The sequence below is a fragment of the Nicotiana tabacum genome, chromosome 18, assembly GCF_000715075.1.
Source record: "Nicotiana tabacum cultivar K326 chromosome 18, ASM71507v2, whole genome shotgun sequence".
Classification (NCBI taxonomy): Eukaryota; Viridiplantae; Streptophyta; class Magnoliopsida; order Solanales; family Solanaceae; genus Nicotiana; species Nicotiana tabacum.
In genome coordinates this window covers 20,501,993-20,574,081 of record NC_134097.1, presented here as the reverse complement: position 1 = coordinate 20,574,081, position 72,089 = coordinate 20,501,993, and the positions used below count along the sequence as shown (strand labels likewise).

Below are 72,089 nucleotides of genomic sequence, written 5' to 3'. Positions count from 1 at the left end.
GCAAGAAGGCGAGTCAACAGACGAGATGATCAATGGAAGTAATCTCAGTCCACAATTAAAAAAAAATAAGAAAAGAAAAAAAAAGGAAAAAAGGGAGTGAAGCCAAAATGCAGAAGCTAAAACAAGAGGCGGATTGCTCAAGACATGACTGAGGTCACAAGCACTGCATGTCCGATCTTGATCCAAAAAACTAAAGAAGAACGAGCTAGCACCTGCAGCTAACAAGTGCCGAGGTTCAAATCTAAAGTTTGCATGAAGAACCATTCAAGACTCCAGATCAAGCTTCAGAAGACTTATGGATAGGAATCTTGTAACTCATAGTTGATAGGCTTAGTTAGTCTTTTTCATTTTTTGATTTTGATGTAATAACAGGACCGCGGACCGGAACCTCGACGGAACGACACCTCGACCGGCTCTCCTCCTCGGCATACTCCATCATCTCACTCACTTCTGAACTACACGTGCCCTGATTCCTTTATATCCAAGGATATGTAGGCAACTCAGATACCAGAGCTCGGTCACATTTCTTTTTCCTCTTAGTTTTAGTCTCTCCAAATAAGGGTTGGGTCAAAAAAACTGTCTAGTCGTTCTTTGTTTGAAAATCCTTGGCGTTTCTAGTCAAACAGGGGCAGCTGTATGTCACACCTCCCTTTTTTACCTACATCCCGTAAAGGGCAATAGTATAAGGGAGTTTTTCTAATTAAAGGACAATCGAAACGGGATCATATTATTGTTAACAGATTCAGAGTCGCCACTTGGGAGATTTATGGTGTCCCAAGTCACCAATTGAAATTCCGAATCGAGGAAAAGGTTGACTCTGTTTTAACAGTCCGCAAACCAGAAATCTGAGTAAGGAATTCTGTTAACCCGGGAGAAGGTGTTAGGCATTCCCGAGTTCCGTGGTTCTAGCACGGTCATTCAACTATTATAATCGGCTTAATTATCTGATTTTAAACAATTATGAACCTATATGCAATTTTAGCCGTTAACCGCTTTTATACTATTTGAAGCAGATTGAACGTCGTTTAAAACATGTCTTTGGATTGTGCCACATGAAATGCGCCCGCAATACGGAACACATTTTATTCAACGTTTTAGGATTTGGATTTGGGTCACATGAAATGCGCACCCGAGTTTAAAAAGGTAAAATTATTAAAACAACGCGCCTAGAGCAACTACACATTTTTAGCTTTACGATGGCCATGGAAACTTGCTATATGGCGCGCCTCAAAATCACGTGCTTACAAATATTAACTAAGCGGGGGCAATGCATCTCAAGATTTTATCTAACACGGCCCCTCAATTACGATTTTGAAAGGGAATTCGAACTAAACTTCAGAGGACCATAAACTATATCCTGTTTCAATATGGCACGCCTCGCTTCCAAACGTATAAATTCTTTATTTGACACTATGTAGGTCTTAAACTATTAATGCTATTTAAGAAGGCACGCCTCGATTATAAAGGAGTTATTCTGAAATCACGTAAGTTTGGGCTGTTGCTTATGCGGACATCGTTCACATGGGCCTTCAGGCCCTTGGGCCATGCCTCAATTTTGTGCGCAAATGTCATCAGTGCCAAGTGCATGGAGATTTGATTCATTCTCCACCATCTGAATTACATACAATGTTTGCACCATGGTCTTTTGTTGCTTGGGGCATGGATGTCATTGGGCCAATCGAGCCAGCAGCGTCAAACGGACACAGGTTTATTCTGGTAGCCATTGATTACTTCACCAAGTGGGTTGAAGCGAAAACTTTCAAATCTGTGACCAAGAAAGCAGTGATTGATTTTGTGCATTCAAATATCATCTGTAGGTTTGGGATTCCAAAGGTAATCATCACGGACAATGGCGCTAATATCAACAGTCATCTGATGACAGAGACATGTCAGCAGTTTAAGATTATACATCACAATTCCACTCCATACCGCCCTAAGGCGAATGGAGCAGTCGAGGCAGCCAACAAGAATATAAAGAAGATACTTCGAAAAATGGTGGAAGGTTCTAGACAGTGGCATGAGAAGTTACCTTTCGCATTGTTGGGTTATCGCACTACTGTTCGCACTTCAGTAAGGGCAACTCCTTATTTGTTGGTGTATGGCACGGAGGCAGTAATACCCGCAGAAATTGAAATCCCATCCCTTTGGATTGTCGCTGAGGCAGAAATTGATGACGTTGAATGGGTCAAAACCCGCTTGGAGCAATTAAGTCTGATTGATGAAAAGAGATTGGCAGCAGTATGTCATGGTCAACTACACCAACAGAGAATGGCGAGAGCATATAACAAGAAGGTACGTCCACGGAAGTTCGAAGTGGGTTAGTTAGTGTTGAGACGTATCTTGCCTCATCAAGCTGAAGCAAAAGGAAAGTTTGCCCCAAACTGGCAGGGGCCATTTGTCGTAACTAGGGTGTTGTCCAATGGCGCGCTATATTTGACAAATGTAGAAGGGAAATGTATAGAAATGGCTATCAATTCTGATGCGGTCAAGAGATACTATGTATGATTTCTTTGTTTGATTGTACTTGGTTGTATTTGGCATATTTTGAAGATTGAAATGATGAAGGCGTTTTGTTCTGCTATCTAAACACTTGATCTCTCGTCACCCCTTTTGAGCCTTATTTATTTTCTTTCTTACCCTTCTTTCGGAATCAGAGTGAATATCAGAAACACAAGCATGAAAGATAAGAAAAGGAAGAAAGGAAAAGAGAAAGAAAAGGAAAGAAAAAGAGGAAAGTAAAAGAGAAAAAAAGAAAAAAAGAAAAAAAAAGAAGAAAAGAAGAAAAAAAAGATAAAGAAAAGAAGGAGAAAAGAGAAAATCACAAGAACAAAGTAATTCATATGTCATGAACTACGTTCGACCTGATTCCTTTTATGGATACGTAGGCAACCTCATAGTTCGGTCTCATCAAAACAAAAATCCAAAAGTCCCCCATGCAAGAAACTGGGGCAGAAGTTGTGTTTGTTGTGAGAAACCCGATTCCGAAAGTTGTAACTTTAACCCATTTGAATTATTTTGAGCCTTTTATCCCTTTCCTTCTAACCCTGTCCAAAAGCCCGCATTACGGTCCAAAGAAAGACCTTCTGATCAGTCTTTGAGAAATGCCAAGTCGAGTAGGTAAATGTAATTCATGTCAAGGGCAACACTCTGGTTCAAGCAGGAAAAATAAAAATGAGAGAGTCTTATTGGTGAAAACCTTCACAGGCACCATAAGGCGACGAGAGTTGAGAGAAATAAAAAATGATAGAGTCTTATTGGTGAAAACTTTCACAGGCACCATAAGGCGACGAGAGTTGAGAGAAAAATGAGAGAGACTTATTGGTGAAAACCCTCACGGGCACCGTAAGGCGAAAGTGAGTTGAGAGATGAACGAATGAAAGAGGTCTGCTGGTGAAAACCTTTCAAGGCGCCGCAGGATGAACAAGGTCAAGGGTTGGGTAAAGTAATCAGGTTATGGAAATCATGAGGCAACAAAGTACGGCAACTGAAAGTTGATTGGTTGGACAGATTGGGCCGATTAATCCGAAATGCATGTCATGATCATTATTACTAGTTGTTCCACTCATATAAGTTTCCTTTTCTTTTTCCTTTTGTAGCAGTCATCTGGTTTTGGATTCTTCTTATCCTTAACCCGCAAAGTCATTGCATTTCATTTTCTTTTGGGTATTTATCTAAAGATGTTTCAATGTCACTCTTGTTCAAATCAAAGGAAAGGATTTCAAAGCTCACTACCAACTTCAAAAATTGCAAAGCACGGAGTGGCCAAAGAATACTAAGGATAACATGATGTAAGAGAGGGGTACAAGGAATCACCGAAAGTTTCATCGGTGGAATGGATTGGTAATGTCATGGGAGATGCAAAGTCTCAGATAAAAAGGTCAGAGGTAAAACAACAGCGGGGATATAGAACACTCGGCTCGTCAAAGGTCATGGGGTTTGAAATTCAGTCAAAAGTCAAAGTGGTTCAGGGCCAGTTTGGGGAAGCCAATCAGAACAAAACAATGCAGCAGAAAGATCTTCAGCAAGAATGCCATCGGCTAACCACCATTTTAAACTGACAAAGTTTCTTTGATTGAAACAAGGGCAGAAAAGTTCGTTTGTTTTAGAGGAACTCTCCGTGGAGAAAGGCAGTCACCAAACAGGTTTGATTTTTTATTTTCAGGACCCTCCTGGAAAATGGGACCTAGTTTAAAGTTTAGAAATAACATAATCTAGCATAAATTTTTCCCAAAAGAATATAAGTCAACTTAGAAGTTTGCATGTTCGAGATCGGATTCAATTAGGAGTTTCCAGGACCCCCTGAATAATGGGACTTAGCTTTTAGATAACAACATTTAGCATAAACTCTGTTGTAGGGTAGTATAATTCAGACATGAAAGCTGTCACCCTTAAGATAAAATCTGACCTTTGATTTTCAGGACCCTCCTGGATAATGGGGAGTAGTTTAAAGGTCCTCTTAGATAGCAAGAGTTAGCAGAAGTCACACCGGTAGAAGATATAACTTAGGTTTTAAATTGTCGTTTAGTTAAGAGTTGTCAGAAACCCCCTGAATAATGGAACCTAGCTTTCAAATCCTTAGTAATACTTGGTAATATGATTTAGTTTTACAATCACATCTGTCCCCAGCTGCCAAATCGGTGCAGGAAAATTTTCTTTGTTTTTGTCTATTTTGTTGAAATCAGGTACCCGCTTGGAGAACAGGGAGAAGACATTCAAGTTCAGCAGTCAGGAGCCCACCTGGAGAACAAGGGAATACATTTCAAGTTGAAGTCAGGAGCCCGCCTGGAGAGCAGGGAATACATTTCAAGTTGAAGTTAGGAGCCCGCCTGAAGAGCAGGGAATACTTTCAAGCGCAGCAATCAGGAGCCCGCCTGGAGAAAAAGGGAGTACAATTTAAATTTAGCTTTCAAATTCTTTGTTTTGTCTATTTTAAAGTCAGAAACCCGCCTGGAGAACAAGGAATACATTTCAAGTTAAAGTCAGGAGCCCGCCTGGAGAGCAGGGAATACATTTCAAATTGAAGTCAGGAGCCCACCTGGAGAGCAGGGAATACATTTCAAGTTGAAGTCAGGAGCCCGCCTGGAGATCAGGGAATACATTTCAAGTTGAAGTCAGGAGCCCGCCTGAAGATCAGGGAATACTTTCAAGCGCAGCAGTCAGGAGCACGCCTGGAGAACAAGGGAGTACAATTTAAATTTAGCTTTCACATCCTTTGTTTTGTCTATTCTGAAGTCAGGAGCCCGCCTGGAGAACAAGGAATACATTTCAAGTTGAAGTCAGGAGCCCGCCTGGAGAGCAGGGAATACATTTCAAGTCAGCAGTCAGGAGCCCACCTAGAGAGCAGGGAATACATTCAAGTTCAGCAGTCAGGAGCCTGCCTGGAGAGCAGGGAACACATTTCCAGTCAGCAATCAGGAGCCCACCTGGAGAACAACGGAGTACAATTCAAGTTTTAGCTGTCAAGTTCTTGTTGATATTCGGTAACGTGATTCGTTTTACACTTACACATGGGCTCACATACCCAAACTGGGGCAGAAAATTTTCTTTATTTTTGTCTATTTTTGTTAAAGTCAGGATCCCGCCTGGATAGCATGGGAATACATTCACATGTTGAAGTCAAGAGCCCGCCTGGATAGCATGGGAATACGTATCAAGTTCAGCGGTCAGGCACCCACCTAAAGAAGGGGAAGACATCTCAGCTTACAATTCAAGGGGACGATAAATGGATATCACCGAGAGAATAGAGGACAACAAGGCAACAAGAAACACAAGAGCAAGTTTGAAGATCTAGATAGGATTTTGTAAAACATAAATCATAGTCTAGTCTAGCTTCTTGTTTTATCTTGACATGGTGTAATAAGAGGGTTTAGTAAGCAGTAGCAGCAACAACAACAGTGAAATCACAGCTTCATGGTAGTCCCAGCTACCAAACCTTCCCGAACTACACTGACCTGATTCCTTTTTAGCCAAGGATATGTAGGCAACCTCAGAAGCAGGGTGCGGTCAAATCTTTCAAAAATGCTTCACGCGGAGTATTCAAACGGGAAAAAATCGCTCGTATCCGCTCACTTATCTTTGCACGAAAACTCTTCATATTTCCGAGTAAAGAGGGGCAGCTGTGAGCACTTGATTTTTGCCCTATATGTATTACTCCAACAAATTCAAAATAAAATAATTTCTTTCAGTGTTTGCAATTTTGTTGGATTTTGTGGCATTTTCTGTTAATTATTTGCATTTGTCTGTGCACGCTTATTTTATTTAATTCATGAAAAATACAAAAAAATATGTTGCATCTGCATTTAGGATTTAATTTTATATTTTTAGATTAATTAGCAAATTAGTTTGTTTTATAAAAAATAAAAATCACAAAAATAATTCATTTTGTATTTTTACTTTTTGAATTGTGTAATTGTTCTTTAAATTTAAGATTTAATTAATTATTAAAAATACCATGGTGAGTGATTAATCTAATTGGGTAGGCTAATTTATTTTTAAAATAATTATTAATTAATTTAGGATTTATTTTAATTTTGGAAAAAGAAAAGAATTGTGAAATTGAAAAAGGAAAAGGAAAGAAATAAAGAAGGTTTAAATCTAGGCCAAAATCAATCCAAAGTTCCCAGCCCAAACGAAATTACCCAGTACCCGGCCAAACCCATGCCCTGACCCGGTCCGGTTTTCCCCCTCAACCAAACGACGTCGTTTTAGCTCCTTTCTTCTGGACCGTTGATATTGCCTAATCCAACGGATCAGAATTGGGGGGGGGTAATATATATATGTCCAAACGCTACCCTACCCCCTCATTTCATCATTCCAACACCCCCCATCCTCAGAAACCTGCCCTAGTAACCGCCTCAAAATCCCACCACCGTCCGGTGGCGGCGCCACCTCCAAACACCACCAAAACAACACCCCATGACCCCCTTACTCCCCTCTTTCTAAATCCCGGACCAATTTCTCTCGAACATGCCCCGAGCTAGTCGAATCTTAAGTTGAAAGTAAGACCTAGAAAATGTCAAACTCCAGAATCGGCAGATTTGGTGTTGATTAAGACCAAAATGGACCTTGGTCATGTGTTTTCATCTGAGAACATGTGATTGAGGCCCTTTTCGGTCGAAATCGAGGGTTCGAGGAAGAGCTGCAAGGCTTGGCCAGTCCGTTAGGTATCTTTACATTTCTGTTGGCTCTTCTCTTGCATTTTTCTGCCTTTTCAAGTCATCCTGCTTCATCTCGTTTCTGCGTTTGTGCTTCTGTTTCTTCATAGCATGTCTATGCATGCACGACCCGTTTGTTAGTCAACACAATTATCTGGTTGTTTGTTTAGAATGAGGTGAATCATTTTCTTTTTCTCTTTTGGGTTTTGGGCTTTGGTTTAAAAGTTCCCGTGTCTCTTTCTCCTGGTTAATTTTAGGTCAGATTTTTAATTAGATTGTTGAGTCTTTGACTGATTTCAATCGATACCTAAAAATTGAACCCAAAAGGAACTGAATTGGGTTTATTTGGACCCATTAACTTGGGTCAATTGGACCTAGGCTCTGTTTGGTTAGAAGGGTAACAACAGGGTCATAGGGGGGGTAATTTGGGTAGTCTGCTTAGGGGAATCTTTGTGTAACTGCTTGGGAAGCTTCTAGGAAGCTGGGGAGGGGACTACTTTGCAAAAACTAAATTAAAACTAGGGGTGTCTAAGCTAAAATGGAAATTCAAAAAGGGTCGAAGTGCAAATCTGTTGATTAGTTAGGTTGCCCTACTTTCTTGCTTATAAAGGCAACATTTCTTGCATTAAAAGGCAGAGGAAAGAGACCTAAGGGCTGAATAGAGAAAAATTTTGGAAAAAAAAACAAACAGCTGAAAATTACTGTTTCATTGAAATTCTGCTTAAAACTTTGAAGTTTTTCTATTGCTGAAGAATGACTGATTCTATTTGAGGTTCAAAATGGTTTGAACTTGGGTAATGAAAGCCCTGCCTTAAGCTGGGAATTGGTTCTTTTCTTTTGGACTGATTTCATTGTTGGACTTGATTTTTGTTGGGTTTTTGTTCTACTGAAATTGGGTCTTTTGGATTTTTGCACCTTATTCTTGGGTTTGAAAGTTTGGTTTGAGGTTGCTCGCTTGAAGTACTGTATAGCTGTGGTTTCAGCTTGAATTCTTTGGGGTTGAATTGGCTGATTTCAACACTGTTCCATTGATTCTCTGTTGTTGCTGGCTACTGATTTATTCACATCTTTTGTTTCTCTTTTATTCCTAGGTATGTATCAACTCTCGATTAACATATGAAGTGCAAACATAAAGCCATGTAACTAAACTAAAGGGAAATGGCAAAAGCTAGCTTTCTATGGTCGAATAACTGATCGAATGTGTTGTATTTTGTCCATGTGTCTTTTAGTTCAGCTTTATTCTGTACATTTCGTTCATGTATTAGTATAGTGTTTCGTTATAAGGCTTGGATCTGTGGTTTTCTTTTGAATGATGCTTGGATTCAAGAATTCTCTTAGGATCAGGATGATATATATGAGTTGATGACTAACTCTCCTTAGCAAATATGGTTTGTGTTTTGATTTCCATCCATCAGCTTTTTGAATAGCTTAGTCACTTCAATTTGTTGCCTTGCCCTGCTAAGCCCATGAGTGAACTCACAAAGGCTTTTCAAATAGATATAGGGTCTATTTTTTAACTTGAGAATTCTCAGATCAGTTTAGTTCTTTGCACCTTGTTGTTTTTTTTATGAAGAAGATTAAGGGCACATGATTTCTGACCAGCGTGCCTGATTTGGCATTGGGCTATGGCGTATGTTCTTTTACCCCTGTGCTTAACTTGGAGCCCGGATCTCTCCATCGGTACTGCTACTGAACATATAGCACGCTACAGCCTACCTGGGCCTGGACTCGAAGCCCACGTCTGAGTAAGTGTGTGCAGTTCATTCCTGGGACCAATTTGAGCCCAGTTCTCACTTGACTGCTGCTGCCAGTCTCGTTCGCGACAGGCATAGCCCAAGGGCCTGAAGGCCAGAACGTACCCACTCATATGCGGTCCACAAACCCCGGAGTGTACCTCAGTCATGATAACTGTGGCCTGTCTGGCATCTATGCATCTTATCAATCCAAGATCTGGAGTTCTTTTGTATAACACCCCTCCACTGAAGAAAAATCCGCTTGCTAATCGTCGAATTGTTCTTTTCTGATCACCAATGGCATGTACCATATATACCCCCATCCGGAGGTATTCTTTGATATCATGGAACCATGGTTCCCCATCAAGTTCTTCTTCTACCATATTACAGTAAGCGTGTTGATCACGGACCTAAATCTGCAAAGGGTCGACATAAGCCTTATTTGGATGATGTAACATTGACGCCAGAGTAGCCAAAGCATCGGCGACTTCATTATGTATCCTTGGGATATGCCTGAATTCTATCGACTAAAACCGTTGACAAAGATCATGCAAACATTGTCTGTATGGTATGAGTTTCAAATCTCGTGTTTCCCATTCTCCCTGAATCTGGTGCACCAAGAGGTCCGAGTCACCCAAGACCAAGACTTCCTGGACACCCATATCCACAGCTAACCTCAAACCTAGAATACATGCCTCGTACTCAACCATGTTGTTGGTACAGTAAAAACGAAGCTGAGCCGTAACAGGGTAGTGCTGCCCTGTTTCAAAAATAAGTATCGCTCTTATTCCCACACCCTTCATGTTTGCAGCCCCATCAAAGAAAAGTTTACATCCAAGCTTCTCGACTTGCCCCAACTCATCAATGTGCATCACCTCTTAATCAGGGAAATAAGTTTTCAAAGGTTCATAATCTTCATCAATCGGTTTCTCGGCCAAATGGTCTGCCAAGGCCTGTGCTTTCATTGTAGTTCGAGTCACGTAGACAATGTCAAACTCTGTGAGCAGGATCTGCCACTTTGCAAGCCTCCCTGTGGGCATAGGCTTCTGAAAGATATACTTCAATGGATCCAAGCGAGATATGAGATAGGTAGTGTAAGATGACAAATAATGTTTCAGCTTCTGCGCCACCCAGGTTAGGGCGCAACATGTCCTCTCAAGCTGAGTGTACTTGACCTCGTACGGTGTGAATTTCTTGCTGAGATAATATATGGCCTGCTCCTTCCTGCCAGTGATATCATGTTGACCCAATACATAGCCGAATGAATTGTCCAATACCGTCAAATATAGAATCAAAGGTCGCCCTGGTTCTGGCGGGACCAACACGGGTGGATTTGACAAATACCCCTTTATCTTATCAAACGCCTCCTGACATTCATCTGTCCACTTGACCGCAGCGTCTTTCTTTAATACCTTGAAGATAGGCTCACAAGTTGTCGTGAGCTGAGCGATGAACCTGCTGATATAATTCAATCTCCCCAACAAACTCATCACCTCGGTCTTGTTCTTCGGAGGTGGCAATTCCTGGATGGCCTTGATTTTCGATGGGTCCAATTCAATGCCCCGACAGCTGACTACGAACCCCAACAACTTTCCAGACGGCACCCCAAAAGCACACTTTGCAGGATTAAGCTTGTGATTGTACCTGCGAAGCCTTCGGAAGAACTTCTTTAGATCCCTAACATGGTCAGACTACTTTCTAGACTTCACAATCACATCATCCACGTACACCTCAATTTCCTGGTGTATCATATCATGGAATATTGTTGTCATTGCCCTCATGTAGGTTGCCCCAGCATTTTTCAAACCGAATGCCATGACCCGATAGCAGTACGTTCCCCACGGCGTGATGAATGCCGTTTTTTCTGCATCTTCCTCGTCCATCAAGATCTGATGGTAACCCGCGTAAAAATCCACAAAAGAACCAATATCATGTTTGGCGCAATTATCAATCAAGATATGGATGTTCGGTAATGGGAAATTGTCTTTTGGACTCGCCTTGTTGAGATCTCGATAATCAACACACACCCTGGTCTTGCCATCCTTCTTCGGCACATGCACAACATTGGATAACCAGGTGGGATACCGGGTGACCCGAATAACTTTGGCATCGAATTGCTTGGTGACCTCTTCTTTGATCTTTACACTCATATTCGTTTTGAACTTTCTCAGCTTCTATTTGACAGGAGGGAATGTCGGGTCAGTGGGCAACTTGTGAACCACTAAATCAGTGCTCAGGCCCGGCATGTCGTCATAGGACCATGCAAAAATGTCTTTGTATTCAAATAGTGCTTTAATTATCTCCTCCCTGAGTTGAGGTTCCAGATGGACACTTATTTTAGTTTCACGGACATTTTCTTGGTCCCCTAGATTAACTACTTCTATATCGTTCAAATTAGGTTTGGGCTTTTCCTCAAAATGACTTAGTTCCTTACTAATTTCTTCATAGGCCTCATCATCCTCAAATTCCAACTCGTCATCACACTCGATTTCTTGTATTATTATTTCAGAGTTAGATTGGCTTTTAAAACTGGGCCAAAGATTCCTCATGCATGTCATGTCATTGATATCACCATAAAAAGAACTGTACAAAAGAAGAAAACAAAAATAAAATTAGAAGAAATAAAGGAAAAGGAACAATTGCATTTCATTGAATATAAAGATAACAGGGTTTTAACACATCCAACTGGACGGAACATAATATCTGAATTACAGACCCTGGAATAATCCAGACAATTGAAAGAAAATCAAAACCCACTACCAAGACTCCCTCCGGGTAGGAAGAGGAGTAGCTTCCCAGTTGTTGATTTTTGCACGTGGTCCCACGAATTGCACATCTGCCTTGCTTGACCCTTACCCAGCCTGAACCATGTTGACCTTGGTGAATAACCTTTCGAACCCCTTCTCCAAGTCCCCATCGACACCAATCAGTGGTCTAGGGACCTTTGACAATAGTTGCTTTCTGGTACCCGGCCTAACGAATGACCTAGACATACGCGGGATTGGCTTTGGCAATGCCCATGCTTTCTTTTTCATTTTTCTAGCTCTTCTCACGTCTGCAACGGTAGGCTCGAACCCCAGACCAAAAGTATCTAGATTCCTTGGAAGAGAAACTGGTTGCACAATACCTTGCAGAGATGCACCCAAACCCTTGCCCGGTACGAAACCGTTTTTCAACATTTCAACAACTACCATGACTGATGCAGCAGCCATCTTTGGAGTTGGAGCGCACTTTTCTTCCGAAATTTTCTCTACCGATACTGTGTCGAAAACCTGATAAACCCATGGTCCCTTGCCATCGTCAACCTCTATGAACGGAATAATGGCACCATTGGGCACACATAAATTATCTTCGCCATGTACAACAATTTCCTGTTTATCCCATTCAAACTTGACCACTTGATGCAGAGTAGACGGGACTACTTTGGCCGCATGGATCCAGGGTCGTCCCAACAACAGATTGTACGAAACAGCCACATCGAGCACCTAGAATTCCATAGTAAATTCAACTGGCCCTATTGTGAGCTCAAGCACTATGTCCCCGACTGAATCTTTCCCTCTAACTTCGAATCCCCGAACGCAAATACTGTTCTTGTGAATTCTTTCATCCTCCACTTGCAGCTTGTTCAATGTGGAGAGAGGACAGATGTTCGCGCTAGACCCGTTGTCAACTAGTACCCCAGTAACTACGGAATCTTCGCATTTCACCGTCAGATAAAGGGCTCTATTGTGCTCGATACCTTCCACGGGAAACTCATCATCAGAAAAAGTGACTCTGTTTACCTCAAATATCTTGTTAGCTATCTTTTCCAAGTGGTTTACTAAGATTTTGTCAGGAACGTGAGCCTCGTTCAAGATCTTCATCAAAGCACGACGGTGTTCGTCCGAATGGATCAATAATGACAAGAGCGAGATCTGAGCTGGTGTCTTCCTTAACTGTTCCACAATGGAATAGTCTTGCGCTTTCATCTTTCTCAGAAATTCTTCTGCTTCTTCCTCAGACACTACTTTCTTCACCAACACTGGATTATCTTTTGAGGTCTTAGCTTTTCTCAACTCTTCGGGGGCAAAGCACCTCCACGATCGAGTTAAACCATGGGTCTTACACACTTCTTCTTTAACCTATTTCCCATGGTAAGTTACTGTAATTCCACGGGACCGCCTTGATGTTGATCATTGGAAGCTGAGTTACTGGTTTTATAATAACAGGCTCTGTGCGAGCACCCTTCACGACCACAACAGGTTTACTTGTAACCCCTGATACCACCACTTTAGCTTTCTCTGGTTTCACTACAACAGTGCTTGAAGACCCTTTCTTGGCTACCACAGCTGGCTTATTGTCTACCCCTTTCAACTGGACCACTGATTTCCCACTGGTTACCTTTTCCTTGGGACTGGTTTCACTGGAATGGATCATCATCACCGTCTGTGAGGGTTTCTTAGGCTCCCCTCCCTTGTGCATCAACTCAATCATATGGGTCTCATGGTGAGCTGACAGCGGATTCTGATTGATATTTGGTGCTTCTAGGGCCTGAACCTCGATCCGATGAGTATCAATAAGCTCTTGCACAGCTGTTTTCAGTTTCCAACACTTTTTGTGTCATGTCCCGGGGGCCCCGAACAATACTCACAACTCACCGAGCGGTCAAGATTTCTGGGAAGGGGATTAGGCATTTTGGCCTCAATCGGATTCAACATACCCAACTGTCTTAGTCTGTGGAATAGGCTGGTATATGATTCTCCCAATGGAGTGAAAGTCTTCTGCTTCTGCAACCTCTCATTCTTAAAATCTTGATTGGGCCGAAAACCTGTTCCAGGAGGATTTCTGTAGGCTTTTGGGGGTGGATGGGTATTTTGTGGAGCTTGGTAGGGACTCTGTGGAGCTGGCGCACGCCATTGTGCGTGAGCGGGAGGTTGGGTATAGGTTTGTGCGTGATAGACAGAAAAATGGGGAGGCGGTGGGTAGTAGTGTTGTGGCGGGCTATATGGAGTGTGGGGGTATGTTTGGGGATAGGGTCGAGGCTGGTTGTAGAACGGTGGAAGGTTCCTGGATCCACCCCAAGCTGCCGACTCGATCGTTGCAACATCCTCTTTCTTCTTCTTTCCGAGTACACCCCCAGTACTGTTTTGAATGGCTTGGGTGGTTGCTTTGATTGCTGAATAACTCATGATCTTATTGGACTTGAGTCCCACCTCAACCATGCCTCCCATTTTCACAACTTCATTAAAATATTTGCCCACTGCTGACACCAAATGACCAAAATAAGTGGGCTCCAAAGCCTCCAAGAAATAATCAACCATCTCGCTCTCTTTCATCGGGGGTCAACCCTCGTTGCTTGCTCTCTCCAATGGAATCCATATTCTCAGAAACTCTCTCCGAGATTCTTCTCGATCTTCGTCAATGACAGACGGTCTGGGATGATTTCAAGATTATACTGAAAATGACAGGCGAAGGCTTGGGCCAAATCGTCCCATGTGTACCACCTGCTATGATCTTGTCTGGTGTACCATTCTAGTGCCGACCCATTCAAACGTTAGCTGAAATATGCCATCAGCAATTCATCTCTTCCACCTGCTCCTCTCATTTTGCTACAAAATCCTCTTAAGTGTGCTACTAGGTCACCATGGGTCCATCGTACAAATCAAACTTGGGCATTTTGAACCCTACTGGCAACTGAACATCTGGGAACAGACATAAATCCTTATAGGCCACGCTCACTTGACCTCCCAGTCCCCTCATATCTCGGAACGACTGTTCTAAGCTTTTGACCTTTCTGATCATCTCTTCATGCTCGGGATTTTTGGGTGGTTTCTCGGTCTCTGCTGGGAGATCAAGATGAGGGCTGTAAGGATATGGTTCTGGAAATTTAAAGGTGGGTTCAGGGGGATAGTACTGGTTGTCGTGAGTTTGGAACAAGGGTTCACTGGAAGATGGGTGTAATGTAGCAGGTGGAGGTGCCACAAAAACAGGTGTAATTGGTGGAGGAGGGTATGGGACTTGTTTGGGTGGTGGAGCTTGAGAAGTATGGGAAGTGGCACCATGGCGTTGTTGGTAGAGGGGAAAAGTTGGAGATGAGTTCATAGTGGAAGGCTCCGGAGGTTGGTCTGATGGTGGGATATAAGCAGGGTTGGCGGGATAAACCGGTGGTGGATGCCCCTTCGCCCAAGCTTGGTACATTTAAGCCATCTGCTACTTCAGCTTATACATTTCCTCCCTCATCGCATTAACGTTCATTTCTTCCACCTCTTTTGATGGGTCGACAATACTTGTTTTTGGCTCCTGGTCGGCCATATTCAGCATGTCTTTCGATCGGGTGTTGTAGGAGTGAGTTGCCAGAACGCCGATCAACTAACCACTTGTCTGGACTTAATACATCAAACAACAACCTTGTTAGCGATTAGGCTTTAACAGATCGGTAACCGCACACTGAGAATGAATGCACCTAAACAATTAACCGTCTCTTTATGTATTTGATCGGTTGCATGCGTCATCCCTGCCTTTCTTACTTTCGATTGCAAACTTTCCCCCTTTTCTCTTCTTTTCTTTCTTTTCCTTTCATTTTTGCCTCTGTTTTCTCTTTGTTTTTTTACTCTCTCTTGATTTCTTATTTCCTCTCTTTTCTCTCTTGTTTTTCCGCTCTTTCCTTTTCTTTACTCTTTTGTTTTTCCTCTTATTTTCTTTCTCGCTTATTTTTTATTTTATTACTTGGTTACGGTCGAATCCTATAGAGATTGCCTACGTATCATGACCTCGCATGAATCAGACCAAGCGTAGTTCTTGTAGATAAGTGCAAAATAAAACATTTTTGGGATTTTCAGTTTTCATAAAATAAAACAACAAATGCTTCCATTACAAACTCAAAACTAACAAATTCCAAAAGACTAACAGATTTCGATGCAAAGATGAAATACAGACTCCAAAAATAGACATTATATTCCAACAGAAGAAAATACAGACTCGAAAACAATTTGACGGACTCTAGCAGAAAGAAAACTCAACATGACTGACAGACGCTTAACAAAAAGAAAATGCAGACTCAAGCGAAAAAAATCATGAATACATCAATGCTCCTGGTGCCCGCGGGACATCATTCGGTCTCGCCGCGGGCCTATATGCAAGCTCCCTTTGAAGTCGATCCAAGTCGTTCATTATCTGTTTAACAAATGTCATTACTGCTGCAAAGAAGGTAGTGCGAGTCATATCCTCACAAATCTGGCACTTCATAACGATGTAGTCGGCAATGCTTCTAATTCTCTCTCGTATGGCGCACTTTTCTTGTAACAAATGCCCAATATGCTGGGCCCTGGCTTCCAAAGTTTGCTCAGCCGCATGATTTTGCTCCTGAAGTTGTTGCAAATCTATTTCTAATTGCGCCAATGTGGTATAACAATGTTCCCTTTCAACTTTGAATTCTTTGGCCTATTTGATCATTTTGTTTTCCATGGCGATGACCCTTTTCTTTAACCATGCGACCTCATCGTCGTACCTTTCTCTCAATTGCTTAACCAAGCGTACTCGTTCATCTGCATTTTTAGCCAATTGCTTTCGAGCCTAGGCTAATTCACTTTCTGCTTTATTCAAATCCAAACTGTAGTCATTTACTTTCTGCCTCAGGTTAGCTATGAGTTTTTCATCTCTGTCACTTCGGACTAGATTTTCTGCCGCTACTTTTAATTTCTGAATTTGAGCTCGAAGGGCCTCATTTTCTTGGCTAGTTTTTTCTTTTATCCTTCATCTGCCGCCACTTGCAAGCTATTCTCGAATTGAAGTTCTCTGACTTGCTTTTCCAACATGCTTATGGTAGCCCTATACTCATTTTCTTTGGTCAGCCAATCTCATTGCACCTGAGCTCCGTCGGTGAATTGTTGGACATGGGGTCTCTTTGCGGGCCTGTCAGGCTCATGTTGAACTCGGGATCTTTTACCATACCAAGAAATATAACTGGGCTCCACCTCGCCTCTGGATAGGTCTCGTACTTGAGTGTTGGGCCCTAAGAATCTGCACTGATGCCAAACCCGACGCACTTTTTCTTCTGGGAAGGCCGCTTTTGGCATTAACTCAATGACTTGCTGACTCAAATCTTCATTGTGCGGGATGGTATGGTATCGGCCTAACTGACGTAAGACTCTGTGCGGAGCATAAGGCTGGATACTCCGAAGACCCATCAATAGCAAAAAACACACCTCAGCCGACATATAGATTACTTCGTCGACTGAAAGCCAACCAAATGTCCATTCGATCTTATTTGCGGTCAAAAATCTCAGATGAGCATGACATGCTTCCGTACCATCTAGAAACTCACAACCCTCTACTCGCTTTTCATGTTTTTCAATGCACTCTAGGCCAGTCATACCGCAATTCAAGTATCCGGGACGGTGGCAAAGATGTTCCTCTATCCATATTTGTAACAGCATATTGCACCCTTCAAAGAACTTTGCTCCTTCTCGACAACGAGTAAGAGCTCGGTAAATTTCTGCCAAGATCAACGACACTATAGTCCCATTTGCCTTTTTCATCATAAAGTTAGCTATCCCTACTAGCCCCATCTCTATGTTCCCGTCTTTTCTCAGGCAAACCAAAATACCCATTATCTCAGGCATGAGTAAGACCAGTATCTGGTGTTTCGAAGCCACGGGGATTCCCGTATCGTCGATACAGAAAGTAGAAGGTACAAAATCCTTTGGCCAAATTTCCATCTCGGATGTCCCGACTGATGCTTAACAAGTCCAAAGATTCCCTTCGAACCCGGCGTAGCCTGCTATCTCTTCCAGCGTAGGAGTTAACTCGAAATCCGCAAAGTGGAACACATTATGTGCTGGGTCCCAAAACGGTATCAAGGCCTCAACCACATCTTTTCTGGGCTTAACCTTCAAAAGCCCAATAAGACCGCCCAATGCTTTTGTCACAACTTTCCTGCAGTCGTCCCCCAAATCATGCCACCACATATGTAGCTCCAAAGGGATCTCTTCACGGACTGAGAAAGGTTCATTTTGATTTGTGCTCATCCTGCACATTTATTAGATAATTTTAATTAAAAGAAAACTATGACTCATTTTGACTTAAGAGAAAAGACCATTTTTTCAAAATTTTCCATAAAATATCCGGTCTTGCCAACACGGCCTTTCGGCACTTCGAAAACGAAGATTTTAAGGCTGTGTCGGCTATCCAGTCAAAACCTTTAAAAGTGACCAAAAGTGGCTGTTCTTGCAAAAACAGCCTTCTGGTGCCCTTTTTAGGGACATTCGGCTGTTTCTGACAAGAATGGCCTCACCCTGATTATTTTCAAATTAAAGTAAATTTTTTGGGCTTTTGGGCTATTTTTGCAAAAAGGAAGTTGGACCCGATGGGGGTTGCCTACGTATCTCACACCTTGTGAGAATCAAACTGGCGTAGTTCGGGCGAATGAAACAAACTATTTTTTGAAAACAAGACTTTTTTTTATATTATTTCATTGGCAAATAAAACTATTATTTTTTTTTGAAAACAAAAACTTTTTTTTTCTCAAAAATTCGGCAGAGTTTCGATACTATTTGGACATTGGTTTTTTTTTCCAGAATAGGCGATTAACTCTCATACTGTTATTTCTCTTACCCCAACTTTTCCCAATATTCATAAGCCGGTCAGCATGCAAGTCCGAAAATAAATGCACAAGTAGCAAGTAAGATGCATCAGGATGGTCTTTTTTATTTCGGGTGCACCTGTCCTAGACAGACCCAACCCATGTATTGAGTCTCCAAAATCAAAATGCACATGATGCAAACAAACGTTCCTACTAGGGATCCGGCATGAGGTCTTGTTATACTAGGTTTAAATCCTGGGTTTATTGTTCTAGACTGGGCTTACCGGAGCGGACAGCTCGAGCCGACGGGGGTAGCGTACCGGGAATACAGAAGCTTCGCCGGCTTTGCAACTTGTCCGAACCTCGTTCTAAATTTGGAATATGACTCTAACAGAAAAGAAGTCACATGAAGTGCACACTTCTTCTTGATTTAGAAGACTCAGAGAGAAGAGGGATGTCGCAACAATTTATATACAGTTCACGGAATATCAAAGCGGTAAAAGCAATCAATTAGCACATAAGGCCCAAATCATGTAACAAAATCAGATAATGGATAAAGCGAACTATAATAATTATTCTAAGCTCGAATTCTTGAACCCTGAACCAGAGATTTTGGGTTCGATCCCCAGCAGAGTCGCCAGAGCTGTCACACCTCCCTTTTTTACCTACATCCCGTAAAGGGCTATAGTATAAAGGAGTTTTTCCAATTAAAGGACAATCGAAACGGGATCATATTATTGTTAACAGATTCAGAGTCGCCACTAGGGAGATTTATGGTGTCCTAAGTCACCGATTGAAATCCCGAATCGAGGAAAAGATTGACTCTATTTTAACAGTCCGCGAACCAGAAATCCGAGTAAGGAATTCTGTTAACCCGGGAGAATGTGTTAGGCATTCCCGAGTTTTGTGGTTTTAGCACGGTCGCTCAACTGTTATAATCGGCTTAATTATCTGATTTTAAATAATTATGAACCTATATGCAATTTTAGCCGTTAACCGTTTTTATTCTATTTGAAGCAGATTGAACGTCGTTTAAAACATGTCTTTGGATCACGCCACATGAAATGCACCCGCAATCCAGAACACATTTTATTCAATGTTTTAGGATTTGGATTTGGGTCACATGAAATGCGCACCCGAGTTTAAGAAGGTAAAATTATTAAAACAACGCGCCTAGAGCAACTACACGTTTTTAGCCTTACGAGGGCCATGGAAACTTGCTATATGGCGCGCCTCGAATTCTAAGTATTTAAATATTAACTAAGCGAGGGCAATGCATCCCAATATTTTATCTAACACGGCCCCTCAATTCCGATTTTGAAAGGGAATTCGAACTAAACTTTAGAGGGCCATAAACTATATTCTGTTTCAATATGGCACGCCTCGCTTCCAAACGTTTAAATTCTTTATTTGACACTATGTAGGTCTTAAACTATTAATGTTATTTAAGAAGGCACGCCTCGATTATAAAGAAGCTATTCTGAAATCACGTAAGTTTGGGCTGTTGCTTGTGCAGACATCGTTCACATGGGCCTTCAGGCCCTTGGGCCATGCCTGTCGTGAACGAGACTGGAAGCAGCAGTCAAGTGAGAACTGGGCTGAAATTGGTCCCAGGAATGAACTGCACGCACTTACTCAGATGTGGGCTTCGAGTCCAGGCCCAGGTGGGCTGCAGCGTGCTATATGTTCAGTAGCAGTACCGATGGAGAGATCTGGGCTTCAGGCTAAGCCCAGGGGTAAAAGAACATACGCTATAGCCCAAAGCCAAATCAGGCACGCTGGTCAGAAATCATGTGCCCTTAATCTTCTCCATAAAAGAAAACAACAAGGTGCAAAGAACTAAACTGATCTGAGAATTCTCAAGTTAAAAATTAGACCCTATATCTATTTGAAAAGCCTTTGTGAGTTCACTCATGAGCTTAGTAGGGCAAGGCAACAAATTGAAGTGACTAAGCTATTCAAAAAGCTGATGGATGGACATCAAAACACAAACCATATTTGCTAAGGAGAGTTAGTCATCAACTCATATATATCATCCTGATCCTAAGAACATTCTTGAATCCAAGCATCATTCAAAAGAAAACCACAGATTTAAGCCTTATAACGAAACACTATACTAATACATGAACGAAATGTACAGAATAAAGCTGAACTAAAAGACACATGGACAAAATACAACACATTCGATCAGTTATTCGACCATAGAAAGCTAGCTTTTCCATTTCTCTTCAGTTTAGTTACATAGCTTCATGTTTGCACTTTATATGTTAATCGAGAGTCGATACATACCTGGGAATAAAAGAGAAACAAAAGAAGTGAATAAATCAGTAGCCAGCAACAGCAGAGAAGCAATGGAACAGTGTTGAAATCAGCCAATTCAACCCCAAAGTATTCAAGCTGAAACCACAGCTATACAGTACTTCACGCGATCAACCTCAAACCAAACTTTCAAACCCAAGAATAAGGTGCAAAAATCCAAAAGACCCAATTTCAGTCGAACAAAAACCCAGCAGAAATCAAGTCCAACAATGAAATCAGTCCAAAAGAAAAGAACCAATTCCCCAGCTTAAGGCAGGGCTTTCATTACCCAAGTTCAAACCATTTTGAACCTCAAATAGAATCAGTCATTCTTCAGCAATAGAAAAACTTCAAAGTTTTAAGCAGAATTTCAATGAAACAGTAATTTTCAGCTGTTTGTTTTTTTTTTCTAGAATTTTTCTCTATTCAGCCCTTAGGTCTCTTTCCTCTGCCTTTTAATGCAAGAAATGTTGCCTTTATAGGCAAGAAAGTAGGGCAACCTAACTAATCAACAGATTTGCACTTCGACCCTTTTTGAATTTCCATTTTAGCTTAGACACCCCTAGTTTTAATTCAGTTTTTTGCAAAGCAGTCCCCTCCCCAGCTTCCTAGAAGCTTCCCAAGCAGTTACATAAAGATTCCCCTAAGCAGACTACCCAAATTATCCCCTATGACCATGTTGTTACCCTTCTAACCAAACAGAGCCTGGGTCCAATTGACCCAAGTTAATGGGTCCAAATAAACCCAATTCAGTTCCTTTTGGGTTCAATTTTTAGGTATCGATTGAAATCAGTCAAAGACTCAACATTCTAAAAAAAATCTGACCTAAAATTAACCAGGAGAAAGAGACACGGGAAATTTTAAACCAAAGCCCAAAACCCAAAAGAGAAAAAGAAAATGATTCACCCCATTCTAAACAAACAACCAGATAATTGTGTTGACTAACAAACGGGTCGTCCATGCATAGACATGCTATGAAGAAACAGAAGCACAAACGCAGAAACGAGATAAAGCAGGATGACTTGAAAAGGCAGAAAAATGCAAGAGAAGAGCCAACAGAAATGTAAAGATACCTAATGGACTGGCCAAGCCTTGCAACTCTTCCTCGAACCCTTGATTGCGACCGAAAAGGGCCTCAATCACATGTTCTCAGATGAAAACACATGACCAAGGTTTGTTTTTGTCTTAATCAACACCAAATCTGCCGATTCTGGAGTTTGACATTTTCTAGGTCTTACTTTCAACTTAAGATTCGACGAGCTCGGGGCATGTTCGAGAAAAATTGTTCCGGGATTTAGAAAGAGGGGAGTGAGGGGGTCATGGGGTGTTGTTTTGGTGGCATTTGGAGGTGGCGCCGCCACCGGACGGTGGTGGGATTTTGGGGCGGCTACTAGGGCAGGTTTCTGAGGATGGGGGGTGTTGGAACGATGAAATGAGGGGGGTAGGGTAGCGTTTGGACATATATATATTAATAAACCCCCCCCCCTTCCAATTCTGATCCGTTGGATTAGGCAATATCAACGGTCCAGATGAAAGGAGCTGAAACGACGTTGTTTGGTTGAGGGGAAAAATCAGACCGGGTCAGGGCATGAGTTTGGGCCGGGTACTGGGTAATTTCGTTTGGGTTGGGAACTTTGGATTGATTTTGGCCCAGATTTAAACCTTCTTTATTTCTTTCCTTTTCCTTATTGAATTTCACAATTCTTTTCTTTTCCCAAAATTAAAATAAATCCTAAATTAATTAATAATTATTTTTAAACTAAATTAGCCTACCCAATTAGATTAATCACTCACCATGGTATTTTTAATAATTAATTAAATCCTAAATTTAAAGAACAATTACACAATTCAAAAAGTAAAAATGCAAAATGAATTATTTTTGTGATTTTTATTTTTTATAAAACAAACTAATTTGCTAATTAATCTAAAAATATAAAATTAAATCCTAAATGCAGATGCAACATATTTGTTTTGTATTTTTCATGAATTAAATAAAATAAACGTGCACAGACAAATGCAAATAATTAACAGAAAATGCCACGAAATCCAACAAAATTGCAAACACTGAAAGAAATTATTTTGTATTGAATTTGTTGGAGTAATACATATAGGGAAAAAATTACGTGCTCACACTGTAGACATGTGATTTTTGACCCTCCCCAAGATTATTCATATTTTAGCATGTAAATATGTGCGTAACAGCTACTGGTGTCATCACCCTGCAAAGAGGTGGAACCAACCATATTTAGGCCTAATGTAGTTATTTTAACTAATTTTGGCTCTTTTACTTTACTTCGTCACAAAAATAAAAATTACAAAAAAAAGTTACATATTTTTAGAGTATTAGTTTTATTTCTTTTTTTTTAAAAGAAACAAAAGTTTCCAAAATATATAATTTAGTTTAGTGCAATTTTCAAGTTAAAGACTTTCAAGATATAAATATTGAGTATGTAGTGATTTTACCTTGTTATTTTAGGAATAGATTTTATTTTGTGGACTTATTTTCAAAAAGAAAAAAAAAACTAATAAAAAAAAAGCCAATGAAAACATGGCACATCATAAGATTCCTTCCAACAAACCTTATCCCAATTTCAAAAATTTCAACAGGCACGGCAAAGAGAATTTTTGGAGATTTCAGTTTTTTGAGGGGGCCCACGATTTTTCTTGGAAAAGTCCTTTTCTTTCCAAACAAATGGAGACATATGCACATGCTGATATATAGACGAAGACAAAAAGGCTATGGGGATTATCTCCTTTCTTCTTGAATAGAGGGCGACAACGAAAGGAAGGGCTCTCCATTTTTTGTTCTCCATTTTTACACTAAAATCAGAAAACCAATTCCATTTGTTTTTACCTATGTAAATAATATGAAAACCAGCAGCTGTTGAGCCATGAAAATCATCCAAATGCATCTCAAAATCTTACATCCATAGCCATGTAACCTTGCTCCAAAACTCCATTGAAACTAGCCAAGTAAAGCTCCAAAATTGCAGAAATTTTCAGTCAAAACACAACTGAAACCACCCCATAAACAACCCCCGAAAGCCCCAAATTCTAGCCAAGAACCAACCCAAAAAATGACCCAAACAAGTGCGGAAATCAGCTTGAAATCACCGTCCAAACCCAGTAGAGATTAGTCCATTTGGGGACGTCCATTTCGGTCACCGGCGAGTTCTCTGGCCGTAACTCAGTCCCAACTTGGTCTTGTTCGTGTGCTCATTTGGTCGTCGAGTTTGTTGCCTTTGTACACCAGTTGATTTCTTAATAAAGGAAGGCTTCTACTCATTAAAGGGTTTTTTTCCTCTTAAACTCATTCTCTGTTCATGAATGGCTCAATATCATTATTTTTTTTTTCATCCATCAATTATTTTTGGTTTGCTCTGTTTGTTAAATGTCGAGTTAGTTCTCTGTTATTCCATTGTTATGGAACGTTTTGGCATCTTACCAACAAAGTCTTTTGCAAATATTTATATTACCACTATGTCTATTAAAAAATGCATTGATGTAATAATGATTTCCCTGTTTCTTTCCAATTTGCCTCGTGATACCTTTGTTCTCTGTTAATTTGATTTCAACCCTTAGTTATGAATAAATTTAATCGTTTTTCTAATACTATCAGATAGATGTTTAACTTCAGTTATCTTCTTATTTTCATATTTTTGTATCACTGTAATTAGGATATTTTAGTGTCTGGATCCAATGTGTTTCTATTTTAACATATTTTTAGATTAGTAGTATTTTCCATGGTTTACTTGGGTAAGATACCCTTTCTAGCTTTTCCTTTATATATTTCAAAGATTTAGTTATCAGTACCTAACACGAGGTTTCAGTCGCAAAGATTAATGGCAAGATCCAGTACGAACATTTTCCTCTTATTTTTGGGACTATGATATTCGTTTAATTTCTTATATAAGAAAAATGTGAAATTATGATGCCAGTAGTACTTGAAAGTGCGTAGTTGCTTTAGGCGCGTAGTTTAAATTAATTTTCTTAAACTCGGGTGTGCATTTCATGTGATCCAAATCCAAATCTCAACAACGTTTGATAAAATATGTGAACCGTGGGTGCATTTATGTGACGTGGTTCAAGACGTATTTTGGATGATGTTGAATCTTTCCTAAAAAAATAACTAAATAAAAGCGGATATAAAGTTAAAATTGAACCATATATTAAAACATGTTTTAAAATCAGATAAATAGGCCAATAATAACAGTTGAGCGACCGTGCTAGAACCACGGAACTCGGAAATGCTTAACGCCTTCTCTCGGGTTAACAGAATTCCTTACCCGGATTTCTGTGTTCGCGGACGGTAAAACAGAGTCAATCTTTCCCCGATTCAGGATTTAAACCGGTGATTTGGGACACCCTAAATTATCCCAAGTGATGACTTTGATTCTTAAATAAATAATCTCATTTCGATTGTCACTTTGATTAAAAAAACTCTCTCATGTACCCTCATCCTTTTCGAGGTGTAGGAAAAAAGAGGTGTGACAAGGATCACACTCGATTTGGCTTCCGTTCGAAAACTACCCATATTATAGGTTCACGTGGATTTTATTTTGTGTCAAGTCATACTTGCGTGAGGCATCTGTTTAATTGACAAGTGGACTGATTTGTGTCCCACTTTTCAAGTAATTAAAGCTAAATTGAGAATGACTTTCTCTTTCCTATTTACGACACCCCACAGCCCCACCCCCAACCCCACATTTTAGCTTTCCCCCCTCTGTCCACCAGACTTCCTCCTCCTCAATTTTATCTTCTCCGTGACAACATTTATTCACCAATTTCCTCTTCCAAAAATGTTCTATTTCTATTCTATTCAATATTTTGTACGGAAAAAAGTTCAAGACTACATCTTCATTTCTTCTTTGTTGGACATGATTTAGAATATTTTAGTGTTTCAAGGGTTTAAATTTGGAGAATATTTTTTGAGAATTTGGTTAGTGTTACGAACCCAAATTCACAACATAGAAAATAAATGAGGAAAATAATGGATTTAATTCATAAACTCAAAGATTCAATCATTACAATAACTAGAACTAAGAAGGAGATCCAGAGAAGAAGGATAGAGAGAGCCAAAAGAGAACAGAAAGAGATAGTCCAGAGGGAGAAGCAAGAAGCACAAAGACGAAGGGGAAGAGTTCTCAACAATACGCATAATCTCCAGAATCACTGACTTCTATTCTTTTAATAGAATAGTTTTTGGGCTCACTACTCAACCCGGATCCCAAATTAGTCAGACCATATTACTTGTTTTCAGCCCAATAGCTCTTCTCAGCCCAATAGTTATGTGTGTTGATATCATTATTGGGTTGTGGTTGATTCATAACAATACTTCCGTCCTCAATGAGAACCTTGTCCTCAATGTTCAAGTCAAGAATAGTGATACTCACGAGCTCCCGACCAATTATACGAATACTAAGGTGTTCTTTGTGCCTAGAGGAAAATATAGGATCCAGTGCACCTTCAGTGAATCAATCTAAACCTTGTCCTTTGTGGCTCTCATACATTAGCAATGTTATCAACTTGAGTGCCATCATAACCTGCCCTGCATATCGAACAAATATTGCTTGCCCCTTGGCGAAGCAAATAGCGGAGAGCGAAATGAGTGAACCAAGGCAAACTTTCCAGAAGCAAATCCCCACAAAAGCACCCCGTGTAATGCAATCAGCAACCCATCAATTTGCCTCAAACACCTTAGTATCCTTTCCTTAGTAACCTTGAGATCCTTCAGGATATGTTCTGTTGAGTAATGGATAGGAAGGATGGTATTGTACAGTACTACTTTTGGAACAAGCCCTTTGTGAGATATGTTTGTCAACACACACTCAACTTCATCATATTTCATAAATTTGAGCGGAATAAGCATCCTATACATGACAGTTCTTGACATTTTACCATTTAATCTCATTGCTTCCTTCAAAATGAGTGCCTCATCCAGATTATCATTCTCTCAGGAATTGTGTAGTTTCCACAATAAAGCCATGAGAAAGCTCTACAAGGCTTGAATCCTCATTGACCTTCTTCACACAAAGCTTATCAACCATCTCGACAACATATCTGGAAGCAATAGAACGCTAATGTGCTGAATGAATAAGGATATTTGGCTAGCTCGTTGTTCATCATGAGCACTAGGATGCTGCTGCCCTATCTTGTTCATGGTTGAAGAACAACTATTCACGTCTAGTGCAAATATAAAATGAATAGAATATCCAAAAGTATTACAGAAGATATATGGGGAACCAAACGTTTGGTTTTGGTTCAAGGTGGCCACAAGATCTGCAATGGTGGAAGATGAGCTCAAAGGTTCAGCTGGTACCCATGTCAAGGCATTTGTTGGTGAGTGTAATCCAAAACAAGAAAGTTCTGCCACTTGTGAATCAATATTGTCACATTTAGTTGCGCTCAGTGATATATCACTAATCTCTAAACTAAACATTATATTTTCAATTATTTCGCATATATAGAAATTCACACACCATTGTCGTCCGGGATCCCACACTTTAATCATAGAGTAAGAAGATGCAAATGAGCAAAACTTTCCAGTAGATACCAGCAGTAGTAATGCCTTACTTTTCGGAGTCCGGAAATTCCCCATATGCATTTTGGAAACCAGTGCACCACCAGTCCATGGATCGCGGTCACCCAATGCGAAAGTTCCAACAACTTGTTTAATTAGGGATACTACAGGCTCTCGGCCACCACAAAGAAACGGATAAGCAAGTCGAATAGATCTCGTACTGGAAGGTGAGACTACCAACTCACTGGTATCAATAGAAAGCAGACCTGATACCATGATAACAGCACCAAACACAGAAAGTTTGTCGTCCATCAAAATTGTCTTCTTAGTACCATAAGGTAAAGTAGCATAGCCATTTAGGAGTATGCAACTCAAAATTACAAGTCGAAAATCACATAATGATGGCTGCTTAATTATCAACGCGAACTCTTCATCCCAGGCTAGTTTTTCATGACCAACAAACAAAATTTCGTCAGGACATATCGTGCAATATTTGAGACCTCACTAGCCATCATGAACTTCTTATCAAAAAAATTCCACCAACATGGACTCCTGTGAATGTGAAGCAATATGACATTGTCAAATGGATGTGCGACTTTAGCTGGGCTCGTTATCTCTTTCGGCACTACATCATCTCCACTAGTAAAAGGTACCAGAAAATTGGTTGCCGCATCAGTTGCAGAGACATAGTTCTTGTCCATAGTTCGTTTGGGATTTCCATCAAGATACACGGCATCAAAGGACTCAATACCAAATTTAGATTCACCAAACAACTCCCAATAATACAACTTTGCAAATAAATAACTCCATATTTTTCTAATTGCTTTAAACAATGTAGGTGCATATGATGGAGAACTTAAAGGAATATGCAGAAGAGATGCACACCCTGAAGCAATGATAAATTCGTGCCCTGTGTCAAACCACTTAGCCACATAACTAGAATTTGACAGTCCAATATCCCTTGCATCCGTAGCCCAACTACTAGAGTGTTCTACCAGTGAAAGTGCTGGACTGGAAAATGCTAAGGTGTCTGCCAACGGGAAATTGATTCCAGTAGTTATCACAATCCTACTTTTAACCTTATACTCACGTGCACCAAAAGAAATCAGAAATGAAGTCGTATCGACAATTTGACTAGGCAACCGACATGTATCATTTTGGAAATTTTCAGCAAGAACCATGTCTTCCTCTGAGTCGCCATAATCCAAATCAGAGTCAACAGTAAGTACCTTGGAGCAGCAGTTATGCGGCATTTTGTTGAACACTTGGCCTTCCTCTATGAATTCCTCTTTCTCAGTCAATGGTATATTACCAACTTGGAGCTCCTGTAATATTTCCCTGTTAGTTTCAGTTGCTGATGCTTCATCTTGGGAGGTCTCCAACATTCCCTCGAACACCTCATATGCCACGTTCATGTTGTTGTTGTTCGAGTGCTTATTCCAATACTGAGGCGAGGGTAAGGTGCTAATGTTGCACCATGATGGAATAGCCGCAGCTCGTGCTAGAAATTCCTCCACTGGCTTGCGCTGCTGGTGAACGACTAAGCACCCGCCAGGTGCTTCTCTAGTGCGGGTGCGAAAACGCAGCCTTAGTTTCTCCTTAAAATGATTCCAATCAAAAAATTTCTTATTTCGAAACAACCAAGCAAGAGCTTCACCATCAAGGTAGTGGTAAGGAAGAGGTAACCAGTCCTTGTCGGAGAAGCTAAGATAGGTGAAGTACAGCTCTGCCCGAAAAATCCAACCCTCTGGGTTTCCACCGCTGAATCGATCTAATACAACCATTGTTATTGGAGCACGAACGATGAAAGCACCAATGTTATGAATCCGAATTCACAACACAAAATAAATGAGGAAAATGATAGATTTAATTCATAAACTCAAAGATTCAATCATTACAATAACTAGAACTAAGAAGGATAGAGAGAGCCGAGGGACAACAGAAAGAGATAGTCCAGAAGGAGAAGCAAGAAGAATAGAGACGAAGAGGAAAAGTTCTCATCAATCTGCATAATCCCCATAATTCTACTAATAGTTCTTGGGCTCACTACTCAACCCAGATCCCAAATTAGTCTGACCATATTACTTATTCTCAGCCCAATAGCTCTTCTCATCCCAATAACTATGTGTGTGTTGATATCCTTATTAGGCTGCGGTTGATTCATAACAGTTAGCCGCTGTGATTTTTCAAAAACTTCCACAAAGGAGATTTTGTTATCACAACTTAGAATGTACTCGACAAAGAGGGAAATGCTATATATTCTTCTATTTTAGCTTTATAACCGTCTATTGTTTTAATAAAAAAACATTCACCGATATTCCTTATATGTGCTTTCGAATTAAGTTTAAATATTAACTTTTTTAAAGTTTTAAATATAACCATACCTTGTTATCTTATAAGAAAACAAAATGTAAAGTTTTGAGTTGATTGATTGTATATATATATTTTTTTTAATTATAAAAGAAGATAAATAAGAAGATTCAATTATATTCAAATCTGCTGGAAATGACTGCCACAAAAAGGTTAAAGCGTATCTCAAAACAATGATAAGCATATTGTTAAAGAGGTAGAAGCTAAATCGGGGGTGGGTTAGGGGTAGGGGTGTACAAATCGAACCGGAAAATCGCACCAAACCGAAAAGTCAAATCAAGCCGATTTAAAAACCCGACTTGGTTTGGTTTGATTTGGTTTGGTATTGAGTAAAAAAACCCGAACCAACCCAACATATAAATATATAATTTTTATATATATTTTAAAGATTTTATATAAAAATTTCTTTAAAAAATGTCTAGAAATATTTAAAATTCTCTTGCGGGATATAAATTTTAATAGAACATGAAGTGCTTCATATTTATTGACCTTAAATAATGGGTTGTATGATCACTTTCTTATCAAGTGTTACCGAAATGCGTCTATCTCTTTATTCTTACATATTCATATCATATGTTAAGGATCTATTAAATTCTTATATCTTTTTCGAATGTGAAGTGGTTATTAATATTAGGTATCATATTGATTTTTATGTTTAATTACTAAATTTGGTTAACCTGAAAGTGTATATCAACAAAAAATTATTTTCAGACAATTAAAAAAATAATTATTATGTGTTACTGACAGAATTCTCTCATAAGAATATTTTAATCGATAATATGTTTGTCAATTTTTTTATATTTTTACTAAATAGATATATACTTATCAAATATTTAACAAATTAAGATTGGAATTATATATAAGTAACAAAAAACCTGAAAACCCGAAAATCCCAACAAAACCAAACCAATCCATACCAATATAGTTAGTTTGGTTTGATTTTAATAAAAACCGAACCAACTCGGTCCATGTACACCCCTAGTTGGGGGCGGGGTGGTAAAGAGGAAAGTGAACGTCTTTCTCAATTTAGCTTTAATTACTTAAAAAGTGAATCCAAATCAGTCCACCTGTCAAAAAAAGGAGATGTCTACAACCTATGCAAATCGGAAAAAGAAAACGAGAATTTGATATACATCCCAATATTCCCTGTGCTGAAGTAAAATATGTACTCTTCAAATAATTGCAAACCAAAAAGGATTGGAGAAACTACCCAAAAAACAACACAGAAACGAGTATTACTTATCCGGTAAATATGGTCAGAATTTCAGAGAATAAAAACAATTAATGGGCCTAAAAATAGAGTAATTCTTGATTTTTAACTGGCCACGACACAAATCCGGATTAGTGAAACCAGTGATTAAACCAAAAAAGAAAAAGAAAAAAGAATTGTGCAGGGTTCAACATCCAGTAGGCATCAAATTGTAACAGCTTTTCGGCCAATTTAGGCCTTGGCCGACTCTTTTCAAGGTTCCGTACTTCACTAAAATTTATACATCGGCACGTTGTTGAACATTTACTGAACCAAGAGAACTTTTGCAAGATCAGGAGAATGTTCCAGAAATTTCTAGAAGAGAACATTATGCAAACTGATACCTTCTGGAGCTCGTAGTAGTAAGCGTCGGAGAATCCATCCCAACAGACGATCAAAACTTGACAACTAAAGACGTACTCTAGATCTGCAAATGGATCTCCTTATCTACTTTCTTCCATTTGAGGTGCTAACATTTTTTAGACAACATATCTGCAGGTAATTCACAAGGTAGGTATAAAGTAATTCACAAGGTAGGTATAAGGTCTGCATATACATTACCCTCCCCAGAAGGGGACCTCACTTGTAGGATTTCACTTGGTATGTAATTGTTGTTGTTGATATCTGCAGGTAACATAATGCCCAGCTGTTTCACTCGGTCTAATAATTTTCGCGACTTGGAGACGTTTTAGCCCATAATATCTAGCAACTGGATCGGTCACTTGAATCCGAGGGAGCTGTTTCAAGAAAAAGTAAATGTTCACTATGTGACGAGAAGAAAAATTAGTGGAAATGCAAAATGCCCGTGAAAATTTCAAAATCAACAGTCCCGCACTGAAAAAAAACTGAAGAATCAGGAATAAAATTGGAATAGTGATCTAAATCTGTGCAGAAACCTAATCAGCATATTAGTCCACTCAAAAACTCAGGTTTAGACACGAAGTTATTTGGTTGGGGAACAAGTTATCTCGAAATTAAAACGACGGGATTACAATACGGGGATTAAATAATAATAGCATTATTTAGTAAATGCACTTTTGCTGGTAGATGTTTGTTCATTAGACTAAAAATGAGATACACGGGTATAATATAAAACATATTGTTTTACATTAAATAAGTTGGGATAAACTTTTATTTCCAATTTTACCCTTGAATTTGATAAAGTACTTTGGAAGAAGAGCCTTGAAGTGTTTTATCATTTTAGTGTTTTATCCCGGAATAGATAGAATAATACCACAATTGTGGTATAACTAATACCGGAATTATTAATCTCGGATTAAAAAATGCAACCAAACTTGGGATAAATAATCCAGCATTTATCCCGGGATTGTTATCTTATTCCACCAACCAAACGTCCCCTAACATGACTAAAAGCACAGAAAAATAGAAGGATTAATTATTTCTTGTCCTCTCTGATCTGTTTGTTTTTTTGGACGAAATTATGTGAATATTATCTTGAAAAGAAACAGTTGTACAAAAACAATACTGATCACACTTTTTTTAATACTATATGCAGCTACAAAAGTAGATTTCAGGGCAATAACTACAGAGCCGAACCTGTGTTTCTTTGACAGTATATCTTTCAGGGCAACGTCTTCTTTTCTTCAGGAGTCAGCAGCTGATGAATAGGAACAACTCAGCCTCCGGGAACATTAAACACAAGCATTGCGACTTATAGCCTGTTTGGCCAAAAGTGCTTCTTTTTTTTTGCCAAAAGCACTTTTGGCCAAAAATTGAGGTATTTGGCCAAGCTTTTGGAAGGAAAAAAAGTGTTTTTGAGGAGAATCATAAGCAGTTTTGGAGAAGCAGAAAAAATAGCTTCTCTCTAAAAGCACTTTTTTGAGAAGCACTTTTGAGAAAAATACATTTAGAAACAGTTTTTTAAAACTTGGCCAAACACTAATTGCTGCTCAGAAGTGCTTTTCAAACTAATTAGCCAAATACAAACTGCTTCTCACCAAACGTATTTTTGAAAAAAAGCACTTCTCAAAATAAGCTGATTTTTACAGCTTGGCCAAATTAGTATCAATTTTGGACCCGTTACAACAATGCACTTCGCTTTGCTCTCAACCCCCACCCCCTCCCCAATGCAAAAAAAATATCAAAGTGAAGTTGGAAAAAGTATCACTTCGAAGTAATCAAAATTAAGTGAAACTGGAAGACATAAGTAATAAAGCAAATCTGTTATATAACATTTCCTAATTTATGATAATTTATGTTACAAATTTACAAAGATCTTATTTCTATGTAATTTTGGCAAAAAACAAACAACACAAAAAATAGCTTTAACTGAAACAAATTGGGTTATGACCCGTTACTTAGCCCATCTTGATCCAAGCAACTATTGGGCAGATTGTTGTCTCAACCTGTTTTTAACTGCCCAATTGACATCACCTAAAGGTTTACAAAACTTAGTAGGAAGGAGACTCAGCTTCCTCTCTAGAAAAGAAAAAGGACACTATACGAGTAGAAACCCGTATGTGCCCCTTGTGGAAAGCGTTAGTTGGTCTGTATCCATGTTGCGCGGGCTCTCTATAATGCTGATGCATCAGTGTCGGATCCTCCAAAAATACACTACTTATGGAGGATGCGACACGCACTAGGTGACATTTTCGGAAAAGTCCGAGCAACATAGGTCTGCATTAGTTCCAATCATAGTTGTCACGGATCATAAACCACCACCAACGTGGCTCGTGCATTAATTCCTAAAGAGAGGCCTTTACAGGAAGCAACCCTTGGATAAACTAGATGAGAAGTTCAATGACAGTCCAAAAGCCTAGAATCTAGAGCCTGCAACCCCTTAAAGTTATCAAATAAAGTAAAGTACAAGCAACGGTCACCTAATACATATTACACTCACTTAAGTTTGGGAATGGAAACAACTTTGCAGACAACTATACCAAAAGCTTAACTTCGTTGGGGATAGGCTTCTTTAGATCATACGTCAAATTGCTTTCAGAAACTTTGATTAATAAACTAGTAATTTCTAAGTAGAAAATTCACATGCTTAAAATAATACAATTACTACAAAAGATTGTTTAGAGTCACATTTTTCTTAATAGGAGTTAGCTTTACAGACAGAATTGGATATTAAATTGTAAAACCAAAAGGTAACAAGTTAAATCCCAAAATATAGTGTTCCCACCAGATCCGTGATTCGCAATAGAATTAGTAAATCCAGGTAACCTTGCCTTAAACATGCTTCCATGACGTGGGTGTGAAAATGATGAAAAAGACGATGGTGAGGGCAAAGGGAAAACCACTTAATTAAGTAAAGGACAAGACTGAAGCCTGTTGGATTTGATTGTCTTATCTGTTAACAAAAGCAATGGAAAAAGTTCAAGGTTTTATGTGCTCAACAAAAGAACAGGACCACAACTAGAGATACTACTGGTTCAAAGAGACCAAAATAGTGAAATAAAGGACCTAATCACAAAAGCCAAGTACACCCAAAGGCTCCTTGCTCTATTCATGATATTCCCAATCAACTCCAAAATAAACAGTAATGCGTGTTCAATTAATCACCTGGAAAACCTCCAAGAAAAATTGGTGGATATGTCATTTATGCAGGTTCGAGCAAAGGGAGTCAAACTTTGCTGCACCACCAGGATTGCTCGGTATCACCCGGTAAACAAGGTTTACTTTTCTTACCACGTTTTCTTTTGCCAATGGTGTGAGATCTGAAAGTATTTCAAGAAAGTAAAAAAAATCATAAAACCATATGCAGCGCGTATTTGCTTTGAAAAGATAGAAGAGGGAGGAGAAAGCGAGAGGAACGAATAGGAGTTAAATCATGGAAATTAAGCACAATGGGGACATGCCATGCTGCCCCCTAAATTTTTGAATTTGTCAAATGGTAATCCGACTTACGAATTCTTGCAAAGTCTTCCATTATTTCTTAAATAAACTCCATGTCAAGTCAATAATATTTACTCGATAAATATTTTCTTTCCCACAAATAATTTTCTGTATTTTTTTCACCAGGTAAAATTTCCCAATTACCCAATAAAAGTTTTGCAGCTGTAAGGAGTGATGTGTTTCAAGTTAAGGAAGATACACATGATCACAATTCTCAAAAGAGAGGGTAAAGTTTCCAGCCAGCAACCTTAAATCACGTAGATGCAAAACAACTTAATTGAAGAGGAATATTTGGCATTAGGACTTAGAAGTGTCAATTTTGGATCAGCTTAGTAATCTATAATCGTTTAATCAAGAAGAATCAGGCAGATTGATGTCCTTATTGATCCGGTAGACACAGTCAATATAAAATATTATGTAATTAAGGGTTTATCTCAATTCTCAACAAAAACATAAAAAAACAAAAATTGCTCGTGAAGTAATGTGGAATTAATGAGACTTTCAGCTCTGTCCTGTTCAAGAGAGAGAATACTGAACAAAAGCCTTGTCCATTACAACAACTTACTCAGTTTTCTGGCTAGAGGGAATTTGTTACCATCAACCATTCAAGTTTTGTAACTTTTACTTTTGATCAAGTAAATAAACTTTTTCATTACTGAGAGGGCCAAAAACAAAAGCGGGCGTATACAAGAAGTATACCAAAAAATAAAAAACCTACGCACATACATGATCTCTACGAAAGTCACCCAATCTTCTATATGACAAGGAACTTCATGGGTGCACCAAGAGAAAATAAGGGATCGGAGGCTACTCCTCAACTGAGTGAAACTCATCTCTACCTCTTCGAAAGCTCTTTCGTTTCTTTCTCTCCAAATCACCCACATGACTACTAGAGTGCTAGTGGAGCAACAATCCATGCCCGGCGCCTTCTCCTCCTTCTCCCGCTCTTCCAGCTAAACATTAATTCCTTTACGGTTCTCGACATCACCCATGAGATACCAAACCAACAAAATATATCCATCATAATCTCGAAGCTAGACTACATTGTAGAAAGAGATGATCGACATCTTCACTAGCCTCCTTACACATAAAGCACCAACAAACAACCTTCCGCTTTCTAAGATTCTCGGCTGTCAAGATCACCCCTCTAGCTGCTAACTAAGTGAAGAAGCACACCTTCCTCCGCACCTGACGTATCCTAACCGATCTCTATGGAAAGGCATCCTCCTCCTTAACCAATAGCTTTTCATAGAAAGACTTAACTGAAAAAAACCCTGTTACTCTCCAAACCCCACCTCTATGCATCGTGGCTATCTGTTGACGTACAATGGCTGCGAAGCAACCCTAACAATCTTTGAAACTCAATCACCTCCCAATCATGGAAATTCCTCCTAAAACTCGAGTCCCAGAAAATCTCTCCACCTTGCATCACCCTAACTTGTTGAACTGTCAGCTCCTTTTGGCATGATACCCTGTAAATGCTCGGGAATTCATCTTTCAGCATGTTATCCCCACACCACTTATGTCCCCCAAAAGCTAACTCTCCTAACATCTCCTACCCCAAATGATACATTGCCACTAAATTCTACACATCTCTTCATAATATTCCTCCATAACGCACACCCACAAGGCAAATTGACGTCCTTAATTCTTGACCCCCCCCCCCCCCCGCTTCCAGCACCCCATATTTATCTACTATTACCCCTCTCCAAAACTCTTGTTCCTCCACCCCGAATTTTCATAGCCATTTACCCAACAAAGCTTTGTTAAAAACCCTTAAATCTTCAACTCCAAGCCCTCCCCGTTTCTTCGAGTTTTGTAACTTATACTGCCAAAACAGTTCTTGACTAGGGTGAGTGTTCACAATTTCTCCTAATTTCTCGAAATCTTGAGATTTTAAATTTCAGAGGTTTTGATGCTTAAGTTACTAATAATGAAAGCACATCATTAGCATGTTAAGTCTTAGCCTAGTCTGAGAGTATGAAGATAACAAAGACCAACTAACACTCTGTTCTGTTTAAACATTATTAGCAAATAATATGCTCACAACAGTCTCTTACCAATTTTTGACAGTTGACATCTAACTTGACAAATAATCTTTGGAAAAAAGGATAAAACCTTTGTCATTTGACCTAATCATCCAAGTTCAAAATTGTACACCGAAGCTTAATCGATATTTGATAAAGCAAGAAGGTTTTTAACATTTACATAAACAAAGAGCGACAACAATCTAATTTAAAAAAAAGGAAATAAAGAAAGAAAGCAACTAACCTCAGATTGAAGGTTGCAACAAAAACTTAGGTCGCTGAAAGAAGCTATGGAGATAAAAAATGGCGAGTTGACAAAAAAAATTTGGACCATTTCTCGATTTGTGCGTGTCATCCTTGCGCAGGGGCCATGCTAATCTTCTCTGTATCGTTCCAATTTTATCGGATGTCCCCGAAGGGACGAACAAAGCTCTTCTGCTTTCGCTATTTGAATTGCAAAAATATGTAGCGTTTAGTCGGTGTGGGACCAGCTGGTTTCGTGAATAGGGACTTGGTTACTCGTTTGGTTACCTTTTCTTATTAAAAGCCCATTTATAGACTGAATACTACAATTGCTGCTTTGACGTGTCGTGGAATTAAAAAGAGAAATTCAAACAGGACAGGATTTGAATAGTTTGTTAACAAATAAATTTGTTCGAGGTAAATCCCAAACTAATAAAGCTAGAAAAGCACAAACCGAAGTCTTGGAGATCACCCATTTCTCAAAATTGGTCCGATTAATTTTGTTTTCATTAGGTAATTTCCCATTTAAAAAGAGAGTGATCATAACAAAACAGAGCCAGTTTTACCTTATCAAAAAAAAAAATACACAAAAGCCGAGCAAGTTTTCAAATATCCAAATTAAGGAAAGTTACACAAAAGGACATAATGCTCAAAATTATTTGATACTGCAAATGACTGAAACTCTTTGAACATCCCATGTCAATTATCACATCATACATTGTTAAGTAAAAAACTACTCTTGCACTGCTCTTCTAGCAGCATCTTCTTCTGCTTTCATCTTTCTCTCCCATCTTCTCTTCCTATAATCAGCTAACATATCTGGCATTTTCTGCATCAGTTCAGCCGTTTTCTCCCGCTTTTCTGCTGATATTCTGTCACACTTATGTCCTTTCTGCTTGGTTCTCATTTCCTTCCTTTCTGGATCGTATGGCCAATCTTGTCCAGCAAGGAGAACTTCCTTACGTAGGCGAGCTCGATGGCGAGCACTGATGCCCAGTGGTTTCCATGCCCCAAGTTCCCAGTAACCCCAAACTCCCTTGGAAAGCTCGTCTTTGTATTTTGCCAACTTCTCTTGCCATTGATATTGATTTTCTCCAACCGCTTTTGCTACTGATTTCATAGCTTTTCCAGCCATTGTTCCTGGGTTAAAATAAAATATATGTAACTTCTCTATAAGCATTCACATCGTCAAGTTTTGGGTAAGTAATATTTGAATGAAAGTAGATTCATCAATTGGCTTGCTTTACATTTTATCAGCCTCATATGAATAGCTTCACATATTGATTAACAACATTGGATATATCTAATCACATAACACTGGGAAATAATCAGAATCAATGTTTTTCAGCCCACTGATCCCCCTGCTGCAGTTTTGGTATTTCCCAGCCATTTTTTATTTCGCTTTCTTTCTATGCATACACAAATACAAATCCCTTTCTTTCTTCTACGAGAAAAAAAAATCAGAACATGATAATGGAAGAAATTTGCGAGAAAGAGAGGTCACCGTGCTACATGCGACTAATCCCGATTGGAAGCAATCATCGCTCCCGCACCCTGTGACATTCGATCTCCTTCCCTGTCCCTAAAGCAAATTTATTGTTTTTCTGTCTTTTCTTTGCTTCATACTTTCCTCCATGTTTATTCCATCTTTTGCTAAACTCTTTCTTTACATTTATTTTCCTACAAGGTGGATTCTTACATTGTAGAATATTAGAGATATGTTTTGTATTACATATGAATGGTGAATAATAAACTTTGGGTAACTGAGACACAAATCTTAATCCGGATCCAAATTACACATCTTATGTTATTCAATAAATCCAATATACCAAACATTGGATAGTAACCCACCCATAATAACCCAAGGGGACTGTTATATGTCATGAACCAAGCAACCCTTAAGCTTAAAGTTAAATTAGTGAAGAAAAAACCTAGATAAATCTCTGGCCACTTCTTGCATACAAATTTCACTATAATGCAGATGAATGCAACTATCCTTGATATTACCAGCAAGTAAAAACACAATACAGCCGGAAGTAGCCACCTGATGAAATTTTATCGTAAAGAAACCATGAAGATTTTATCATGATAGAATGATCCCTATTTTGATTTGATGACCAATCTACGGATAACAGCAACTTCAAATCTTTGTTGGCATATCCCTCCCTCCCTTCAAGACTCAAATACCAAAACAAAAACAACTGATCAAAATTTAGAATTATTACTAGGAGCAAATTCTCTGCCGCATTCAAAGCGGCTTGCTCCATTGTGATTGAGAAGGCAGAGCCACTTAGGACACTCAACTCAAGCAAGCCAGGCACCTAAGTTGCTCGGACTCAGGTGCAAGTGTCCGATTCAGGTGTGGATCTAGAAGTCGGATCTTTTATGATCCAGATCTAAAGATTTATGGGTACGGATCTAGGTATGAATACAGATGCGAGAATTCGGCTAAAACTAATTCAAATATCTAAAAACAGAATTATAAAATATGCCTAAATTATGAGACATTATATGGAAAACTTACATGGTGCTTGTGCAGAAAGTTTCTCTTTTATTCTCAGTTTCACCCTAGCTTATGTACTGATTTCCGAAATCATTGTATTTGTCTCGAATTTCTCCATCGATTTTGGTCAAAGTATCCAAAATCAATTGACCAAATCCGATATGAATCCCATACCCACACCCACACCCACGCCATATCGACATGGGTGTGGCATCAAAAGTAAAGAGTCCGAACAACTTAGCCAGGCACATTTGTTGGTTAAACCCAGTATAGATCAGCTGTTCAGCAGCACGCTCTCCATCAAACAATTAAAGGTTTAGATAACAAAAACAGAACATCCCCTACCAACTCTACCTACCCCCACCCTCTAACCCCCCCAGAAAAAGAGAGCGAGAAAATTATCCCTTTCTTATGCCGAACTCGAAGTTCTTAAATTAGTTGCAAGACTGTACGCATTGAGCAAATTCTTTTTTTTATTGTTCTCTTGTCATGTTGGTCCCGAAATCAAGTCTAGAGAAGAAAGGCACGTTGTTGTATGAACTGAAAATGGGATGTACCTATGTGTATAACTCCAACCTATGTTGCTCATATCCTCCGAATATTTTCCAGCACCCATGTCGATCCGACATGATTTGGATGTAACAGTGGAATCTGCAGTGGATTTGGTTCTACACCTATGGCCAAGAAGTATAAGTCCATTGAGTAATTGATGAATTTGGCTCTATATCATACATATATTCACATAAAGTATTAGAACAGTTAGCTGTTATGCGACAACCAAGAGGGGTTGTGAGTTCGAGTCTCCCCAAGAGCAAGGTGGGAAGTTCTTGGAGGGAAGGATGCCGGGGGTCTATTTGGAAACAGCCTCTCTACCTCAGGGTAGGGGTAAGGTCTGCGTACACACTACCCTCCCCAGACCCCACTAAGTGGGATTATACTGGGTTGTTGTTGTTGTTGTAGTAGCTGTTATGCGACAACTAATGAATAAAATATTGTGTTTACAAAGAATTTAATTATACCAGCTTTAAATTTAATAACTTTGATTAGTCGTTGAAGCAATGTTATCAAAGGCGGAAAGCGCAAAAAAGCTTTAAGGTCTGTTGGGGCTTTAAGCGCAAATAAAGCTTGGGCTTTAATGAAAAAAGGCGCAACTGGAGAAAAAGTAAAAATATGTATATGTAGTCCAAGACCAATAATTATAAGCATGAATAACAAATATATGGACAAAAAAATTGAAAAAATGTTACGATAAAGTGAAATATCAATTGTTCAATATCGCCTTTTCGGGATTACACTCATTGGCAAGGAAAAGTATATTTTAGAGTCTGGATGCAACATTGAAGCGTCCACAAAGCGAGGCGAAGCGCTCAACATGTTTTGAGCCTTGCTTTAGGGCTTAAGCGCGCCTTTGACAACACTGCTTTGAAGTATATAGCTACATATTTATTGGTTGTATCTTAACACCCATACCCATACTCCTATCCATATCCCCGAATCCTACGATTTAGGTGATGACAAATCCAACATCTAAATCCTGTATCCAGTAACATAGCAAAATTGTAAGACACCCCTCTGATAGAGCTTGACCACTCTCCAATAAACAAAATAGCAGTCATTATACTAATTATTAAAAGTATGAAGATCTAGCTCCCTAATATATTAAACTTAGGCAAGCTGATAGACTGATTTATACTTGAGGGGAACCTAAAACAATGGCATCTAAACAAAGAAATCTTACAATACACCATTTAAGTTTATCCCAGATAAGCAAATAACATACGCTTCACATAATAGAAGCAAAATTAAGGTTTTCCAGAAAAAATAACAATTTTAACTTGCAAATTCTTCCTTTCTATTTCAATTGTACAAAATGAACAAACTGAGAATGTCAATGTACCTTATAAGACAAATACAAATCAAGTTGAATCTACAACTAAGAGCAGAATTCTAATTGGATAAAACACAGCAATTAGTTATGACATTCTCAAAATAAAAGCAAGAAAAGCGTGAAATTTAGATCGCTAATTGTTATCATGATCTCAAGTGTCTCAGCTGCGAGAAGAAATGAGGTGTCCATTCTCTTCAAATAGCAAGATTAGTTAAGTTGAGAGAGAGAGAGAGAGAAGGCGGAAAGGGACTCACCGGAGAATCGCCGGAGCTGGATGGTGTTGGATGATGGAAGAACGGCGTCGCCGGCGACTGGTATGAGCCGTAGGGTTTCGGTAAGTTGCGAGTGTACGCCTTGTTAATGGAAACAAAATTTTGAAAGTACAGAAATAACATTCAACAAATGTGTTTTAGTTTTACTTAGAATAAAAATTAGAAAAATTTACAGATTTTGGAAAATGTTAATATATTTGATTTAACTAACTCAATAAAGAAGAAGAAATAACGGTTAAGGGCCTAAAATACCCCTCTGTTATTAAAAATAAGTTATATGTATCCCATTTTACTTTTGTGTTATTAAAGTTCCTACCGTTTTACTTTGATTTTTAAAATGTCCATCAGCATATTAATTAATACACGTGTAAATATCCTATTGGTCTAAAATCATCCGCCCCATATCTAATTAAAAACTAGCCGACCCAACCCTTTTAACCCGACCCACCCCAACCCCTTTAACTTAAATCCTCTTAATCTTCCCCCTCTAACCTAAATCGATAACATAACTCAGAGAAGAAGCCATTTTAGGGTTCTTCCACAAAATAGGTTGGGTGCTCCAATTTCTCTCACTCTCGCCTTATCTATTGTCCGAAAACTTGATATGTCAGAAGGCAGTTGTTCATCGAAGAGGAAGTGTCTTTGTGGAGAAATTGCTAACAATTTTACTTCGACGACTCCTTTAAATCCTGGGAGGAGATTCTATAAGTGCCCTAAACCGGAAGTAAGGGATTATATATTGGTCTTGTTTGAATTTTTCTTGTTTTTGACTGATTTGTTTTGCTGATGTTCATAAGTAATCTTTTTCGGATTGTTTTTTAGGGTAGTTCATGTGGTTATTGGGAATGGGTAGAGGATCCTGTCCCGGACAGAGCGCTCGTTGTAATCAACAATTTGAAGTGTGAGTTGGATGTGGCTAATCTTAAAATCAATAATTTGAAGTCGTTGTTGGATGATGGCAAGACTGAAAAGGACAAATTGAAGGAAAAAGTAGTTGCGATGAAGGCAAGAAATAATCTTCTAGTAACGAAACAATTGGAGTTGGAAGATAGAATTCTCAAGATGAAGATCTTCATTATGATTTCATGTGCGCTATTTGTAGGATTTATTGCTGCTATTATCAAAAGTTGAAGCTGAATTGGGAATGGACAGTGAAAGTTCTTTTCTTGTAGATGTGTTGTTTCTCATGAATATTTGCAGCTAAATATCGGATGATGTATTTTAAGCTCTAATTTTTTGTATCTTACTTTTTGTAACTTGTTTAAGCTATATATCGAATGATGTATCTTGCTACTTAAATCTATTTGTTCCTACTTTTGATTATGGCTGATTATAAATCTATTTGCAATGTTATAAAGTTTGGTTCTTTGGAAGCTTAAAAGGTGATGCCTTAGGGATGAATGCATCAGCCTATATCAATCACTAAATAAAGGCTAAATTTACAACTGAACATATGCTGAAGACAACCATATGCTTATATTCTGAAGACAACCTAATATTTAATGTATTCAATGGCTGGACATATATCTCCCTATATCATAAATGCACATGGCATATTCAATATATCAAACAACTAAACATATGCGGAAGACAACCTAGTAGACAACAACATGTAAATCACCACACAACAACATGTAAATCACGACACATGGACTAAATCACCACACAATAGCATGTAAATAAAGGCTAAATTTCATAAATACATATGGCATATTCAGTTTCATAAATGCACATGGCATAGGTGGATGCAATGTTTGTAAGCACATGATTTTTGCCCTGTATGAGAATTACTCCCCAAAAATTCAAAAATAAAATAATTTTTCTTAGTGTGCAATTTTTGTGATATTTTGTGATATTTTGTGTAACTATTTGTATGTTTGTCTGTGCATGTTTATTTGTTAAATTATTAAAAAAACAAAAATATGTCGCATTTTGCATGTAGGATTTAATTCTACAATTGTTAGTAATTAAGTTTGTTTTACAAAAAATAAAAATTACAAAAATAGGCATCGTTTGCATTTTTAGCATTTAATGTCCGAATATACAATTTTATGCTTAATTATTACTTAATTGTGCGTTAATTGTTATTGGGAGTTAATTTGCACTTTTATAACTTAATTTAGTTCTTAATAATAGTTTAAGTATTTTTATAATTTAGTTTTAGAAAAATAAAAGAAGAAAAAGAGCAAAAATACAAAGAAAAATCGAATTGGGCCATTTCTTCAAATTTCAACCCCAAGTCCAAACAATTGTCCAATCTTCCCCACGACCCGGTCCATTTCAAACCGGGTCGACCCAATCCATAACCCAACACCCCCTATCTTGCATTTCAAAAAAAAAAACAAAGCAAAACAAAACAAAAAAAAAGAGGAAGAAAACCCTAAAAACCCCTCTCTCATCCGCCCCCCCCCCCTTTCTCTTTCTCTCTTTTCTTCTTCTTCTTCAAGCATCCAAACACCCCATCCATCGCTGCCCTTTCCCCTTCACATACACACACACATACACCTGCTGCCCGTGTTCCTTCCTCTTCAAGATCGCGAGGGTTTCTTCTTTTTCAAGTTTACGTTGAATGTCGTTGCTTCTTCTTCCTCACTTCATGCTGCGTTTTTCAGCTCCCATAGCTGCTACTTCTTCTTCGTCCAACTGTCCCATCCCTATCCGCCATTGATGAAGCTCGTTGATCTCTCATGGTTGCATTTTCTGCTACATCACGGCGTTGCGAGCAGCTGTTGTTGCGTTTTTGCTGCTGCCACGCCACAGCTGTTGCTGCGTTTTTGCTGCTGCCACACCACAGTTGTTGCTGCATTTTTGCTGTTGTCCGCACCTTGTTGTTGCTGCTGTCCGCGCCTTGCTGCCGCTGCTGCCTGGCGCTGCTGCTGCGTTCCGATTTTCTTCTTGATGCATACTTCTTCATCTTTCACCTCGAATGGTGTTTGTCGCTTCGACGTCTCCCAAGTTTCGTTGGTTTCGTTTAGAGTTCGTTCGATGTTCGTCGTTGGTCATTTACGGTTAGTTGTTCGGATTTGGATTTGGGTCGCGTGAATGCGCACCCGTGCTTAAGAATGTATTATTGTTAAAATCGTGACTAAAGCGATTAGCGTATTATTATTTATGGGTAAGACCGTGGAATTCACTAAACAGTCTATCCCGAATTCTAAATACTCAATTAAACATTTATCGAGGGCCCCGCAATTGGTGCATTTTATTGGGCGAGGCTCATCTCATTTTATTTTTAAAAAAGGTCAGTCCTAAAATGCCTACATTTTTTATTTGAAATTTGTCTCTACAAAATAAAAGAGAAAATATCTTAATTTATTTACATGTTATTACCTAGTTACATTATACTAGGCATGTTCTCAGTTTGTCAAATTAAAAAAAAACATAGCAATCTAATTTTAATCCTAGACCATTTATATGCTGAAATTAACCAATATTATTTAACTAAACAATATTTCTGCCAAGTTCCTACTAGATGGCCTATTCGTTTGATTTTTGACTCGACGGAGCTACTACACCATTTATTTATTTTTATTCAATATATGTAGATAGTTTATCTGTTAAACTATCGTCGGATGTTTCACTATATGTATTAAATAGCTACATGATTCTAATTTTTGCAAGCTAAATAATTTGTACATACAAATAAAATTCAGAATATAATTAAATATAATTCAGAATTTCAATTCTTCATTTTTCGTATTCATGCTTCATATTCGGATTACAATAACATGTGTGTCAGTTGTGTACCTGGTATTGGAAACAAAAGAGATGAAGATGAGAATCAGCAGCAGTAATAACAATACAGCACAACAACAGTCCAGCAACAGTAACAACCCAGGAACAGAGTTTGCAAATCAGTGGAGCAGTAATCCCAAAAACAAAAGCTTCAAGCTTTGATGAAACAACAACAATTAATGCTGATTTCAAACAATGAAAGAAAGCAGAAGATTTTTTTTTTCTTTAGTTTTTTTTATTTGAAAGTTTAAATATTTTTCGGAATTTTCTTTCTCTCTTAAATATTCAGCTCTTTTTTTTCTCTCTCTTATTCTCCCTGTCCGTTTTTTTTCTGTTCTCCTCTATCTGTATTCTCTTTTTCTTTGTGTTCAAGACCTCCTATATATAATCTACCCTTTATATAACCCCAATCCTTTAATCAATTAAAATCAATCACTTTCTCCTACCAAACCCATTATCTTCCCACTCATCACCATTACATTAAATAAATATATCAACCCCACCCCATTATATTTTGTCTCTCATGCCTAACATAAATAATTACCATATTCCCCTCCACTACATTTTGTCTTGTCCCCCATTTATATTAAACAACTATATCAAAACCCACACCATTATATTTTGTCTCACATGCTTCACATAAAAAATTACAAAAATGTACAATTCCTAAACTACCCCTCCGACCTTATTGCAATTACTATTTTACCCCCAAACGTACTGCGATTTACCAAATTACCCCCATCAGCTATAACAAATCAATTAATCAAACTCAACCAAAATATAGCCAATATGACCAATTTCTACATAAATTTAAACAACAAATCACATGAACATGATTTCTTCAACATTTCAACAACAAATCACATGAAAACAAATTGAACAACAAAGAACAACTAAAATTTTGATTGAACAATATTTTTAGCAACAAACAAACCTATTTTCAGATTCAACAATAACAACAACAACAACAACAACAAACAAGTATATTCAAATTTCTAAATTCAATAATATTGAACTTAAAACCAACTCTAACAACATTACAACCAACAATTCCTATATTAAACTTAAACAAGATTATGAGACCAATTCAAGAAATAATCATAAATGATAAACAAGAAATCAAACTATACAAATTTCGGATTCAAGATCAACCAAACAAAGTATGAACATGAATGAAAATATTCAATAACAATAACAAACATACTTTGTTCAAACTTCGAATTAAACTTAAACAAAACAAATAAACATATTCAAATCACTAATCTTTAAATAATCAACTAATCTTTCTTAAATTAAATCCAACAAAACTTATAACAAAGATGCATGATCCAAAAATTAAAACCAAAACATAACTTCGCATTAAATTACTAAATTAAAAACGAACTTCAAACAAGATGAACACGAACTAAATCTATATTAACAACCAACAACGGATTTGAACGATTTAAACTAATATCTTTCTATATTAAAACTAAATCCTCTTAAAATTAATAAAACAAGCTGAAAAATAATTAAATTGGATCATCAACTTAAATCTAACAACAATATAATTAAACTAACAATTTTTATCTAAAATAAATAAGAAAACTAAAGCAAACTTATACTAATTCCAAATCTGAAAATATCAAACAAATTATGGATGAAATAAAACTTAGAACAACTAACCGTAAATGACCAACGACGAACATCGAACGAACTCTAAACGAAACCAACGAAACTTGGGAGACGTCGAAGCGACAAACACCATTCGAGGTGAAAGATGAAGAAGTATGCATCAAGAAGAAAACCGGAACGCAGAAGCAGCGCCAGGCAGTGGCGGGCAGCAGTTCGTGAAGCAGCAGCGGCAGCAAGGCGCGGACAACAGCGGCAGCAAGGCGCGGACAGCAGCAAAAATGCAGCAACAGCTGTGGCGTGGCAGCAGCAAAAACGCAGCAACAGTTGTGGCATGGCAGCAGCAAAAACGCAGCAACAGCTGCTCGCAACGCCGTGATGTAGCAGCAAATGCAACCATGGGAGCTCGACGAGCTTCATCAATGGCGGATAGGGCTGGGACAGTTGGACAAAGAAGAAGTAGCAGCTATGGGAGCTGAAAAACGCAGCATGAAGTGAGGAAGAAGAAGCAACGACATTCAACGTAAACTTGAAAAAGAAGAAACCCTCGCGATCTTGAAGAGGAAGGAACATGGGCAGCGGGTGTATGTGTGTGTGTATGTGAAGGGGAAAGGGCAGCCATGGATGGGGTGTTTGGATGCTTGAAGAAGAAGAAGAAAAGAGAGAAAGAGAAAGGGGGGGGGGGGGCGGATGAGAGAGGGGTTTTTTAGGGTTTTCTTCCTCTTTTTTTTTTGTTTTGTTTTGCTTTGTTTTTTTTTTGAAATGCAAGATAGGGGGTGTTGGGTTATGAATTGGGTCGACCCGGTTTGAAATGGACCGGGTCGTGGGGAAGATTGGACAATTGTTTGGACTTGGGGTGGAAATTTGAAGAAATGGCCCAATCCGATTTTTCTTTGTATTTTTGCTCTTTTTCTTCTTTTATTTTTCTAAAACTAAATTATAAAAATACTTAAACTATTATTAAGAACTAAATTAAGTTATAAAAGCGCAAATTAACTCCCAATAACAATTAACGCACAATTAAGTAATAATTAAGCATAAAATTGTATATTCGGACATTAAATGCTAAAAATACAAACGATGCCTATTTTTGTAATTTTTATTTTTTGTAAAACAAACTTAATTACTAACAATTGTAGAATTAAATCCTACATGCAAAATGCGACATATTTTTGTTTTTTTAATAATTTAACAAATAAACATGCACAGACAAACATACATATTTCATTGTTGTTACCTTTCATTGGTCCGAACTACGCAAGGTCTGATTCATGCGGGGTCATGATACGTAGGCAATCTCCATAAGATTCGACCACAACAAAAAAGCAAAAAAAAAAAGAGAGAATAAAAAAAAATGAAAAAAAAAATCGAAAAAGAAGGAAAATGAAAAAATAGGAGGAAATGCCTCACAAATGTATGTATTAATTATTTAGAACATCGGAGTTGGCCGTCTAGTGAAATTTTACGGCCTTTCCCAAATCAACAATACGCTAATCGCTCTAGACGCGTCTTTAACAAATTATTTTCTTAAATATGGGTGTGCATTTATGTAACCCAAATCCAAATCTCAACGGAGTCGAAATGTGCCGATAACCACGGGTGCATTGAATGCGACGTGGTTTGAAATACGTTTTCACAATGTTGCAATTCTCCGTAAAATAATGACAATAAATAAAAAATAATAAAAGCGGTAAAGAGTTAAAAATTTGCACATGAGCTCATAATTGTACAAAAATCAGATATTTAAGCCAAATATGACAGTTGAGCGACCGTGCTAGAACCACGGAACTCGGGAATGCCTAACACCTTCTCTCGGGTTAACAGAATTCCTTATCCGGATTTCTGGTTCGCAGACTGTAATACAGAGTCATTCTTTTCCTCGATTCAGGATAGCAAACTTAGGAGGAAATGCATCTCCTAGGGGTAAAACTAAACTTTAGGAGGAAATGCATCTCCTATGGGTAAAAAAAATAAACTTAGGAGGAAATGCCTCTCCTATGGGGTAAAACTAAAACTTAGGAGGAAATGCCTCTCCTATGGGTGAAACTAAACTTAGGAGGAAATGCCTATCCTATGGGTGAAAACAAAACTTAGGAGGAAATGCCTCTCCTATGGGTGAAACTTAGGAGGAAATGCCTCTCCTACGGGTAAAAACAAACTTAGGAGTAAATGCATCTCCTATGGGTAAAACTAAACTTAGGAGGAAATGCGTCTCCTATGGGTAAACTGAACTTAGGAGGAAATGCATCTCCTATGAATGAAACTAAACTTAGGAGGAAATGTCTCTCCTATGGGTAAAACAAACTTAGGAGGAAATGCATCTCCTATGCGTGAACCATTTCCTTCTTCCTGAATTATTTACTTACCTGTGTTGTCTTCCCTCGAAATTGCTGGGGATTATTTTGATGGGGATGACTTTTCCCTCTTTTTTCCTTACCCACTCTGGGTTGTCCGACCCTCTTGAAACTTGGTCGAAACTCTGTCGAGGATGCTTCTACATCTCGATGACCCGCTGGGGATAACACTGCGAACTGCTGAGTAACCCTGCTAAGGATAACACTGCTGAGGATAAATCTGCTGAGTAAATATGTTATCTTACTCCTTCCAAAATTACTTCCTTTTAAGTAGGATGTTTCATTCCTTTGCAAACTACTTCCCTCTTTTTTTTTCTTTTTTTTTTAGCTTATTCCTTCGAAGACTACCTCCCTTAAGACTCGTTTTGCTTTTCCCCGAAAGGAACCGCTGAGGGTACCGATTTTTACCAAACTTGTGTTGGACTCCTCGAAACTGCTGGGGATAACACTGTTGGGGAATTATTTACTTACCTGTTGGGGGATAAAATGTTATCAGCTGGGGATAATGCTGTCGAGGATAACACTGCTGGGGGATTCTGATTCCTTCAGAACTAGTGCTTCACTCTTCGGAAGGCTGTTGGGAATGATACTGGCCTTTTGCTTCTTGTGAACACAAGTTTCATCCATTTGTTCTGTCTGCTGGGGAACAACTTCCTCCATTGAAACTTATTGTGTTGGGGGCAACACTGGTTCAGAGACACTTCCCTTGAGACTGGTGTTATCTTTATTCTTCCCCAAATGGTACCTGACTTCCAGAAAATTTTCTAAATGGAAGGAAAATTTTCTGCCCCAGTTTGATGATATCCCTTGTGGCATGCATTTCTGGCATCAATGCCATTTCTTTTACCTGTTTCAAATCAAACAAAATTTGTTAGTTTTAAAACGTGGTGGTTGGTTGTGATACTCCTACTGGGATGGTTTTCCTTTTCTCCTTCCTTGCTGTGTGTTCCACAACTTGTTGGGGATGATATTATTTGCTGGGGATAATCCCTTTCTGCTGGGGATATCCCTCTTCTTTCGTGGCATGGCTCGGAAACTTGCATTTTCCCGTATCGTATGAATTTCCCAAATCATGCTCATTGCTCTCCTTGTTTGTCCACGGGCCTTGGCCTTGAGGTTTAATAACCTTTGATTTTGGCAAGGATATCCCTCTTGACACTCGTTGATCCTTTTGTCAATTTCCTTTTGCTGGAGATATCTTTTTTGACACTGGCCTCGCGCTTGTTCCTTGCTGACTATACCACTTGGATGTATTAGTCAGATCTTATCTTAGAAAGCTGATGGTCTATTTTGAAGTCATTTCCCACTGGTTCTGACCAAACAGACTCTACTGGGGAAATTTCTATGAAAGGAGAAAGATAAACAAAAGGGGAACCGAATAAAAGATAAAGGAAAAAGATGACTATTTAACAAAAGAAACTATAAATAAAAACTTATCAAATGCCGATACCGACTCTAATGGTCGTGACATGCACATGTGGCCTATCCTCCGCCGTCAATCGTCTTTCAAGATCTTGACTTGGCGATTCCCCATCTGATTCTTAATCTTATTCGACTTGTAGTGCCCAAAGGGTTTTCACTATCAAGCCTCTCTCATTTTGGTTTTTCTCTCAGCTTTCATCGCCTTATGGTGTCCGTGAAGATTTTCACCGATAAGACTCTCTCATTTATATCACTTTCCAGCTGGGGATTTGGAGTGTTGCCGGTATGACTCTCTCTGCTGGAGATTAGAGTCCTTTCTGCTGTGGAACATAATGTTATGTTCGCCGGTAAGACTCTCATTTGTCTGACTTGGCATCTTTTGCAGACTGGTCAGAAGGTCTTTCTTTGGACCGTAATGTGGGTTTTTGGACAGGCTAGAAAGAAAGGATATTAAAGGCTCAAAAACAAAATAAATTTGGGGTTTTAAAATTACAACCTTCGGAACCAATTTTTGCTTACCACAAACGCAACCCTTGCCCCAGTTTCTTGCTTGGGGATTATTTACTTATTTTTTATTATTTATTACACCATGACCGAGCCGTGAGGCACCTACGTATCCTCTTTGAGGAATCAGGTCAAACGTAGTTCCCAATTCCTCTTTTTCATTTGACTTTCCTTTGGTTTTTTTCTGTTATCATTTTTCTTTTCTTCTTTTTTTTCCTTTTTCTTTTGTCGTTTTGTTGTTTTCTTTTCTTTCTTTTTTTCTTCTTTTGTTTACCTGCTATGCTTGCATTTTCTAATCGTTGCTACTGATTCCGAGAGGGGTATGAAAGAAAAACAATAAGGCTCAAAAGGGGTTAACGAAGGATAAAGTGTTTAGGTAGCAGAACAAAATGCCTAACCGAATATAACAGTTGAGCGACCGTGCTAGAACCACGGAACTCGGGAATGCCTAACACCTTCTACCGGATTAACATAATTCCTTATCCGGATTTCTGGTTCGCGGACTATAATACAGAGTCATTCTTTTCCTCGAGTCGGGATTAAAATTGGTGACTTGGGACACCCTAAATTTCCCAAGTGGCGACTCTGAAATAAATAAATAAATCCCGTTTCGATTGTCCTTTAATTGGAAAAAACTCCTGTACCCCTCGCGGGGACGGAAAAAGGAAGTGTGACAATTTTATAACCCCAAAAACTTATACAACCTGGGTTATAATATGGCATCCCATATTAAGGTTCACCAACCAAAAACAGAAGGTAGATAGTACTGTCACAAAGCAGTAATTACATCCAAAATAGTTTCCATCTACTTATATTATAGTAGACTTCACTTTTTCCCCTTTCTGGGCTTCAGCTTCTCCATTTTCTGTTTACTTTGCATTTCCAGCTGGCTTCCCGTTAATGCAGCTTTTCCCTTCCATTTGAGGCCTGGTGGTTTGAATGGCATATTTGATGGAACACTAACACCATCATGATCCCCTCTGAAAGTTATTGCCCTTGATCCTGAAGGTTGAGATGGATTCTGCCTTGCTTGAAGTCTTGTTCCTACTTTTGACACAGTTGTTGGCCTTAAAGCTGGATCTAGATCATGATCTGGAGAGTCAAAGTCTGAAAATTCACTGCTGGACTGAGTGTAAATACTTGATGTAGGCATAAACACAAAGTTTGAGCCTTCATTTTGTTGATTAGAGTGGGAAGGCTGACTGGCTTCAGGTGCAGTCAGCTCTATTTCCTCTTCATCAACTAATGTTGTGTTGTTTGTTCTTGCCATCTTTTCCATGCGTGGCTATTGTGTAAACATAAAAAAATAAGTTAAATACTACTAAATAGGACACAAATAAGTTAGAAAAAGTAACTGTTACCTTCTCACAACCTCTAGCATCATGATTACGCTCTCCACAATTACTGCATGTCATGACTCTCCCTTTCCTGGAAACTCCCCACTCACCTTGCCTTTTGATAGCCTCATATTTTTCTCTTTTCCTCTTATTTTTAGGTCTCCCAGCCATCTTGACTAACTCAGGTGGTTCCATTGCTTGAGATGGGTCCACTTTCCAGAACTTCTCACCTTTCACTGGTTGCAACTTACGTTTATAGGTTAGCAGGTATGCTTCCTTGCTATACCACCAGTTGAATTCCTTGAAAGGGTCCAGCTTCTTATGTTGTATGGACTTAATGGCATGGGGGCATGGAATTCCAGTAAGATCCCAAGTCCTACATGTGCATTTCTTAAAAGTCATGTTAACAGTATGCCTGTCCAGCCCTTTTGAAACTTCATAGCCTAGGTCACCATTGGAATGAACATGACATTTGTTAGCTATCTTTAAATACTCCTTGTATAATTCCAGGCTATGTGGGATGAGTTCATTTGTCCATGACCTCACTGCTTCCTTTCTTTCCGTTAATTGGTTCATCACCTTAATTCTAATTTCCTCAAGCATTTTGATGACGGGTTTGTGCTTAGCTTTAAGAAACCATGTATTGACAGATTCAGTGAAGTTGTTCTCTACCTTTTGGTTCTTACACATAGTATCTGAATAAGCTCTAGACCAAGCTTGAGGAGGATACTTCATCAATTCTTTTGCAGCTTGTTTATCAAGTTCACCAATGGACCTCAACTGGTCCTTGAAATCTTCTTCATAAGAACTCAGGCACTCCACCATAACAACTTTTTGAACTCTGTTCTCCATTTTTTGCACCAATTTGACTCAATGTGCCTCACATAGAATCTATGATGTGAATTAGGAAGCACATTGTTCACAGCCTCAATTAACCCCTGTATAAGGCAAAAATACAAAAGGAAGCTGGATAAATAGAAGCAGATTAAAAAGACAAAAGGAAAAAATAAAACAAGAGTTGTTTAGGCATAAATATCATACCTTTTGCATATCCGACATGAAGGTGATGCCTTCACCCTCCTTGAGATGTAGTGACCTTTGAAGCAATTTCAAGAACCAAGTCCATGTCCTTTTTGTTTCTTTATCCACTACTGCCCAAACTATAGGATATGTTTGGTTATTACTGTCCAGTCCAACAGCAACTAACAATTGTCCTCTAGCTTTTCCTTTTAAAAATGTCTCATCTAAGCAATAAATGGTCTTAAACCTAAATTAAAGCCCATCTTGAGAGCTTGAAAGCAAATATACATTCTTAGAAACTTTCTTTTACCTTCAGCAAGTGCATTCTTTGACAAGTTAATGACAACATCACTCACTGGGTTAGTGTCCCTTAACTCATTGGCATAAGCCTCAAGTTTCTTATAGTCATCTATAAAACTTCTTTCCAACTTCTCCAAAAATCAGTCTTTTAGCCCTCTTGCACTTTTCATAGCTAACATTTACATTAAACAATTGTTTCAGATCTGCTCTCATCTCCTTAATCTTGTACATAGGATTTTCTTGCACCTTCTTCTTAAAGCAATTTGCTATTGTTTGATAGTCAGCCCTAATGTTCTCAAATGCTTCTTCACATGTATGCTCATCTCTTAATGCCTTTATCCTAACTTCAGGAAGGTTCCCATCCCTGAAAATCAGAACAACAAAATGGCAATCACCAACACAGTGATACCTTAACCTTTTTTTTATCACTTTTATCCACTTTTAAGTCCTTTTTATTTGCCAAGAAATAGAAATTAATGCAATTTCTAGCTTCAGGTATGTCTTTGAAGCTCATACCCCTGTATAATTCCTTATAATTTTTTAGCCCTGCCCCAATTTCAGTATTTCTTTGCTTAGCAATTTTTTGTAATCTATCATAATCATAATCAACCTCACTATCAGAATCATCACTATAATTATCACCCTCACTCTCACTATCAGATTCACTATTGTCAGTACCATAATCAGTTATTACTGGATGTGAGTCAGTGTGATGAACAATATTAGGCACATTAATAGACTCTTCATACTCATCAACAACATAGAAGTTGAGTACCTTAAATACATCAGAAATTAAACTAAGTAAATGCCTCATCCCATCATCATTTTCTACCTCATAATAATTACCAGAAGGGCCATTTTCAATAAGTTTTTGAAGACCTACATGTCCTAACTCACTGGTGTATGTTGTTTCTAGAAGCTTGTAAGAAATAAGTTCAGAATCATACCCTCTCCAGATATGGACCAATTTCTTCGAATACAAAACCTAGGGTGTTGTGGTCCAATCCCCATCATAATGCAACATTATGTCAACCAAAGGCATCCTTAATATTCTGGAAGGCAATTAAAAATATTAAGTAAACTGACAAAGATAATTAATAAATAAATTAAATAAATAATAAATAAACCTACACATGAGCTAATAAAAGAACCTAAGGAAAACAATTAACAAATTAGAAGAAGAAGAAGAAGAAGAAGAAGAAGAAGAAGAAGAAGAAGAAGAAGAAGAAGAAGAAGAAGAAGAAGAAGAATAAGAATAAAAAAGATAGTGACTTGGTGGACCACATACAACATACTCAGCCAGAAACATTAATAATAGTAAAGGGAACAGAAAATAGAGGACCAAAAACATTAACAATAATAAAGGGAACAGAAAATAGGGGACTAGAAACATTAACAATAGTAAAGTCTCACTGACAATAAAATACTCAGATTCTCGGTTACTTTAAGGGAACAACATACACCATATATAAAAAAAACGACAACTTAAATCACAAATTGTAACCCCACATTCTCAGCCAGAAAAGGCACAAAATCACACTCGGGGCCACCAATAGAAGAAGAATCTCCACAATAATGTCGACCCGTAAAAATCCTAACATAAAATAGCTTAAATAATACATGCAGACGCATAACAACATAGATATTGTTGATTTGAGCTCATGTCATAAACTGTAAAAGCCTAAAACGATTAAAAATCAAAGAATCAACTAGATCGAAAATATGTTTAAAAAAACCACCAATGTCTTTCTTAAACAAACACAAAATGGAAGATAAACTTACCTTTTAAAGAAGAACAAGCATAAATCGGAAGCATCAATGTCTTTCTGAAGGCTATACGACCTAGGGTTTTCGAGATAATTTCTTCTTCTCTGAGTTCTATATATCGATTTAGGTTATAGGGGGAAGACTAAGAGGATTTAAGTTAAAGGGGCTGGGGTGGGTCGGGTTAAAAGGGTTGGGTCGGCTAGTTTTTAATTAGATATGGGTCGGATGATTTTAGACCAATAGGATATTTACACGTGTATTAATTAATATCCTACTAATAAACTAACGGTTGAGGGGCATTTTAAAAATCAAAGTAAAACGGTAAGGACTTTAATAACACAAAGGTGAAACGGGGGATAGATATAGCTTATTTTTAATAGTAGAGGGGTATTTTAAGCCCTTAACCGAAGAAATAAAATCTTTTGTGGGTGGTAAATATTAATGTTAGGATGAAAAAGCCTACTAACCATAAATTTGGCCTGTCAACCAAAAATTCAAAATCACCTAAGTTTTCGTAATTTATCCAATAACTTGTGTGGATCTATATAATATAATTAGGGGTGTTCATGGTTCAATTTGGCTCGATTTTTGCTTAAAACTAAACCAAACCAACTAAGGCAATTTTTTTAATATTTAAACCAAACCAAACCAATATAGTATCAATTTTATCGGTTTTATTGATTTGGTTCGGTTTTTTGCGAATATTTTTGGTTTTTAAAGATATAGTTTATAATGCAAAGAAATTGATATAAGTGAGATTAAAAAAATAAAAATAAAAAGAGATATAGGAAAGCAAAACGTAAGGAGCATGTTACTAAATTAGTGTCATCTCTGACAACTACAAGTAGCTCGTCAATTAGGCAATGTTTTTTTTATCATAGAGCTTTTTTTCTTATTAATCAAGCGGGCAGAAACTTCATATATATTAATGTGAAAAAAGAAGCATTATCTTTTGCAAGTTTGCAACAAAAAACAAAATTAAGAATACTAACATTTTATAACAGAAAATTACCAAGTAGAATACCAAAACAAGGGAGCATAACATCTAAACAATCATGAAGCCTCAACTCATAAGTCTTCATCAAACTCAAATATAGTCGTAATATAAAGCTGAAAACACTGATACCAAAACTAGCTTGATATCATGCTATTGTCATTCTCATTCCATAGAAAATAATTACAGTGAAATAAGAATCCAAACACAATAAAAGTGAACCTCAATTGAAATAATAGCAAAATTGAAAATTTACTGCCAAAGTGCAAAATATCCTTAATTGAAGTTACATCAAATTGAACAAGTTCATCAAACACACTACTACTACCACTAGTTGCATGCATTACCAGTTCCAATTGGAATCTCAAAATTAATCAACACTTAAAGTTGTGCCAGCATATTCTGAAAAAGAAAAAAGTTAACATACTAGGCCTTAAAGCATTAAAAATGTAAAGAACATATTCAAAAGAGTTAAATGTGTACATTTACCTTTTTCAACTATCTCAAGATTCTGAATTTTTTCTAAAAAAATCTTCAAGCTTGTATTCTTTATAAGTTGATCTTAACCATTGATGAGTACAAATAAGAGCTTCTACTGTCTTTAGTGATAAAGAACTTTGATAAGAGTCAAGAATTCGACCACCAGGGCTAAAAGCAGATTCAGATGCAACAGTAGAAACAGGAATAGAAAGAACATCTCTTGCAATTCTAGAGACAATTGGATATCTAGCAGATGAAACTTTCCACCAAGCCAAAATATTTAAATCGTTGGTCTTTTCTAAATAATCTACAAAGTACTTCTCAAGTTCAGAATTATTTTCAATATTGACTTTATCTACCAAATGTTTCTCCCATTGTGATTGCCACATCTCGTCACTGTCCAAGATATTAATCTCATCCATCAAGCTTGTTTGACCACCAGTTATGTCACTAGAATTCTCACAAAAAGAACTCTTGTAATGGTCATACAAGCGAGTCAAAGTATCCATCACCTTTTTTGACTGTTGGCCTCACCTTTTTTGACCGTTGGCCTCCCTCCAAACTACCATAAGACTTGTTGAAAAGAAATTCCACATACTTCAACTTATATCGCAGATCCAAAACAATAGCAACAACTAATAACTTGTTCATACTCTCAAAAGAACCCCAATACTTTTTAAATTTAACCTTCATCTTCTCGTCCATACCACTCAAAATATAATCTTCACTATGAGAATATTTTCGAATAAAATTCTGAAGATTAAAGATCTCATGAAAAAAGAATTAGAAGTAACATATGAAGTTCCTGAGAATTTCAAAGTGACCTGGTAGAATATCTCAAGGAACTTCATAAAACTTTAACACTCTTCCAATCATCTATAGATGGATGTCCTCCCATACTATTCGTCTCTAAACAATATTTGAGGTACTTATGATCATCATCATCATACATTCTTGAAAATGCTTTTCAAACTTTACAGTTGTATTTAGCATCATATATCTGGAGTTCCACCTAGTCTCAACATCTAAAGCCAAAGGACCATGAGTGTCAATCTTAGCCTTCTCAATAAATGACTTAAATGAATCAAACCTTCCAGCTGAGGACTTAACATATTTGACAACATTTCTTACTCGACAAATGGACTCATTTTGTCCAGTCAGCCCTTCTTTCACGATTAAATTTAGAATATGAACAATGCATCTAACATATAAAAACTCATTTCCTAAGATGCCTCCTTTCCAATCCTCAATCCTTCTTTTCAAGTGTTTAATTGCAGCATTATTAGCAGTTACATTATCTAGGGTCACCGTAAATATGTTCTCAATCCCCCAATCTAACAAGCATGCTTCAATCTCCTTAGCAATTATATCACCTTTATGATCCGGTGTTTGAGAAAAGTTGAGAATTATCTTTTTTAAATTCCAATCATCATCAATCCAATAAGTAGTAATAACCATAAAAGTTAAATTTTGAAGTGACATCTGTGTAACACTAGTAAAACATACATGTTGATTCTGAATAAGATTTTTAAGCTTTTCTTTCTCCTCTTGATATATTTTCAAGCATTGCCTAGCAACAATCAGACAAGAAGATAATTGAAAATTGGGAAAAGTAACTGCCATTAATCTCTTAAAACCTTGTCCTTCAACAACTTTAAAAGGTTATTTGTCGATAATGACAAACTCAGCAATGACTCTCCTTATCTCATTAACATTAAACACAAACTTTTCTAAAGTACATGTATTATATGCTTGTTCCCCTTTTTTAATTGGCCTGAGTGTTGATTGCTTTCTGTTAATAATTCTAAAGGGGGATTTAGGAAAAACTTCATTTAAATGCTTCCATTTTGTTGAAATTTCGTTCTTACTTTCATAAGCAAAATTTTTAGAACGGTAGTTGCATTTTGCCCTAGGATGAGTACTTGCTCATGAAAATTTAAAGACATAGAATGAGTAGAAATTGAAATGGAACAAAAAATTCACAAGATACATAGATGCTAAATTAGCCAACAAAGGACAAATTGATTTCTAAAGTAGAAAGAATCAGAGAAGGGATGCAAAGCAAGTATAAAGCTAGTTTAAAGGATAATAACCACAATCAATTAAAAATTAAAATACCCAATTTCTTTGTTTTCCCTTTATCGCAAACACATTGGAAAATATATTGAAAGGTTAAAATTGGAGTAGTACTTCTTACCGGGGTTGCCATTAATGATGGCAAGAACTAAGAAGAACTTGAAATAGTATTATACCTTTGCTGAAAATTGCGACTAGCTTTGGCTTTCGTTGATATGATATTGGCAATTTGCTTTTTAACTAGGGTTTTTACTTTTTTTTTACCTCTAAAAACATAATTCTATTTTATCTTAAACTTAAATAGGCTATGGGTCAATTGGGCTAGGGATTTTCTTCTTTACTTATTTGTAGTAAAAATTGCATGGGGCACCCTATTTGGTCGCCCCCTTTTAACTTATACCCATTTTATTTTTTTCGTTTGCATCCGAACCCATTTTTTGTTAAAAGCATTTTAAAAAGACATTTTTGCCCTTCTTTAATAAAAGACAATTGACAAACTGCAGGACAAAAACTTAAGCATGTTTCGGCTGAAGTTTTAGCAAATGAACTAAAAAACTTCAGCTTGTTTATACTAAAGTTTCGGATGAAACTCAGGACAAAACTGTAGAATGCGTTACAAACTTCAGCATGTTTTGGTATGAAGTTTTAGCATATGAACTAAATAACTTCAGCATGCATTAGCTAAAACTCTTTAGAAAATTACATACTGCAGGACAAAAACTTAAGCATGTTTAATTTGAAGATTTAACAAATGAACTAAAAAACTTAAGTATGTTTAGTCTGAAGTTTTAGCAAATGAACTAAATAACTTCAGCATGTTTTGTCTGAAGTTTTAGCAAATAAACTAAATAACTTCAGCATGCATTAGCAAAAACTCATTAGAAAATTATATACTGCAAGATAAAAACTTAAGCATGTTTAGTCTGAAGTTTTAGCAAATGAACTAAAAAACTTAAGCATGTTCAGTCTGAAGTTTTAGCAAATGAACTAAAAAACTTAAGCATGTTCAGTCTGAAGTTTGAGCAAATGAACTAAATAACTTCAGCATATTTAGACTGAAGTTTCAAATAAAACTCATGACAAAACTATAGACTGGAGGATATATAACTTCAGCATGCATTAGCATGAAGTTTTAGGTTCAACATGAAACAACTTCATGCTACATTAGCATGAAGTTTTAGCTTCAATGTGAAATAACTTCATTCAAGTGTGATTTTGAAGATGAATCTGGATAAGTTTCTAATTTTTTGATAAAGTTGTTGAGAGGAGAGAAGGAGATCTTTTTTCACGATTGAGGTTGCAGATCACGTGATTGATGCATGATGCAGGTTATATATCTTTTGTCAGGGGTATTATTGTCATATTATTGCGGATATTTTTCAGCTGGCTACCAAATCAATTATTTTTTAAAAATAAGGTACAGGTTAAAAAGTGGCACAAATATATGGTACGGCTGCACTTCCCTACTTATTTATATTAGTATTGGACTTGGGATGAGCCAAAATTATAAAAAGATAGAGAATATATATATATATATATATATATATATATATATGTATATATATATATATATATATATATATATATATATATACATATATATATATACATATATATAGTTTAAATTCGGTTTGGTCCGATTTTTTGGGGCTGAAATATCAAACAACAACAACGACCCAGTGTAGTCCCACAAGTGGGGTATGGGGAGAGTACTGTGTACGCAGATCTTACCTCTATCCCGATGGGGTAGAGAGGCTGTTTCCAAAAGATCTTCGGCTCAAGAAGACGAAAAGACAAAAAGAGACAATATATCAGTACCATCATGAAAATAATAACAACAACATAAGAACCATCGAATAGATGAAAGGCAGAAATAATGATCAGTAAATAATGCCTGACACTTAAAACGGAAGAGTAGTGTAAACACAACACTGACCACTAGTAGCCTAAGACTAAATCCTGTCAGCCTAGCCTCACACTGATAGACTAAATATGCTCAACTACCTCCTAACTCACAAACTTAATGCTCGACCTCCACAGTTTCTTATCGAGTGCCATGTCCTCGGAGATCTGAAGTCTCACCATATCCCGCCTGATCACCTCTCCCCAATACTTCTTAGGTTGCCCTCTACCTCTCCTCGTACCCACCAAGTCCAATTGCTCACACCTCCTTACCGGAGCATCTAAGCTCCTCTTCTGAACGTGCCCGAACCATCTGAGTCTTGCTTCCCACATTTTGTCATCAATAGGAGCCACGCGCACCTTCTCCCGAATATCTTCATTCCTAATCTTATCCATCCTAGTATTCCCGTACATCCACCTCAACATCCTTATTTCTGCTACTTGTATCTTCTGGGTATGTGAATTCTTAACTAGCCAACACTCAACCTATACAATATGGCCGGCCTAACTACCGCCCTATAAACTTACCTTTGAGTAGCGGAGGCACTTTCTTGTCACACAGGACTCTAGATGCTAACCTCCATTTCATCCACCGACCGCTATACGGTGTGTGACATCCTCATCGATCTCCCCATCCCCATGGATAACTGATCTAAGGTACTTGAAACTGCCTCTCTTGGAAATGACCTGCGATCCAAGCCTCACGTCGATGCCCATTTCCCTCGGCTCGGCACTGAACTTGAACTCAAGATATTCCGTCTTCATCCTGCTCAACTTGAAACCCTTTGACTCAAGGGCCTGTCTCCAGACCTCCAGCCTCTCATTAACGCCACTCCGCGTCTCCTCAATCAGAACAGTGTCATCAGCGAATATCATACACCATGGTACCTCTCCTTGAACATGGTGTGTCAGTGCATCCATCACCAGAGCAAATAAGAATGGGCTGAGCGCAAATCCTTGGTGTAACCCCATAACAACCAGAAAATGCCCAGAGTCACCTCCCACTGTCATAACCCTAGTCTTAGCTCCATCATACATGTTCTTAATCTCCCTAATGTAAGCAACCAGCACACCTTTCGCCTCTAGACATCTCCAAAGAACCTCTCTAGGAACCTTGTCATATGCTTTCTCCATATCAATAAACACCATGTGCAGATCTTTCTTCTTATCCCTGTACTATTCCACCAACCTCCTAATAAGGTGGATAGCTTCCATAGTATAACGACCTGGCATGAATCCGAACTGGTTGTCTGATACAGACATCGTCCTCCTCACCCTCGCTTCTATTACCCTCACCCACACTTTCATGGTATGACTCAATAGTTTGATACCCCTATAGTTGTTGCAACTCTGGATGTCACCTTTGTTTTTGTACAACGGAACCACAATACTCCACCTCCACTCGTCCGACATCCTCTTCATCCTGAAAATAACATTAAATAACTCTGTTAGCCACTACAAACCTGCTCTACCCACACATCTCCAAAATTCTACTGGGATCTCATCGGGCCCGGTAGCTCTACCCCTTCTCATCTTACACATAGATCCCACGACCTCCCCAAGCTTGATGCACCTACAGTACCCAAAATCGCGGTTGTTCTTAGAATGCCCCAACTCGCCTAGCACAATATCTTGATCCCCTTCTTCATTTAAAAGTTTATGAAAGTAAGTCTGTCATCTGCGCTTAATTTGGGCCTCTCCCATCAATACTCTACCGTCCTCGTCTCTAATGCACCTCACTTGATCCAGATCCCGAGCCTTCCTCCCCCTCGCCTTAGCCAGCCGGAATAACTTCTTCTCCCCATCTTTGGCCCCTAGATCCTTGTACAGACGACAAAAAACCACAGTCTTAGCCTCCGTGACCGCCAGTTTCGCCTCCTTTCTAGCTACTTTATACCTCTCCCTATTCGGACTCCTCTCAACCTCGCATTTGCTCCCTACTAACTTCAGGTATGCCGCCTTTTTCACTTCCACTTCACCTTGGACCACTTCATTCCACCATCAGTCGTTTTTGTGCCTACCAATGAAACGCTTCGAGACTCCTAACACCTCTCTCGTTGCCTCCTGTATATAATCTGCCGTTGTCGACCATATAATGCTCGTGTCCCCACTACTCCTCCAAGCTCTCACAGCCGATAGCCTCCCTTCCAACTCCTGACTTTATCCTTAATCAAGGCTCCCCACCTGATCCCCGGTCGACCTTGTGCAGTCCTCTTCTTCCTCTTTATCATAATACCGACGTCCATCACCAAGAGCATGTGCTGCGTCGCGAGGGTCTCAACCAGGATAACCTTGCAATCCTTATATAGCCCTCTGTCGCGCCTCTTAAGGAGCAGATAGTCAATCAATCTGAGTCTTCGCCACCATGCTCTAAAAAGTAACCAAATACTCCTCCCTCTTTGGGAAACTAGAGTTAGCAATCACCAGCTCAAACGCCCTTACGGAATCCAACAGCGAAGTTCCTCCTGCATTTCTATCCCCAAAACCGAAGCCACCATGTACCTCGCCATAGCCGTCTGTAGTCGACCTATTATGAGCATTAAAATCCCATCGTATAAATAACTTCTCAGCAGGCAGAGTACTACGCACAATCTCATCCAACCCCTCCCAGAAGCGTCTTTTGATCTCCTCATCCAAGCCCGCTTACTGCGCATACGCACTAATGATATTTAGGGTGCACTCTCCAACACCCAACTTAATAGACATTAACCTATTATTCACCCGCCTAACCTCTACCACAAACTCTCTAAGTTCCCTATCAACCAGAATGCCTACACCATTCTTACCCTTCAGGATTCCAGAGTACCACAACTTATACTCGTCTGCATTCCTCACTCTCAATCCTACCCACTAAGTCTCTTGGAACACACTATATTGACCTTCCTCTTCTATGGATCTTCACCAACTTTATAGACTTACCCGTCAATGTACCTTTGTTCCATGACCTAATTCTCAACCTACAGGCACCCTTGTGCCCCTTACCTATTTTGCCTCCCATCCCAACCCCCAACCCCCGGCCTCTCCGAGGACATGACGTTACTCTACCATCCCAGACTACAGCCATTATACCTACAACAAACGAAGGAGAATCACTCACACTCACTAGGCAAACGGACCAGACTAGAAGAAAACAAGTTGAAGGGCTGTAACTACAAGAGAGAATGGAAAGGGTACTACATAGTGCTCTAACTCCAGAATGTCTAAAACAAAGTAAATACAGAAGGGCTGTAACTACAAGAGAGAATGAAAAGGGACTCCTCGGTCTGCGAACGCAGCAGATATACCTCGAAGTCTCTAAAAGATCGCCTCGCCTCAAGGATGGTAGGGCTGAGATGAAGAACCTTGATCTGCACATGAAAAATATGCACAGAAAGGGCATGAGTATACTATTAGCAGTACTCAGTAAGTGTCAAGCCTAACCTCGGTCGGGTAGTGACGACGAAAGTTAGGGCCCTACTGATTATAGATGAAATAAACAAGGTAAACAGTATAGAATATGACAATATAATTTAAGTGCTAAAAGTCTATATCAATTAAAAACACAGAAGGAAATCAAACTCAGTACATAGAAATAGCAACAGGGGATCTCCCGGGATACCATCCCGTAGTGCCAAACGTAAATGTCCAGAGGATCTCCCGGGATACAGTTCTATAGTCCGAATCACAAAGATGCAGGGGAAACTCCTGGAATACCAATCCTAGTCCCAAAGTAAATATCCAGTACATGGGATCTACCGGGTGTTGTCCCGTAGTCCAAAAAATAAATGTGTAGGGGGATCTAGCGGAATACCGATCCGTAGTCCCAAAGTAAACAAATAGGGGGATCTCCCGGGATACCGTTCCGTAGTACCAAAGTAAACACACATCAGTAATATGAAGAATATTCAGTTCCATCCAATTTCCTACCAAGGTAAAACATGTATTTCTAACCTAGCATGCTACACAGAATTCAAATAAAGCTGTTTGAACAAATAAAGCAATTAAGTCACTTAGACATGCTTCCCTAATCTAACAGTAGGTTTAAATTGCAAGTAATGTACAATAAGGAAGAAAAAACACATTTATAGTTACTTAATGAAAATAGGATTTTCAACAATTAGCACATGTGCGCGCTCGTCACCTCACACACAAGGCATTTCATATATCAACAACACCAAATCCTAAGGGGAGAGTTCCCCCACACAAGGTTAGACAAGCCACTTACCTCGAACCGACTAAAAAATCAACCCAAAACCACGCTCTTTCCACAAGTACTCGACTCCAAATGGCCCAAATCTATTCAAATCAATTTCATAATGTAAATATAACTTCAAGTAACTAATTCCACTAATTAGTTTGAAGCTAACATGCGAAATTAAGAAAATTGCCCAAAAAGTCCCCCGGGCCCATGTCTCGGAATCGGGTAAAAGTTACGGATTATGAACCCCCATTCACTCACGAGTCTAACCATACCAAAATTATCAAAATCCGATGAAAAATTCCCAAACAAAACTCGAAAATTAGGCCTAAGAACTTTTCCGAATTTTCCCTCAATTTCTCACCCCAAATCCGAAATTAGATGATAAATTCACGTTTAGATTAATGGGTTATAAGCAAAAGGAGTTAGGAATCATTACCCAAGTGATATCTCTGAAAATCCCTCAAATTCTCGCTCAAATCCGAGCTCCCAAACTCTAGTTTTGATAAAAATGGCTAAACCCTCGACTTTGAAATTTTATAATCTGCCCAGGTATATCCTTCTTCTTGAATGTGGAAGGACCATCGCGTTCGCGAAGCACAACTTCGCTTGGTCCAGAATTCCTTCATCGCGAATGCAATAACAACCTTCTCCCTCCTACGTGAACGCGGGACCCTCTTCGCGAACGCGTAAGCATACGACCTCACAACTTCACGAACGCGGAACCATCATCGCTAACGCGAAGCGTTAAGCTTCCACCAGCCCCAGCTCCTCTTAGCGAACGCGAGACCCCACTCGCGAACGCGAAGAAGGAAACCAGAACTGGAGACCTTATGCAATTTTCTAAGTCCAAAATTGACCCGTTGAGCATCCGAAACACACCCGACGCCCCCGGGACCTCAACCAAATTAACATCGAATTCAAGCCTAAGAACTCCAAAAACTCTCAATTCCATTTTCGATCAAAATGTTTACCAAACCTCGTCCGAATGACTTGAAATTTTGCAAGCACGTCACATTCAACACTACAGAGCTACTCCAACTTCCAGAATTCCATTCCGACCCCGATATCAAAATCTCACTATCGAACCGGAAACTTCAAAAATTCAACTTTCGGCATTTCAATCCTAAATAAACTACGAATTTCCAAAACACAATCCGATCACGCCCCTAAGCCCGAAATCACCCAACAGAGCTAACGGAATCAACAGAATTCCATTTCGAGGCCGTCTTCAACTAATCCGACTACGGTCCGAATTCTAAAGCTTAAGCTCTCTTTTAGAGACTAAGTGTCCTAAAACACTCCGAAACTCAAAACAAATCATCTCGGCAAATCAAAATAGCAGCAACAAACACTGGAAAAGCAGTTAATAGGGGATTGGGGCATTAATTCTTAAAACGACCGGCTGGGTCGTTACATCCTCCCCCTTTTAAAACATTCATTCGTCCTCGAATGAGCATAGAGACATACCTGAAGAGGTGAAAAGATGAGGATAATGGTTGCGCATATGCTGCTCGGTCTCCTAGGTCGCCTCCTCGACTGGCTGACCCTGCCACTGAACCTTCACTGATGCAATGTTCTTTGACCTCAGCTTTTGAACTTGCCTGTCCAATATTGCCACTGGCTCCTCAATATAAGATAGATCCTTGTCCAATTAGACTGAACTGAAATCCAACACGTGCGACGGATCGCCGTGATACCTCCGGAGCATCAAAACATGAAATACCGGATGAACTCTTGCCAAGCTGGGAGGTAAGGTAAGCTCATAAGCAACCTCCCCAATATGCCTCAATATCTCAAAAGGACCAATAAACCTCGGACTCAAATTCCCTTTCTTCCCAAATCTCATAACGCCCTTCATAGGCAAAACCCGAAGCAGAACCCGCTCTTCAACCATATAGAAAACATCACGAACCTTCCCGTCCGCGTAACTCTTCTGTCTGGACTAGGCTGTACGGAGTCTATCCTGAATCATCTTAACCTTCTCCAAAGCATCCTGAACCTAGTCGGTGCCCAATAATCTAGCCTCACCCGATTCAAACCAACCCACTAGGGATCTACACCGCCTACCATACAAGGCCTCATACGGTGCCATCTGAATGTTGGACTGATAGCTTTTGTTGTAGGCAAACTCCGCCATTGGCAAGACTGATACTAAGAACCTCCAGACTCCATCACACACGTATAGAGCATATCCTCAAGAAATCTAAATAGTGCACTCAGACTGTCCATCCGTTTGGGGGTGAAATGTTGTGCTTAACTCTACCCGAGTACCTAAATCATGTTGTACGGCCCTCCAGAACCGTGATTTGAACTGAGTACCTCTATCTGAAATGATGGAAACTGGAATGCCATGCAGACGAACGACCTTCCGGATATAAATCTCCGCCAATCGCTCCAAAGAATAGGTAGTACACACAGGAATGAAGTGCGAAGACTTGGTGAGCCAATCCATAATCACCCAAATGGCATCGAACTTTCTCAAGGTCCGTGGGAGCACAACTACAAAGTCTATGGTGATTCGCTCCCACTTCCACTCCGGAATCTCTATCTGCTAAAGCAAACCACCCGGTCTCTGGTGCTCATACTTTACCTGCTGACAATTGAGGCACGAGCCACAAACCCAACTATATCTTTCTTCATTCACCTCCACCAATAGTGCTGGCTCAAATCCTGGTACATCTTCGTGGCACACGGATGGATGGAATACCGCGAATTATGGGCCTCCTCTAGAATCAACTCCCAAAGACCATCAACATTGGGTACACATACCCGACCCTGCATCCTCAATATCCCGTCATCACCAATAGTCACATCTCTGGCATCACCGTGCAGAACCTTGTCCTTGAGGACGAGCAAATGAGGGTCATCATACTGACGCTCCCTGATACAATCAAATAAGGAAGACCGAGAGACCACGCAAGCTAGAAGCCGTCTGGGCTCCGAAAGATCCAATCTCACAAACTAGCTGGCTAAGGCCTGAACATCCATCGCCATAGGCCTCTCCACTACTGGTAAATAAGCCAAACTCTCTGCCCGGCGACTCAAAGCATCGGCCACCACATTGGCCATGCCCCAAGATAGTGATATCATAGTCCTTCAGCAGCTCTAACCACCTCCTCTGGTGCAAATTAAGATCCTTTTGCTTGAACAAATGTTGCAAACTCCGGTGACCAGTATAGATCTCACAAGGAACACCGTACAAATAATGACACTAGATCTTCAAGGCGTGAACAATAGTAGCTAACTTGAGATCATGGACAGGATAATTCTTCTCATGTACCTTTAAGTGTCTGGACGTGTAGGCAATCACCCTACCATCCTGCATCAGTACTGCTCCAAGGCCCATCCTCAAGGCATCACAATAGACAGTATAAGACCCTAAACTTGTAGGCAATATCAAACTGGGGCTGTAGTCAAAGATGTCTTAAGATTCTAGAAACTCGCCTCACACTCTTCCGTCCACTGAAACGGAGCACCCTTCTGAGTCAGCCTGGTCATAGGTGCTGCAATAGATGAAAACCCCTCAACAAATCAACGGTAATAACCCGCCAAGACAAAGAAAACTGCGGATCTCTATAGCTGAGGATGGTCTGGGCCAACTCTGCACTACTTCCACTTTCTTCGGATCCACCTGTATACCCTCACTCGATACCACGTGACCCAAGAATGCCACGGAATCCAACCAAAACTCACATTTTGAGAACTTTGCATATAACTTCTTTTCCCTCAAAGTCTAAAGCACTGTCCTCAGGTGTTTCTCATAATCCTCCCGACTCCGGGAGTATACCAGAATATCATCAATAAAGACACTGTGCATCAAATGCATGAAGGCTGCTGGGGCATTGGTCAGCCCAAATGACATAACAAGGAACTCGTAATAACCATACCGAGTCCTGAAAGCAGTCTTCGGGATGTCTGGCTCCCGAATCTTCAACTGATGGTAACCTGAATGCAAGTCAATCTTAGAAAACACTCATGAACCCTATAACTGGTCAAATAGATCATCAATACGAGGCAAAAGATACCGATTCTTCACTGTAACTTTGTTCAACTGGCGATAATCAATGCACATACGCATAGAGCCATCCTTTTTCTTCACAAACAAGACAGGAGCACCCCAAGGTGATATATTAGGCCGAATAAAACCCTTATCAAGCAATTCATGTAACAGATCCTTCAACTCCTTCAACTTAGGAGGGGCCATACGATACGGAGGAATAGAAATGGGTTGGGTGCTCGGCAAAAGATCAATGTCAAAATCAATATCTCTGTCGGGTGGCATACTCGGAAGATCAGCTAGAAACACATCAGGAAAGTCCCGTACTATTGGGACTGAATCAACTACAGGGGTATCAACACTAACACCTCTCACATAGGCCAGATACGCATCACACCTCTTCTCCACCATTAGCTAAGCTTTAAGGAAAGAAATAACTCTACTAGGAGTGTGATCTAAAGTACCCCTCCACTCAACACGCAGTACACCTAGCATAGCCAGCGTCACGATTTTGGTGTTACATTTCTTAAAGTAAGAGAAACTCCTATCTATTTGGTCCTAGAAGGACCTTCCTGATAAGTAGGGATTTTAACGAGTTTCATGCTCCTTCTTGCCTATGCTTTGATTATAAATTGTTACAAAATAGTCCCAAAAGGCTCATAAGTTGTGCTTGATTGCAGGTTTGATCGACAAAGTGACGAAATGTCAAAGAACAGATCAAAAGGAGTGAAACCTGCTCAAGTATCAAAGACAAAGTAAACTGAGGGCAAACAAGCCTAGTGCGAACCGCATAAAGTCGAATGCGGCCGCACTAGGTGATTTAGAGAGATGGCAAAACCAAGCTTCAAGCAACGCGGCCGCAATACGCATTGCACGGTCCACGATGAAGGTTCCGCGGCCGCACTACCTTTTTGTGCGGTCCGCGGAAGATAGATTCAGAGAGATGGAAAATGCCAAAGTTCAAGCCATACGGTCCGCGGTCATGATTGTGCGGACCGCGCCAGCTGCCTCCACGGCCGTGGTCCATTCTTCGCGGTCCGTGGAGCCCAAGTTCAGAGAGCCCAGAATTGATGTCCAAGAGCCTAGTACGGCCGCGGTCCATTTTATGCAGCCCGCGCTGAACCCGCAAGGGTATTTTTGTCCAGTTTTTCTAGCCTTGTATAAATAGAACATTTTACCATTTTAGATTATCTGATATATCTAGAACTGAGCTGCGCTCGTGGGAACCTCATCTGTAGCCATTTTTGGCATCTTAGCTTCAAATTAACGATAGATTCTTGTATTTTAATTTAGTATTTAATTAATATGCCTTGTTCTTCATCTATTTCTCTATTTTCTCCTTCAAGCATGAGTAGCTAAACCCATTAGCTAGGGTGTGGCTCAACCCTAGTGTGGGTAATTAATGAGTGTTGCCATCTATTGTTAGATTGACTATGGATGTTTGTTATTTGGGTCAAATTTATGGTTTAATCTATGAATTGGTGGTTGCAAACACTGTTTTGTGCTAAGTTGACTTGGCTCTTCTTGAGAAAGAGAGCCTAAGTCTCCAAAATTGACCTAACAAGGAATTGGGATGGACTCAAGAGAATTGATAGTCCCAATTAAAGGGTTAAACCTCGAGAGAGTAATTACCCAACTTGAACCCTAGTTGCTTGAGCTAATTTGCCTACCCATTTGGTCTCGAGGGAGTCAATTGGGAAAAATCACTCTCTCTACCGAGAAGTGTGAGAGTGGGTAAAATTGTGCAACTGTTATAGCATATTTCCCCAAACATGTCAACCGAACCTTAGAAGCATTTACCCGTCAATTAGCCACCTAGATGAAAGTCACTACCCTAGTGCCTTTCTTCCCATTAGATACAACTCAGCAATTATCTCATAGCATAATCTAGTTTCAAGTAATAGTTTGATAATAGTAGTTTATAATCAAAAACCCAAAAATGTATGAAAGTGCCATTTGGAAAAATTACACAACTCTAGTTTAGATAGATACTCGACTCCATTCCTAGCTCCCTGTGGAAATCGATCCTGACCCTCATATCGAGTAAAAGCTATTACGACCCTCTCTTCTTACCTTTTAGTAGTGTGGAGTTGGCAGCGATCACTTTTTGGTGCCGTTGCCGGGGAGCTAACGGTTTTGGCTATCTATTTAGTTAGTTTTGTGTATTATTCTTATTTCCTTCTTTGTTACTTACTTGTTTTTGTCATTACTCAGGTACCAACATGGCTTTAAACAACGCTAATGATCCTCTTGGAAACGTGATAGCGGGGGAGGAGGTAGATGATCTTGAGTAAGATGAGGTGCTTCTTGCACCTCAAGGTCAACGGAGAGGCCGGAATACTAATGCTAATCCAAATGCTAATATTCTAGACCCTCCCCCGTACCTCCAAGAGTGGCTCCCAGAGTATTACCGAACCAGGGCTACGCAAGTGCTATTGTCCCACCCCAAATCCAGGCGAGCAACTTTTAGATAACCAATGTGATGTTGACCTTACTTGAGCAGCGTGGGTATTTCACGGGCGCTGCAAATCAAAATTCCTACAAACATCTCAAGGGGTTCGTAGATACATGCTGGGGGAGCAAACAGACGAATGTATCCAAGGATGTATTGAGATTGAGACTTTTCCCGTTCTCACTTCGTGAAAAGGCATTGGATTGGCTCGAGAGACTCCCCAACCATTCCATCACAACTTGGGATGAGTTGGCGGATAAGTTTATTGCCAAATTCTTCTCTCC

The 72,089-nt window shown here is 39.0% G+C and overlaps 1 protein-coding gene, 1 long non-coding RNA gene and 1 other non-coding gene across 3 annotated transcripts; all 3 read right to left on the bottom strand.

Moving 5' to 3' along the window:
- Nucleotides 1-30,859: 30,859 nt before the first annotated feature.
- On the bottom strand, nt 30,860-34,402 carry LOC107788058 (uncharacterized). Its single transcript, XR_001648530.2, has 2 exons — nt 32,441-34,402; nt 30,860-31,620 (listed from the first exon to the last, which is right to left on the bottom strand). It is a non-coding gene; the product is annotated as an uncharacterized LOC107788058 (long non-coding RNA).
- Nucleotides 34,403-37,087: 2,685 nt separating this feature from the next.
- LOC142173073 (U6 spliceosomal RNA) lies at nt 37,088-37,190 on the bottom strand. The gene has a single exon (XR_012702503.1). It is a non-coding gene; the product is annotated as a U6 spliceosomal RNA (small nuclear RNA).
- LOC107788059 (uncharacterized) lies at nt 37,088-41,813 on the bottom strand. Its single transcript, XM_016609709.2, has 2 exons — nt 41,657-41,813; nt 37,088-38,151 (listed from the first exon to the last, which is right to left on the bottom strand). Exon 2 carries the CDS (start codon nt 38,144-38,146, stop codon nt 37,745-37,747), a length of 402 nt encoding a protein of 133 aa, XP_016465195.1. The 5' UTR covers nt 38,147-38,151; nt 41,657-41,813; the 3' UTR covers nt 37,088-37,744.
- Nucleotides 41,814-72,089: the final 30,276 nt, after the last annotated feature.

What these genes read in the sequence shown, in the direction of transcription:
- LOC107788059 (XM_016609709.2), bottom strand. Translation starts at nt 38,146, where the DNA reads ATGGCTGGAAAAGCTATGAAATCAGTAGCAAAAGCGGTTGGAGAAAAT.